This window comes from Leptodactylus fuscus, chromosome 3 (genome assembly GCF_031893055.1).
Source record: "Leptodactylus fuscus isolate aLepFus1 chromosome 3, aLepFus1.hap2, whole genome shotgun sequence".
Classification (NCBI taxonomy): domain Eukaryota; kingdom Metazoa; phylum Chordata; class Amphibia; order Anura; family Leptodactylidae; genus Leptodactylus; species Leptodactylus fuscus.
Genome location: NC_134267.1, coordinates 26,004,631 through 26,064,137, shown reverse-complemented (window position 1 = coordinate 26,064,137; position 59,507 = coordinate 26,004,631). Strand labels below are relative to the sequence as shown.

General features: G+C 47.5%; 4 protein-coding genes across 7 annotated transcripts; 2 read left to right on the top strand and 2 right to left on the bottom strand.

Moving 5' to 3' along the window:
* The first annotated feature begins 217 nt into the window (after positions 1-217).
* On the top strand, positions 218-10,130 carry ZNF318 (zinc finger protein 318). Of its 3 annotated transcripts, XM_075267290.1 has the most exons (10): positions 218-588; positions 1,174-1,238; positions 1,456-1,594; positions 1,750-3,216; positions 5,083-5,182; positions 5,288-5,535; positions 5,707-6,192; positions 6,338-6,428; positions 6,512-6,630; positions 6,818-10,130. In XM_075267290.1, the coding sequence occupies exons 1-10, from the start codon at positions 229-231 to the stop codon at positions 9,209-9,211; spliced, it is 5,469 nt and encodes a 1,822-aa protein (XP_075123391.1). In that variant the 5' UTR covers positions 218-228; the 3' UTR covers positions 9,212-10,130. The 3 variants fall into 3 exon arrangements, with proteins under 3 accessions (XP_075123391.1, XP_075123390.1, XP_075123392.1); XM_075267289.1 differs by having other exon boundaries at positions 5,083-5,535; XM_075267291.1 differs by lacking the exon at positions 1,174-1,238 and having other exon boundaries at positions 488-588; positions 5,083-5,535.
* A 6,849-nt stretch (positions 10,131-16,979) lies between these two features.
* Positions 16,980-27,290, top strand: CRIP3 (cysteine rich protein 3). Its single transcript, XM_075266517.1, has 9 exons — positions 16,980-17,059; positions 18,823-18,917; positions 22,211-22,268; positions 25,646-25,768; positions 25,894-25,965; positions 26,040-26,134; positions 26,208-26,265; positions 26,433-26,510; positions 26,880-27,290. Exons 1-8 carry the CDS (start codon positions 17,017-17,019, stop codon positions 26,504-26,506), a joined length of 618 nt encoding a protein of 205 aa, XP_075122618.1. The 5' UTR covers positions 16,980-17,016; the 3' UTR covers positions 26,507-26,510; positions 26,880-27,290.
* A 522-nt stretch (positions 27,291-27,812) lies between these two features.
* On the bottom strand, positions 27,813-37,705 carry LOC142196550 (solute carrier family 22 member 7-like). 2 transcript variants are annotated; one of them, XM_075266515.1, is made up of 9 exons: positions 37,208-37,705; positions 35,576-35,679; positions 34,508-34,662; positions 33,601-33,772; positions 30,406-30,529; positions 29,909-30,021; positions 29,355-29,569; positions 28,660-28,768; positions 27,813-28,086 (listed from the first exon to the last, which is right to left on the bottom strand). In XM_075266515.1, exons 1-9 carry the CDS (start codon positions 37,634-37,636, stop codon positions 27,858-27,860), a joined length of 1,650 nt encoding a protein of 549 aa, XP_075122616.1. In that variant the 5' UTR covers positions 37,637-37,705; the 3' UTR covers positions 27,813-27,857. The 2 variants fall into 2 exon arrangements, with proteins under 2 accessions (XP_075122616.1, XP_075122617.1); XM_075266516.1 differs by having other exon boundaries at positions 27,885-28,082.
* A 1,701-nt stretch (positions 37,706-39,406) lies between these two features.
* On the bottom strand, positions 39,407-52,461 carry LOC142197174 (solute carrier family 22 member 7-like). The gene is made up of 10 exons (XM_075267288.1): positions 52,070-52,461; positions 51,675-51,778; positions 50,632-50,786; positions 50,011-50,179; positions 49,724-49,847; positions 44,076-44,179; positions 42,838-43,052; positions 40,785-40,887; positions 39,869-40,075; positions 39,407-39,648 (listed from the first exon to the last, which is right to left on the bottom strand). The coding sequence occupies exons 1-10, from the start codon at positions 52,448-52,450 to the stop codon at positions 39,522-39,524; spliced, it is 1,689 nt and encodes a 562-aa protein (XP_075123389.1). The 5' UTR covers positions 52,451-52,461; the 3' UTR covers positions 39,407-39,521.
* Between the last annotated feature and the right edge of the window lie 7,046 nt (positions 52,462-59,507).

The window sequence follows — 59,507 nt, the reverse complement described above, 5'->3', positions numbered from 1 at the left end:
TATTGGGGTCCTGTATACAGGACTGGCTTATTATTGGGGTCCTGTATACTCTGAGGTGTAATAATGGGCTCAGGCCTCTTCCTTGGGTGTACTATGATGTCTGCTCGGGGCGCTCTATACAGGACTGTTAGAGTAGTAAGATGGCGCCGTCAGAAGACGTGATGACGTATAACGTAGAGCGTGTGACGTCGGCAGTAGCTCGGGCGCTCGCTGTTCTGTGGCTCCGTCATGTACCGGACTCCGATGCGCCGGGGCTTTTCTCCGGATTCGCCGCACCGGTACCGGGGCAGCCCGCACTCCCGGGAGGGCTCATGGTCCCGGAGTCGCCGTTCACCCAGCAGACGCGGTCGTTCTCCGGACAGACGCAGCCGCTCCAGATCCCGCGGCCGTTCCTCAGATAGACGAAGCCGATCCCGTTCTCGGCACCGATCCCGTTCCAGACACGGGAGTGATCGCCGCTCCAAGTCCCGAAGCCGTGTAGGCCGCTCCCGCTCCAGAACCCGGCACTCTTCTTCCTCTTCTGCCAGTGACCGCCGCTCCCCATCCCCCTATTCCCCGTACTCATACCGCTATGAGAGCGGAGATCAGGTGAGTGCTCCGCCCCCGTGCACTGTGATCCCGCCCTCTAATTTATTATACTGTGCAAACTCACATGGCCCAGGGGTTGCAGCGTGCAGGATATCTCCGCGGCCCAGGGGTTGCAGCGTGCAGGATATCTCCGCGGCCCAGGGGTTGCAGCGTGCAGGATATCTCCGCGGCCCAGGGGTTGCAGCGTGCAGGATATCTCCGCGGCCCAGGGGTTGCAGCGTGCAGGATATCTCCGCGGCCCAGGGGTTGCAGCGTGCAGGATATCTCCGCTGCCCAGGGGTTGCAGCGTGCAGGATATCTCCGCGGCCCAGGGGTTGCAGCGTGCAGGATATCTCCGCGGCCCAGGGGTTGCAGCGTGCAGGATATCTCCGCGGCCCAGGGGTTGCAGCGTGCAGGATATCTCCGCGGCCCAGGGGTTGCAGCGTGCAGGATATCTCCGCGGCCCAGGGGTTGCAGCGTGCAGGATATCTCCTCGGCCCAGGGGTTGCAGCGTGCAGGATATCTCCGCTGCCCAGGGGTTGTAGCGTGCAGTTTTACACAATGTCATGTATTTGGAATGTTGTTATGTCTGTCATTTGTTTGCAGCATCGGCTCTCCCCCAGTTCAGCCACTGACCACCAAGCCTTGGCCAGCCTACGCGATCAAGACAGGTATGGCTATTGTGGATGGAAACCTACTATGGGGTTGGGGTGCTGGTTTGCAGTGTAATCTGGAATATGCCCACCGGGGGCATCTTCTGGATTTGACATTGGTTACTGGAAACCATCAGTAGGCTGGTGTTGATAGATCTGTAGAGCTTTCTGATAGCAGAAACTGTTAGTGTATTTATCTCTAGTGATAGCAGAAGCGTTGTGTTTCTCATTTCAGTTCCAGTGGAGTAAAGTCCTCACAACATGTCTACCAGAGCTCCAGTGAAGCCCAAACCACACCGCTGCCCATGCCGATGAAGTCTATCCTGAAAAAGCGTCCGGAGGTGGAGCCCTCCAGTGGTGACCAGTCTCCTCAGGTGCGGGCATCCTTTCTTCTGTGTCCTCTGAGTGGCGGTGTAAGCAGAGGATCCAGCCAGTCATCTTACATCTTACACCTGACTGTACGTTACCTCCTGCCCACGTACCGTAGACTAAACTCTCCATGTTTCTTGTTTCCATTTCATTTCTCCAGGTCGATAAGTTCTCGAGTAATAAAGATGTGATAAATGTGAGCTCCGCAGGAGCAGGGACGAGTGTAGAGAAGAATAGTCTGACCACAGAGTGTCAGAGGCTGAGTTCCCAGTCTACGCTGGCCAATATGGGGCTCCTCAAAGCCAGCTCTTCCAACTCTTCTGCTCCAGCAACAGCACAGAACCCTGAGTCTACAAGCTGGATGCTGAGCAGCAGCTCAGAGATTGGTTTGAAGGGAATCCTCATGGGTAAAAATCCTCCATCTGGGGAGATCAACAGCCCCACGGTGACCCAGTATTCTGCTGCTTTAGACAACTATCTGTTTAACAAGAGTGCCCCCAAATCTCCGGCTACTCCATTCAGCAATGTCTTTCCGGAGCATAAAGATGCCGCCCGGAAGGGTCCAGGTGAGGCAGGCGGCTTCTTTCTCCTTCACGAGCAGGACTGCAAATCATCTCCTCTCTCAAGCAAACCTCTGAGTCCTAAGCAGAGAAGCTCCTCCGAGATTGAGGATGAAGAACGCTTTCTTTATGGGGATGAAGAGGAGAAGAAGCCGGAACCTCAGAAAACTCAGACTGGCCAAATCGCTTCTGCTCCACCAGCCAAGAGCTCCCCCAACAAACAAGAGTTTGAGAAGATCCACGACTTGCTGAAGACCATCGGCCTCGATATCGGTGTTGCAGAAATTGGTAAACTTGCAGTCAGAACACAGGAGCGACTACATGGAAAGAAAGCGGTGCCCAAGATGTCGAAGCCTGCAGCTGAGCGGCCACAGAGTGCGGCCACCATGAGTCCTACCGATTCTAAGGCCAAAATTCCAAAACCAGAAGTCAAAACAGAAAAGAAAGAAAAGGAGGAAGCAAAATCTGCAGCAAAGACTGAACCTCCTGTACAACTAACTACTAAAGAGCTGACCCCACCAGTGACTCAGCCGAGCCCATCCCCCTCCATTAAGGAGAAGCCCCAATTGATATTGCAGAAAACTTTATCTAAAGAAACACCTGCCGTTCCAAAAGTAGAGATCCCAGTTCAGCCACCCACTCCAAGTCCCATACCTGACCCCACACCACCTCCAGTAAGTCCCGCCCAAATTCCTATGTATCCCCAATACCCACATCCCCCAATGGTCCCAGCGTACAACATGCCACCTCCAGGTTACAATCCCTATTCTCCTTATGTATCATATCCCACATCCGGCTGGCCCATGTACCCACCGATGCCCCCTCCGCCCTCACCGATGCCCCCTCCGCCCTCACCTACTCCTATGCCGACTCCGCCTTTGCCTCACATAAATGTCCCTGTCAGTTCACCCGCTCCAGTGTACCATCCCCGCAGCAATTTGCGCATCATTGAAACCACCGAAGTTATTCCTGATGCCAAAGCTGATGCTAAACCCATGACTCCGTTAGCAGCGCTGCTGGCGAAGCAGGAGGCCGATCGCAAAAACAAAGAAGCTGAGAAACTGAAAGTAAGTTGGTCCTACGCTCGAGGTCTCCGCTGCGTTGTAATGCCTGTTTTTAGACTTCACTTTTTCTTTATCTCCACAGCTCTTACAGCCCTTTCATGTGAACGTGCGCAGCTGTATTTTTCAGCCCATCTGTGGCCCTCGGAACTGAACTTGCAGCATTAGACTGATTTATGCGCAGCTCTGCTTCTTTTGCATTGACTTGATGCTGTAAGCTCAGTTCATACGATTTGGACTGTACTGCTGACACTCCAAACCTACATTTCGGGGCTGAATCCGGTCATGTGAAAGGGTATTTAGGGTTCTGGGGTTATTGCTCTAGGTATGCAGCATGTTAGTGTGAATAGGCCGACCATATAATTTTGTATGGATGCAGAACCAAGAACCCCACATATCATCCAAAATCAAGACCCCTGTGGATCGCAGATGCAGCATTGTTTCTTATGAGAATTGCAGGATTTCGATTCGCTTTGGCACGCACAGTCATCATGGCCTGCCATAATTCCTAGTACTCGGTCATCTGCAAATATCTAGGGTTTGTTTATCCAGAATTCATAGAAAACTAGATGTCATTTTAGAATACAAAGACTTCTCAAAAGGGGGCAGATAGTTTGAGGTTTTTGTAGGATTATCAATAGTCTTGGTCATTGTACTGTGTGTGGATTGATAGTTGTGAAGTGCTTTATGTCTACCTTTCTGACCTTGTGTGTACTCGATAGTGAAGAGCCTTATACCCACCTATCTATCCTTGTGTGCCCTCGATTTGTGGAGGGGGGTTACTTTATCCCCATTTGGCTGACATTATCTTTGTAATGTCTATTATGGAATACACTGTAAGGGGGGTATCCTCACTCCTTGGGGGAGAGACCACCATATAGGTGTGTGGAGACTTATTAAGCCTTTATCACTCCACTTTGCAAGGGACTATGGGAAGAATATGCAAATCTGTCTTCCATGATGTAATTAGGAAGTCAGGTGCCTCAGTGTTGCAAACCAATAGAGGGCGCTCCCTGGAATGTGCAAGCCTGTCTTCCCTTATGTAATTAGGAAGACAGAATCTCAGTGAAAATAGCCCAATAAAGGCACATCATGGAAGACAGATTTGCATATTCCCATAGTCCCTTGTAAAGTGGAGTGCTAAAGGCTTAATAAGTCTCCACACACCTATATGGTGGTCTCTCCCCAAGGAGTGACGATACCCCCCCCCCCCCAACATCGAAACGGCCGTCCTCGGTTGAGAGACTATACCTGGTAATAATCCCAGCATCATTGCAAAACAAAGGCCTCTTGGAAGGTCGAGCATGATGTTAAAGGGTGCAGCCTTTATTGGGCTATTTTCACTGAGATTCTGTCTTCCTAATTACATCAGGGAAGACAGGCTTGTACATTCCAGTGAGCGCCCTCTATTGGTTTTCAACACTGAGGCACTTGACTTCCTAATTACATCATGGAAGACAGATTTGCATATTCTTCCCATAGGAATACACTGTAGTCTGCCTTAGCATGTTAGAAAGTGAAAGTAAAAGTCCTGTTTATGGGAGGAAGCTGAAGGACCTGCACACAGCAATAGCATGCAGTCTCGGACCTGTGACCCCCATTCTGTACATTAGCTGAGTGGATCAGGGAGAGCCGTCTGCAACAGACCTGTGAGCGTCATGTTCTTTAGTGGGAAATTGGAATTGAATGGCAGTGGTCAGTGCAGGAGCATGCTACACGAGATTTGCAGGTTGCATTGTATTGTGTTAAGCTTGAGCAAAGCAGGTAAATGGGAAAACTTGATCGTGGAGTAGCCATGTTATTGGGAGGTGTAACACAGTAAACAAAGATGCTGCTTATGACCCAAAGAAAAGAGCGTTTCATTTATTGAAGGTCTTGGATGAGCTGGATTCTGTCAGGAAGGACCACAAAGTGAAGAGCGAGAGCTTGAAGACCCTGAGCGCTAAGGTGGAGCAGCTGCGCATTCAACAGGGTAAGTGTAACAACGTGCACAGGGAGTCAGTAATGAGATCTATATACATTCTTCCCCTTGTTCATTTTATGACTGCAGATAACTCCTTGTCATGTCTGCCCATAGGTATCCTCCTGCGGAAGAAGCGACGGGAGAAGGATGGACACAAAGACCCTCTCTTGGAGGAGCTGAATAACGTATTGGAAAGTGCCCAAAAGCAGATTCACTCTCTGAGTGAGGAGATTAACACGACAAAACAAAAGCAGCAGCAGCTCACCAAGGTGGCGGAGATCCTGGGCGTCAGCCCCACTGAATTGGCTCAGAAGAGCGAACCTAAGAAAGAGACAAGCCCAGGTTCTCGTTCGCCAGCCAGGGTGAGCGCAAGGTCTACACCGCAGTGTTCTATGGCTGCATTTGTCTGTATCTGTTTACCTGATGTGAATTACGTTGTTGGCTCTTTTGCCGTTATGACTGTTGTTTGAACTTTGTTCCACACTTTTGTTGGCGTTGCTGCTTCTCTTAGACCTGTCTTGTTTCTTATTCAGGACTCTGATAATGAGTTGGGAACTGGTAACGACGAGTCAAAGTCTGCAAATGACTTAAAGGCCAGCAGCAATGCAGTGTCTAAGAGTGATGGTAAATACAAGAGCGGCCCTATATCTGGAGCTGACACAAAGTTATCGGGAGCTGCCCACCTATCCATCATCCCTGAGAAGTCAGAAGATGTGAAATGTAAAGGCTCTCCACCCGTGCCATGCCCTGACCCTAAATCCTCCCCAGAGCCCCACTCACCATACTTGTCAAAATCTGAGGACACTCTAAAATCAAGAGACAAGTCACGGTCTAAAAGCCCACGACCCTGTATACCTTCCTCTAAGATACCCCCCAAGTCGGAGGAACCTCCACCCTTTGATATAAGTCAAATTTTTGAATATTACGATTCTGGCTCACATTGGTGTGAGGACTGTAATGCTATCTGCATGACTCTACCTGAATTCCTGCTGCACTTGCATGATAAAAGTCACATCCAGGTAAGCAGCCGGACATTGGTCTTGTATGATGAATGGGCTCTGTCTGTGTCTGGTTACTCGGCCTGGAAGAGGAGGAGTTCTTCTTTAGTTAGTCTGTCAACCCCAGTTAACACAGATTTCTTGTTTGATCTTCATATCCATGCAGTGTGTGAAAGAAGTGAAGAGGCCATGGTTGAAAAGGAAAGTTCAGGACTCTGGTTCCACAAAGAAACAAAAAGTGAATGTACCTCTGAAAGGTGAGAACGTTCTTTGCATACTGACCGTGCCACATGTAGGGCTTGCACAGACTTTAACATTACTCCGTTGTCACATGTTGCAGGTCCCGAGTTCCTGCTGCCAGTGAATGGCTACTACTGTGAACTGTGCGAGGAGGTGTTCCCGGATCACATTGTGACTGAGGAGCATCTAAGAGCTTATGCCCACAATGACAAGTACAAGGTTTGTTTCATTTATCATATATTTGTCAGTGCCTGGTAAGTTGCCCTCTGCAGGATTGGGTTTGTAGTAGGTCTTACAAGTTAAACTGAAGAGAAATACTCTCAATAAAGAAAAAGCTTACATTAGGTTTTATACTTAAGGTCTCGGAATCTCTGGTTATTATTTATTGATTGTAATTCCTCCACAGAAATACATGGATGCCCACGTGAATTACGAAATAATTCGACGCGAGAAGAAGAAGGCAAAATTAATCGCTGCCCAGGAGGAAAGTCGTAGACAGGCAGACCAAAAACGCAAACAGGCTGAGCAGAAACACGAATCCTATGAGCACAGCAAATCTAAGAAGGCAAAGAAAGAAGAGCAAGAAGAAGAAAGGAAGGCCAAAACCTCGAAACCTCACACGTCTCCTCCCTCTTCCGATCAGAGGCGGAATAAGACACCTGAAAAGGAGACTGCAAAAAGCCCATCGTTTGGAAAATTTGCCTGGAAACCATCAGAAAACAAAACCCAGGCAGCTGTCAGCTCTTCAATAGTGGAACCTGCTTCAAACAAGCCGAAGGAAGAAGAGCCTATAACTTTTAGCTTTAAACCAAAGGGTTTTGCAATGAAATTCCTTGGTAAACCCAATACCCTACCAGGAAATGCCTTATCAGCTTTTCATTCAGCAGCCTCGCCAACTGTAACCTCAACTACGGCCTCTTCAACTACGGCCTCTTCAACTACGGCCTCTTCAACTACGGCCTCTTCAACTACGGCCTCTTCAACTACGGCCTCTTTAACAACGGCCTCTTCAACAACGGCTTCTTCGCCTATTACTACAACACAAACCAAAGTTCAATCCGGTCTGCCTAGTCTTATGAATATCCGACCCAACCTGCCTAGTCTTATGACTATCCGTCCAGTGACCCCTTTGGCAACAATGAACAAGCCTGCTCCACTAAACACATTCCTGTCTATAAAGTCTTCAAATGGAATGTCAAAAGCTGTACCTGCTGTGAACAACAAACCCACAGGTGTCTTTCCAGAGGACTTGGTCTCTAAAGCTTTTGAAGGAGAAGTGGTTTTACTTAAAGAAAGCACACAACCAGATTCCCCAAACAAAAATGAAAATAAGGTGCATGAAAAGACAGCCGCACAGAGCCCATTGCAGGCAGCTAAAGGACAAGACTTGTTGAACGTACTTGTCAGTAAAAAGGAGACTGGAGAAAACCAAGAGGTCAAGAGTGATAAAGAAAGCTCAGACTCTAAACAGCCCACGACTTCATTTCCACAGAAATTTGGTCTTGACCCTGGGACCACTTCACAAACAACCTACAGTGGTCCCAGCAAACCTGCACAGAGCCCAGGATCTGCAAACATCCAGCAGAAACAGACCACCAAGTCTTCTGGCCCAAATCCCAAGTCTTCTGGCCCAAATCCCACCAAGTCTTCTGGCCCAAATCCCACCTTATCTCAAGGTAGTGGCAAAGGATCTGCTAAACCTTCCGTAATCACCATACCTAAAATTAAATTCAGCAGTGCTAAATTAGATAGCACCTTCAAACCTATTAAGTCACAGACTAGTAAAGATGAACTCTCATCTAAAAAAGAAAGCGGAGTGCAAAAACCTGAAGAAGCAAAGGCTCCCAGTAACTCTGAGAAGGAGACGGCCCAAGAAGTTAAGTCTTTCACGTTGTTAATGAACCCTGCGACTGGTCGGCTAGCATATTTACCTGTACAAGAAACTAAAGACAAAGACACAAATGTCCAGAAGTTGCCAGAAACCAAACCTAAGCCAACGACAGTTACATATGTGAGCAGTGTTAAGCCAAATAATACACCATCTACTCCTCTGGCACCTGTGCCAAAGATAAAACCCACTTTCAATGCTACTACTAAGCTCAACCAGAAGTTTAAGAAAGCCCCAATATCTCTGCCCAGTTCGCTGTTTGGTCATGTACAAGATGCAGCTTGTAAAGACATTAAAATCACATCAGAATCCCACAATACCAATAATAGAACAGAAAAATCTGGGAGTGCCCTGCTTGCGCAGAAGCCAGTGTCCTTTAGTCTATCTGCTAAACCCAGTCCTGCAAAACCAAACACCATGGAGAAAGAACTTGACTCTTATTACAAGCTGATTGCATCTGAGGATGATCCTGAGGATTTAACCACATCTGAAGACCAAGACTCGGAAGCTGTCCCTGTGCCAACAAGTGTCACTACAGCTCCTCTCGAAACTAAAGTAGAAAGTCCACCAGAGAAGAAAGTAAAGGTAGAAAGTGCACCACCTCCTGTGAAAACAGTCAAAGCAGTAGTGCCGGAAGTTTCGAGTGAAGATATTGATGACTCGGACATGGCATGTGAAGTTCCTGATGTCCCCTTCAGTTCTGTTTCTCAGGTCTCTGGATGGAACGTCATGCCTACTAGCTATGCATCAAATCAATTCCACGATGGTAGCAACTGGAAGCCACTTGGTTTGGAATCTGGAAACATTTCAATAAACAAAGACTATTTAAAGGAAACACAAGTGACTCCGGTTACTGCAACGGAAACTTCTATGGAAGATCTATCTGTGTGTGTCACGTGTGATTCTGATTAAATCCGGACAGTGAGTTACAAGATCTTTGAGATCATACCTCGGATCTGCTCAAGGCAAACACTAACCATGTGAAAAGTGAAAGATCTAAGACTGAATTACACAGATTTGTATTTTTGTAACTTCTCTACAATGGTTGGTAGCGAGAAAGGTGTGTACATTGTATTTAGTGAGCGCTGGTACTCTCCATCCTGTATCCTGATACATTGTTGAACTAGAAATTCTTCTGTTAATATCTCACATCTACGGGGAACAGAGGTCTGAAGCACAAGGTACGTATAGCGGACATGTATGGCTCCACACATCCGTTCCCCATGGAGATCAATGACTTCCTTAATAGGATTGTTTCTGGCCCAATGCTCAGAAAATATGGTGGAGCAGAACAGACTATGCTTACTAAACACAGGTGCACCCTTGACCTGAGAACTTTATTTTTGCCTCAGATTGTCTCAACTTTTTGGTTTTACTGTTGTAAATATTTTATGTTTTTGCTTTAACATTCCATTTGTTTCATGTGCGTGAGCTGTGAACTCGGTGAGTCTGATGGCTGCGTGCGACCTCTCACCATTGTTGTAAGGATAGAAGGACTCCTCTTCCTGTGTTGTGTATTTGCACTGTTACCCGAGTTTGGTTCTGTAGTTCGATTTCAATTCATTTCGTAACAATCATCCTCGGAGGCCTCTATGGAGGGGTATGAAGGTTAATCCTGGTGATGCTGTCCAGGTAAGACGTTCTGTACATATTGACCCTTTTCTGGGATTTCCGCATGTTGTGTTTTATTTTTTTTTTTAGTGTCATATAATATACGAAGACGACGTGGACAAGATCACCACCGTAAAATGTCTTGCTGCCAAAAGTGTTGCTGTAATCCAGGATTCTGCTGAAGATCCTGAACAATTCAATAAAAGTTTTCTTCTCCATCCATCTTTGTTCCCTATAATTTGTCAGTAGGGTCGCTGCTGGAAATTATGAATAGGATTTTTGGTTGTTATCCATTATGACCACGGATGTTTCTTATGAAGGAAATGGAGTCAAGAGTTGGGCAATGGGAAGAGCGAGGAGCCGGAGCGGATGGTTTGGCCTGTCGACTCCACAGTCTTGCTCCTAACCTCTGACTCCTTTGGCCTTTGTAGTGTGCCGTTGTCCGCGTATTGAACTAATGGTTATTTTACCAAATGAGCCTGGACCTGAAAATTGGATCAGTACAGAATGGTGGATCCTGAGGATACATCTAATACCGATGTCACATAGTGGCAGCGGTCACCAATATAAGTATAATGGTGTTATAAACGTAAAAGGTTTTTTCTTTAACACCTCCCTAACCCTCACACATACCCCTAAGCTATGAGTTTAGATCAGTGATTCCCAAGGTGGTCCAGGTGGACCCCCAGGGGTCCACAGGAAACTCGACAGGGGTTATTCTTAGATCTAATCTTCACATTTTTTGATGAGTTTTGGGAATATGGTAGAAATGTAGCAGCAGGGGGTCCACCGAAACCAGTAAACTTTTGAAAGTGGTCTACGAGAAAAAGTTTGGAACCTCTGGTTTAGATGATTCTTGGCCCCATCATTTTTGTGATCTCAGCTGAGGAGCCTCAGAAAATCGGCAGCCCAGCAGAGCTTAACCACATAACCCGCGCTATTCTGGACATCCTCCTGTCTGCCACTTGTGGCAAGTGAACCAGTGCGGAGAGATTACATTGGTGGTCCGAATAGCACCTGCTCAGCGAGTGTGCACTGTTACCAAGCGGTAGACGTATTCAGGATAATTTAGCACAGATTGGCAGTGATAGACTGACTCTGTACATGCTCGTCCTGCCTGCCGGAGGATGTGGCTGATAGAAATGTTTCTAGAACAAAATGAACATAACATATCTCCTGGTAAGTACCAATGGCAGACAGATCACAACATTTTTTTTTTCCTATCAGTATGTCTTTGTAGAATGGAGGAAATCCACACAAACACGGGGAAAATATACAAACTCCTTGCAGATGATGTTCCTGATGGGATTCAAACCCAGGACTCCAGCGCTGCAAGGCTGCAGTGCTAACCACTAGAACTATCTAACCTCTTATGACGGACGCGCGCTGAGCTTTTCCACTCTCGCAGCCCCCACCCTCTAAAGTATAAGATAAGCGTCTGCTTTTGCCTTGTCTTATGGCCATTAGTTTGGAATGTGACCTTGTACTGTATCTACAAAGCTAGAACTAAAGTAGAAGAACCATCAAGACTACCAAAATAAATGCCTTCAAATCCACATGGAATATAAAGAACATATTATAACAGTGTGAAGACCTACAGTAGAGCAGTGTATATCTGGATTCCCGTGCCACTCACTCTTCTAAACTCATCTGGCCATACCAGATTGGGGGGGGGGGGGGGGCACTTCATCGACTTGACCTAAATGCTTATTTTTTTTTCCAATACATCTGTTTTCTCATTGTGTCCTAATAACAATACAATAAAATGCTTTTACGGAAATGGCCGCTGATACTGTTGACTCTGTGCAGATGCTGGTCTGAGCACCAAACCACCGAATTCCTGAAAACTATTGTGATCTGTGTGATACTTGGCTACAGGGTACCAAGAAGTCAGAGTTGCGCAACCTGTATATTTACATGTAGAGTCCATCTTCTTCTGTACAAGCAGAGAGTTGTGTAGAAGGTCCCACCACTCTGTTTTACACAAGTGCTGCAATATGATAATGGAGACAGAAGCCGAAATCCATCGATAAAGTACATCACAAAATGTATTACTGGCATAAATGCTGCCAGAAGATCGAAAGTTGTGGTACACTTTAAACGGGGAGCTAAATAACTGATCATTAGGAAAGGTCAACAATATGTGATCGGTGGGGATCTGACATTGGGATCCCCAGAACAAGCTGATTGAAGAAACCACAACATTCAGGCGAGCGTTGCGGCCTCTTATCTGAGTATGACGCACACTTTATACATAACCCCATGGACTGAGCTGTTTCTGTATCATGTGCACAATGAACGTGACATCGTTGGTGCAGGGAAGAGACGCAGTGCTTGTGAGGTCTCTTCAAACAGTCGACACCTGGGACCCCTACTAAACACATTTTGATGGCCTATCCTAAGGAAAAGTCTAGGAAAACCCCAATAACATGTTGTTTGCAGGGAACCAGCACAACATTTTTCCATTACCTTCCCGAAAGAGTTAATAAAAGATCGTCAATTTCCTAAAAATGGCACCTTTGCAAACTACAGCTCGTCCTACAGAAACAAGCACTCGTATAACTTTGTCAACAGAAACAAAAATGGCAAAGCTCTTACAATACGACAGTAAATGCTTCGCCCTGAAGGTCTGGTCATTAAAGGATTAATATAACGAATAAATGAATTCCATAATCTTCAGACTGATTATAAGAGTACTTGAGTAACCTGACTTCCTCTTCAGGCTTTGGTGAGAACCTTGGACACCTAGATCATCAGGTTCTGCCGACACAAAAACGGCCCTCGGAGGCTTTTGGGTGAAAACCTTTCACGAAGAAAGTCCTTGGCTCAACATAAATTAAGACTCCTTGTTTTATGACCGGAGGGGCGCTACTTCTGGGCTAGTGGACTCGAAGAATCTGGTCTGAAATGCTTGGAAACTCAAGTTGTCAAACTAGGTCTCCTTCATGTCCACAAACTTCTACAGTACTCAAATGTCATGAACACAATAAGACAATCTTGAAGGGTGAGGGTGGAGGAGACAAGATGCCCCCTGATGGAGCAGGAATTTGTCCTGATAATGCAGTGGGCTGAGGAGCATCTCAGGAATTCACATAAGAAAAATTCCTCCGCACATCTGAGCAAATAGTGGTTACCCTGGATTTGTGAACTACACTATATGGACAAAAATAAAGAACCCTGGCTCACACAGTCCCAATGCCCCTGTTGTATATAATCCAGCCCCTAGCCCTGCATTGCCCCCTAGTGTAAATAATCCAGCCACTAGCCCTGCATTGTCCCCTGCTGTATATAATTCAACCCCTAGCCCTGCATTGCCCCCTAGTGTATATAATCCAGCCACTAGCCCTGCATTGTCTTCTGGTATATATAATCCAGCCACTAGCCCTGCACTGCCACCTAGTGTATATAATCCAGCCACTAGCCCTGCATTGCCCCTGGTATATATAATCCAGCCTCTAGCCCTACCTTGCCCCTGGTGTATATAATCCAGCCCTTAGCCCTGCATTGCCCCTGGTGTATATAATCCAGCCCTTAGCCCTGCATTGCCCCTGGTGTATATAATCCAGTCACTAGCCCTGCATTGCCCCCTGGTGTATATAATCCAGCCCCTAGCCCTGCATTGACTCCTGGTATATATAATCCAGCCCCTAGCCCTGCATTGCCCCCTGGTGTATATAATCCAGCCCCTAGCCCTGCATTGCCCCCTGGTGTATATAATCCAGCCCCTAGCCCTGCATTGCCCCCTGGTGTATATAATTCAGCCCCTAGCCCTGCATTGCCCCTGGTGTATATAATCCAGCCCCTAGCCCTGCATTGCCCCCTGGTGAACAAAGTATTCAATGAGAATATTTCATTCATTCAGATCTAGGTGTTATTTGAGTGTTCCCTTTATTTTCTTGAGCAGTGTCCTGTATACTCTCCATCCTCACCACCCCTGATGAGACCTGTGTGTTGGGCCGGGTCATTCTCCTCTGGTCGGTTTTGTTTCTTATTCATTCACATTGTTGAACAGCAGCGCAGCGATAAAGAGAGATAGGAGTCACCATATACATATACTGTGATATATGAGGAGAGGTGGGAGGTACAGGACCCCTCACCATATACATGAGTCCCCCTGCGAACTTCCGGTTGGCACATGCGCAATGGAAGGGCGGCAAGAAGACTTCCTGTTCCTTAGTGAATTAACCAGGGCTGGGTATGTACTTCAGGGTATGGTCCTCGGGTTACGACGAGCCTGCTGCAGAACCTCATTTTCTGAATGCTATACAGTGTATAGCATTCGGCAAATGAAGGCTGATTGTGTAGCAGGCTCGTCCTTGCTACGAGCAGGTAAGTATGCTTTTACCAGTTGACTTTTTCTCATTGAAATGAATAGACCAGCGTTGATTGGCCAGTTGCCAGTGATTTGGCCAATCAACGCTGGTTCTGCCAGAGGCTCGTCTGAGGAGGCGGAGTCTAACATCGGACTATTCATTCCAATGAGAAAAACTCTTGCCTGCCCGTAGCAAGGACGTGCCTGCTGCAGAATCAGTGTTCATTTGCCGAATGCTATACATATATATAGCATTCGGCAAATGAATATATATACTGTATAGCATTTAGCAAATGAGGCTCGTCGTAACCACGAAACAGTATGCCTATACCCCTGCTAGACATGGCAAACTCTCAAAACCGGAAAGAGATCTTCGACCGGAAATAGGAAGGGCGGGACTTAATCCTTTGTTATTGTTGTCAAAGGGGGACTCATGTATACAGGACACCTCACTATATACAGGTCACCTCAATATATACAGGACACCTCACTATATACAGGACACTCCACTATATACAGGACAACTCACTATATACAGGTCACCTCAATATATACAGGACACCTCACTATATACAGGACACTCCACTATATACAGGACACCTCACTATATACAGGATACCTCATCATATACAGGACGCCTCACTATACAGGTCACCTCACTATATACAGGACACCTCACTATATACAGGACACCTCACTATATACAGGAAACCACCATATACAGGACACCTCACCATATACAGGACACCTCACTATATACAGGTCACCTCACTATATACAGGACACCTCACTATATACAGGACGCCTCACTATACAGGTCACGTCACTATATACAGGACACCTCACTATATACAGGACACCTCACTATGTAAAGGACACCTCACCATATACAGGACACCTCACCATATACAGGTCACCTCACTATATACAGGACACCTCACTATGTAAAGGACCCCTCACCATATACAGGTCCCCTCACCATATACAGGACACCTCACCATATACAGGACACCTCACCATATACAGGACACCTCACTATATACAGGAAACCTCACCAAATACAGGACACCTCACTATATACAGGACCCCTCACCATATACAGGACACCTCACTATATACAGGACACCTCACCATATACAGGACACCTCACCATATACAGGACGGATCCCTCACTATATACAGGAAACCTCACCATATACAGGACCCCTCACTATATACAGGACACCTCACCATATACAGGACACCTCACCATATACAGGACACCTCACCACATACAGGACCCCTCACTATATACAGGACACCTCACCATATACAGGACACCTCACCATATACAGGACACCTCACTATATACAGGAAACCTCACCATATACAGGACACCTCACCACATACAGGACACCTCACCACATACAGGACACCTCACTATATACAGGACCCCTCACTATATACAGGACACCTCACCATATACAGGACACCTCACCACATACAGGACACCTCACCACATACAGGACACCTCACTATATACAGGACACCTCACCATATACAGGACACCTCACCACATACAGGACACCTCACCACATACAGGACACCTCACCACATACAGGACACCTCACTATATACAGGACACCTCACCATATACAGGACACCTCACCATATACAGGACACCTCACTATATACAGGACACCTCACTATATACAGGAAACCTCACCATATACAGGACCCCTCACTATATACAGGACACCTCACCATATATAGGACACCTCACTATATACAGGGCACCTCACCATATACAGGACACCTCACTATATACAGGACACCTCACCATATACAGGACACCTCACCACATACAGGACACCTCACCACATACAGGACCCCTCACCATATACAGGACCCCTCACCATATACAGGACACCTCACTATATACAGGACACCTCACCATATACAGGACCCCTCACTATATACAGGGCACCTCACCATATACAGGACACCTCACTATATACAGGACACCTCACCATATACAGGACACCTCACCACATACAGGACACCTCACCACATACAGGACCCCTCACCATATACAGGACCCCTCACCATATACAGGACACCTCACTATATACAGGACACCTCACCATATACAGGACCCCTCCCTATATACAGGACACCTCACTATATACAGGACATCTCACCACATACAGGACCCCTCACCATATACAGGACACCTCACTATATACAGGACACCTCACCATATACAGGACACCTCACCATATACAGGACGCCTCACTATATACAGGACACCTCACTATATACAGGACACCTCACTATATACAGGACACCTCACCATATACAGGACGCCTCACTATATACAGGTCACCTCACTATATACAGGTCACCTCACTATATACAGGACACCTCACTATATACAGGACACCTCACTATATACAGGACACCTCACTATATACAGGACACTCCACTATATACAGGACACCTCACCATATACAGGACGCCTCACTATATACAGGACCCCTCACCATATACAGGACGCCTCACTATATACAGGACACCTCACATAGGAGACGAGTAAATATTGGGGCGTGTTTAGGGACTTGTTATGAATGAATAGGGGAGGGGTTATGTGGAGGAGGCGGAGTCGGATGATTACCTCCAGACGGCTGCCTTGTGAGCCTGAGGCGGAGTTAGTTTTACGGTGGGCGGGGTCCTGTGTGCAGGGCGGGTTTATAGTGGAGTTGGGCGGGCACCTGTGCGGAGCTGCAGTCAGTGAGTGACGCTCTGAGGTCCCGCTATGAGCTCCAAGTGTCCGCGGTGTTTGGCCCCCGTCTACTTCGGTGAGACCTGCCTGTGTCCGAATATGCTGGGGATAGGGGGCTGTATATATATGTCTGAGATCTAGGGTACTATTACAGAGGGAGCTGTAGATATAGGTGATATGGGGTACAATATAGAGTGCGCGGGCTGTATGTAGAGGATGTAGTTACAGGTATAATAGAGGATATGGTCAAGTCACTGCATATAGAAGGGTTAATATGAGACTATATAGATCTTATAAGGTGTTTCAAGTAGGTGATATAGGGGACTGTATATAGAGATGTGGGGTTCTGTGTTCATATAAGAGACTATAAAGCAATTATTAGAGGATATAGGTGACCATATATAGAAGATATGGGGGATGTTATACAGCATGGAAATAATTGTATATAAAGTGGTTTATATAGGGGACTCTATAGAAGTAATAGGAACTGTATATAGAGGATGTGTCACAGTATATAGAGGACATATATATATATATATATATATATATATATATATATATATTATATACAGAAGCCTCATACACACAAGAATAGATTTTCCATTTGGATTTTGCTGCGTTTTTTCCATGTATATACGGCACATATATGTGATGTGGATTTCGTTGCAGTTTTTCTGTAACTTTCACCCTATATGGTGCAGTATGGATCCAATGACACAAATGACTTTCTGTAGTTCTTCTCTACAGGTCGATTTATATGAGGGAAAAATGTACCTATCCGAAGGATTCTGAAAATCCCATATAGTTTACAACTGTATATAGTCTGGACTATATAGTGTGCAGTGTATATAGTGTATAATATATGTGTATAGTGTACATTGTGCAGTGTATTGTATGTATAATGTGTGTGTAGTGTATAGTACGCAATGTATGTGTGTATATATAGTGTGTTGCAGTGATGGCGAACCTTTTAGAGACCGAGTGCGCAAGCTGCAACTCAAAAACGACTAATTTATAACTAAGCGTCAACACGGCAATTTAACCTTAATAATGTGCGGATCCCCGATTGCAGACAGTTACAGAAATGCAAAATATGGTCATATTAATGAGGCTTTTTAGAACTTTCTGCTTCACAGTGACCCCCACACAGTATAATCTGCTGCACAGTGGTCCCCACACAGTACAATTAGCTCCACGGTGGTCCCCACACAGCAAATCCGTTCCACGGACGGGTGCCCAAAGAGAGGACTTGAGTGCCACCTCTGGCACCCGTGCCATAGGTTCGCCATTACGGGTGTATAGTATATAATGTGTGTGTATATAGTGTGTAGTATATAATGTGTGCGTCTAGTATGTTTTCCCTGCAGAATGACTATCATTGGTGGAATACATAACATATATGTGTACCCTATAGAGGATATAGTAAAGTGTATGATATAAGGACTGACTACGTGCTATAAGGTGCACTTATGTTCCATACACCCCGGGCTGCGGCTCCTGCACTGCAATACTAATAGGAAAGTCTATCCTGCGCCCCGACCATCAGCAGGTTACAGATATAGCTAGGACACACTAAGACCTTGTTCACACTGCAGAACTGTCCGCCTCCTTATGACTGCAGCAAAATCAGTGGTAGAAAATGTTTGTACAGGAAAGATCCGTTTTGTAGCAGATGAGACAGATATCTGTCAGATCGATTGGCAATAACTGGTGAGATATCTGCCTGTGTAATACTATAATATATTATAGTGATTGTACAGTCAGAGCCCATAGAGCGCCCCCACCTCTCTGCCATCTAGCACCATCTGATAACCCTCCTCTTTTGCTCTCTGGTTTCAGCTGAGAAGGTCAGCTCCCTGGGCAAGAACTGGCACCGATTCTGCCTGAAATGTGAGCTCTGCAATAAGGTCCTGTCGGCCGGGGGCCACGCTGAGGTAAGAGCTGCCGCCAAGGGCCCAGCAGAACTGTTTCACCTTAACTTTGGGTCACCTCCTGGAGGATATCAGTAACCCAGAGTGCGCACAGGGCCCCCTTCTGGAGGACATCTGCTGCCTGCCTTAGGCTGTCTACTGGCCCCTGCAACCCTTAAAGATGAGTTGAGGGGCCCCTCTGGGAGAATGTGTAATGCCCCCTGCACCCTTATTTAAGCTCAGTATAGGGGCCCCACCTGCTGGGTGTCAGCATTGGGTTCTATTCTCACGGTTGTAACTATTCCTTCCTCCCCCCATCAGACATGCAGAGACCTGTGAGCTCCGGGTACCGCACACAATAGAGAGTCATTATCCCAGGAGAAGACGAGGACGCTATGGAGAGATGGAGCAGAGCTGAGCGTGTCACTGTGTGCTGTCTGGGGTCACATAATATTCTATGTATATATATATATATATATATATATATATATATCAAGAGATGAGCGAGTACTGTTCGGATCAGCTGATCCGAACAGCACGCTCGCATAGAAATGAATGGACGTAGCCGGCACGCGGGGGGTTAAGCGGCCGGCCGCCGTCAAAGCGGAAGTACCAGGTGCATCCATTCATTTCTATGGAGCGTGCTGTTCAGATCAGCTGATCCGAACAGTACTCGCTCATCTCTATCACCAACATATTCCATAGCGCTTCACAGCTCAGGGGCTACATGAACAGACAAGATCACAACATACAGAGTAAAAAAACAATACAGACCATAGTAGTGAGGGGTTAGGCAGAAGGCTTACAATCTATGAGGAAATAGGGGGTAGTAGAGTAGAGGATGATACGATGGTCCAGCCATCCTGGATGAGCATTGGGTATTGATGTGATTGTCTGGAGTGGCGCAGTCCAGGGAAGAGGAGCAGCTCAAGAAGAGTCCTGCAGAAGGAAGTGAAGGGGTCCGTTTATGGTGGATGTAAATGTTAGGTCAGTGCTTGAACAGAAAGGACAGTGCAGAGCTATGGAGGGGGTTGTGAGAAGTTCAATGATGGGCAAAGGGTGAGGGTATCGGAGCAGTGGTAGGCCCAATGTAGGGGCATCAGTGCAGTGATGGGCACAGGGTGGGGCATCGGAACAGTGATGGGCACAAGGTGGGGCATCAGCGTAGTGACGGGCAGAGGGTGAGGCATTAGAGCTGTGACTAACACAGTGTAGGCCGTCAAAGCAGTGACGGGCACAGGGTAGGGACTTTGGTGCAGTGACTGGACAGAATGCTCAACCCGGCTACTGTTTTCAGGATAGATTATGGAGGGGGCGAAAAGATTAGTAATGGGTTAATTTGTATGTTCAATAATGGCAGAGCGGCCCCCTCCTTAGTATCAGCAGAGCGCCCCTCCTAGTAGATGAGTATACAGCTGACCCTTGTTATTTCATGATGTAAACAGCCGATGGCGCCGGTAATAGACAGAGAATGACTGCAGGTAACCCCTGCTACATTGTGTGTGCTCCAGGTAATGACCTGTTCAGCTCTGCTACATCTCTGTCTGAACACAGCACCTCCCTCTCCTAGGACAGCAGGTATGATTTAGGGGGCTTTCTCTGGGTGAGAACAGTGGGGGCTTGTTGGCCTCCTCGCTCCCGTGTGATGGAGGAAATGCCTGGGCTCTGGATCAGTCTGACAAGTCAGGAAGAAACTTAAAAATAACCGCTTGCCCCTTCCCCTCCCCCGGCAGTTGGAATGTGGGGGAATGTCTGAGTGTTTTGCAGCCAGGGAAGGGGGCAGGGTGCCAGGGCTGGGGGTTTGGGGTGGATGTGGCACAGACATATGGAGGTATAGATGTATATAGATTAGGAGTGTGTTTGTCTCTCAGTGCCTGCAGACCCCCTAAACACCCCCTGCACCCCCTAAATCTGCCCTGACTTTGGACACGGTGCTGTGCAGCGTGTGGTCTGTGGTGTTATAATTCAGTATGGTTCTGCTGCCAGTGACCTGATTCTCTGTGCTGTGCAGCTCTGGAGGGGGGGCGCATTGTCTGAGTGTAATGAAGCCTGAGAGTGAAGCCATGTCAGGAATGTGGAGGCTGCACCCAAATGTCACCCCAAAACAACCACTAACCAGAGGTAGCCTTGCCAACTGAGTGTCCTCTCCTGTGTGCCCCATGTGCTCTGCATTGTACTGTGGTCTCCTCTGATCTGTGAGCTCAGTACTTTCCTCTGTGTCCTATGTGTACTGTGCTCTCTTCAATGCCCTATGTACCATTCCCTGTTCTGTGCCCTCCTCCTCTGTGTGCTCTGCTCCATACCGTGCTCTCTCCCTCTGTGTGCTCTTCTCTGTATTGTGCCTTTCTCCTCTGTGTTCTGTATGTGCCCTCCTCTGAGTGCGCTGCTCTGTACTGTGCTCTCTTCCTCTGTGTGCTCTGCTCTACACTGTGCTCTCCTCCTCTGTGTGCTCTGCTCTACACTGTGCTCTCTCCCTCTGTGTGCTCTTCTCTGTATTGTGCCTTTCTCCTTTATGTGTTCTGTATGTGCCCTCCTCTGAGTGCGCTGCTCTGTACTGTGCTCTCTTCCTCTGTGTGCTCTGCTCTACACTGTGCCCTCCTCCTCTGTGTGCTCTGCTCTACACTGTGCTTTCCTCCTCTGTGTGCTCTGCTGTACACTGTGCTCTTCTCCTCTGTGTGCTCTGCTCTGTACTGTGCTCTCCTCCTCTGTGTGCTCTGCTCTACACTGTGCTTTCCTCCTCTGTGTGCTCTGCTCTGTACTGTGCTTTCCTCCTCTGTGTGCTCTGCTCTACACTGTGCTCTCCTCCTCTGTGTGCTCTGCTCTACACTGTGCTCTCCTCCTCTGTGTGCTCTGCTCTGTCCTGTGCTCTGCACTTCACTCTAATTAGGGCAGGTTCACACCAGCGCCTGGTCTCCACTTTAGGCAATCCGGAGGGTTTCAGTATTTTGCCCGAGAAACTGGACAGGAGACGGAAACCTGGCGGTCAGTTTTCAAATCCATTCACTTGAGTGGGTTTGCAAAGTGAGTGTCTTGTGCCTCTTCGCGGCGAAACCGTTTTTTTTTTTAACCGGACACAAAGTCGGATATGCAGGACTTTGTGTCCGGTTAAAAAAAATGTTTTTGCCGTAGAGAGCAGAAGACGCTCATGGACGGACACTTTGCAAACCCATTTAAGTAAATGGGTTTGAAAACTGGCTGCCGGGTTTCCGTCTCCTGTCCAGTTTCTCGGGCAAAATACTGAAACCCTCCGGATTGCTTAAAGTGGAGACCGGGCACTGGTGTGAACCTGCCCTTACAATGTTTTGTCTCTCCTGCAGCACGATGGGCGGCCATACTGCCATAAACCCTGCTATGCTGTGCTCTTTGGCCCTAAAGGTAAGTTCTTTGCACTCTGATGACATCATGGCTGATGACCTAGTGATTCACATGGTGCCGCTGTGTTCTGTAGTGCTCATGCCCTTATATGCAGTTGCTGGTACATAATGTTCTGCACAGTGTACATGGATGTGGAGTTGGGCAGTGACCTTGGGTTAACGTGTTTGATCACATGTTTGTGGGCTGGAGTCATCTCCAGGGGTCAGGTTGTTACTCCCGACTGTCCAGGATTTCTTGTGCTTTAGTTGTGGAGTTGCAGTGACCGCAGGACAGGTCATCTTATCGCCCTCTGACTCTTCTGTCACATGGAAGGAATGCGGCGTTATCTTCTCAAGTTGTCAGACAGACGGGCACTGCTTATAATAGACCCGGTCACCCTGATACACACCCGTGACATACACATCTCTGTTGCACTGGAATCCACTTCACACACAATGAATACACCATAACTAGGAGCCTTCCTGTCCTCATACCCTGGCCTCAAGATCTACCCCCATAACTGAGATCGTAGCTTCATGATCTACACCCATTACTATGAGCTGGGCCCTGTGACCCCCCATTATTATGACCCTGGCCCTGTCACTCCCCATTACTATGAGCCTGGCCCTGTCACTCCCCATTACTATGAGCTGGGCCCTGTGACCCCACATTACTATGAGCCTGGCCCTGTCACTCCCCATTACTATGAGCCTGGCCCTGTCACCCCCCATTACTATGAGCCTGGTGCTGTCACCCCCCATTACTATGAGCCTGGCCCTGTCACCCCCCATTACTATGAGCCTGGCCCTGTCACCCCCCCATTACTATGAGCCTGGCCCTGTCACCCCCCCATTACTATGAGCCTGGCCCTGTCACCCCCCATTACTATGAGCCTGGCCCTGTCACCCCCCATTACTATGAGCCTGGCCCTGTCACCCACCATTACTATGAGCCTGGCTCTGTCACCCACCATTACTATGAGCCTGGCCTTGTCACTCCCCATTACTATGAGCCTGGCGCTGTCACTTCCCATTACTATGAGCCTGGCCCTATCACTCCCCATTACTATGAGCCTGGCCCTGTCACTCCCCATTACTATGAGCCTGGCCCTGTCACCCCCCATTACTATGAGCCTGGCGCTGTCACTTCCCATTACTATGAGCCTGGCCCTGTCACCCCCCCATTACTATGAGCCTGGCCCTGTCACCCCCCCATTACTATGAGCCTGGCGCTGTCACTCCCCATTACTATGAGCCTGGCCCTGTCACTCCCCATTACTATGAGCCTGGCGCTGTCACTCCCCATTACTATGAGCCTGGCCCTGTCACTCCCCATTACTTTGAGCCTGGCCCTGTCACCCCCCATTACTATGACCCTGGCGCTGTTACCCTCCATTACTTTGACCCTGGCCCTGTCACCCCCCATTACTATGAGCCTGGCCCTGTCACCACTCATTACTATGATCCTGGCCCTGTTACCCCCCATTACTTAGAGCCGGGCCCTGTGAGCCTCCATTACTAACAGCCAGGCCACATAAGGAGGGGCCCCTATACCAGGCCTTGTTCCCCTGGTAATACTCTGGGTGTGATATTTGGGCGTTCACCCATCACCAAACGACTGTAAAGGATTTTACACACTTTTTATTTCGTCACACCCCAGGACGCACCTTGTGTGATTTCTTCTATTGTCTTTCTGGCAGACGGGTTAGGACATGTGGACACCGACTGCGGCACAGACCTCGCACATTGGGGAGGTCGGCATATACAGTACTGCACTATCCATATCCCTGCCCACCTGCAAACTCAGCACTCCTCTCAAATACTCTGTGCTGCTGTTCTTATGCTGAGGGTCATAGGTCCTTACTGTTGCCATCCTGGAGGTGACACGATGCAGCTGTGTGTTTTATAGGATGACCCCGCAGTCCAGTGTGAGAACAGTTGTGTATGCACGTCCTCCCCCTCCCCGGGTTGTGGCCACATTGTGGTGGTGACTCTGTCTGTCCTTCAGGTCTTTGCCCTTTGCTGATTCTTACAGAATAACACACAGCCTGGGGGCGGCAGAGGCGCCGGGTCCTGCCCGTGTGGACTGTCTCCTGCTTACAGTGCTGCAGATGGGATGGATGATAAACCGCCCGTCCTCCTGTGTGCACCAGGGTGTAGCCGTGACCTCAGAAGAGCGAAGTAAATACACGATTCAGGTGTCTATCGCTCATACAAACAAGTCTGTTGTGTGACCTGAACCGGTGACGCTCGTAAAACTAATCGTATAATAAAAGAAATAAAATCTGCTAAACAATGAGGAGTGGAAATAATGAGCGGTGGGAGAAAGGCGAGCGGTGGGACGCGCGGAAAGAGCGAGCAGTGGAACGTGAAAGAAGAGCGAGTGGTGGAATGTGAGAAGAACGAGTGGTGGAGTGTGTGAGAAGGAGTGGTGGTGGGACACGCGGGAAGAGCTACTTCTATCTAATGTGTATGGCCACCTTATCTCAGTAGGCTTCACACCCCTATACGTGGCACCAACTGGCTTTAGTTTTTCATTCACCTACATATCTCCATGGTTACAGACTACAAACTCGCTGTAGATCCAGGGAACACGCTATATAGTCTTAGTACGTCTTGAGTAAGCTTACTGTATACACGCTGTGCATCACAGTAACACTCACTATATACTAGCTGTGCATCCCAGTCACTATATACTCGCCGTGTATCACAGTCACTCTCACTATATACTCACTGTGCATTGCAGTCACGCTCTCTATGTACTCGCTGTGCATTGTAGTTACTATATACTTGCTGTGTATCACAGTCACTCTCACTATATATGCGCTGTACATCACAGTCACGCTCTCTATATACTCGCTGTGCAACCCAGTCACTATATACTCGCTGTACATGACAGTCACGCTCACTATATACTCGCTGTACATCAGTCACGCTCTCTATATACTCGCTGTGTAGCACAGTCACTATATACTCGCTGTATATCACAGTCACGCTCACTATTGACTCGCTGTACATCACAGTCACACTCACTATATACTTGCTGTACATCACATTCATGCTCTCTATATACTCGCTGTGTGGCACAGTCACACTCTCTATATACTCGTTGTACAAGCTCAGCCAAGTCTACAGCTGTGAAATGAATCCTCAGACATTTTACCCTCTTCCCAGAAGTCGGCAGCGAGGTCCATATTTTTCAGGGGTCTCCCTCTCCCAATTGAAAATGACAGTTGGGTGTGTTGTACGTGGGCAGTTTCTTTGGCCTCAATCTATATATTTTGTCATTCGGGGGTGTGAGAAACAGTAGGAGTGTACAGAGTTTAGGGCTGAGTGGTGACCCCGGGTCCACCTGCCCAGTCGTCTGTATCTTCACTAGCATTCTTCTATCTTCTCTAGGTGTGAACATTGGGGGTGTCGGCTCCTACATCTACGATACGACTCCGCGAGCCCCGGAGAGACCACCTCTGCCCGCCAGCCTCACCCACACCAACAATAACTCCTCAAGACCCCCCAACAGAGGTTGGTATATATGGAGGTGACTTCACATGACTCCATCCAGAGCTGAAGGATTCAGGCAAGGGAGATCCGCCTGTCGGACAGTGCAATGACTGACATGAGTATAACACTGTCCCCCTCTCTTACAGTCGTGCCGTCCACCCGAACGTTTGCGGGGGAGACAGCGCTGTGTCCGGGCTGTGGGAAGCCAGTTTACTTTGGTGAGTGCAGGTGGTGATGGGGGTTGTGATTCTCAGAGTCACCCCCAGTGTCTGACTGTTGCCTGTCTCTACAGCCGAGAAAGTGACGTCACTGGGCAGGAACTGGCATCGTCCGTGTCTCCGGTGTCAGCGCTGTAATAAGACCCTGACCTCTGGCGGCCATGCTGAGGTGAGAACAGTAGATTATAAAATGTTAGATATAAAGTGGTGATACTGTCTGACCCCCACTTGTCTTCTTGTAGCATGATGGTCTGCCATACTGCCATGTCCCCTGCTACGGTTACCTCTTTGGACCAAAAGGTGAGAGTCCTTATATTGTGTCCCATCAGATATGGGGCCCTGAGGGCTACTGGTTAGAAGTGGGGCCCCTGAGGGTTTCTGGTAAAATATGGAGCCTCTAAGAGTTATTGTTTAGTCAGTCAGCAGAAATTTGGCTCAAGAACCTAACTCCCACCTTCTGTTTACAGGTGTGAATATTGGTGATGTTGGCTGTTACCTGTATGACCCATTAACAGAAAATGAGACACAGTATGAGAAGTGAAACGGTGAGGACACCTGGCCATTATATAACTATGGAGCCGTGATGTCACCTCCTGTATGATATCTATGCTATCCGATGATGTCACCTCCTGTATGATATCACTGCTATCTGATGATGTCACCTCCTGTATGATATCTCTGCTATCTGATGATGTCACCTCCTGTATGATATCTCTGCTATCCCGTAATGTCACCTCCTGTATGATATCACTGCTATCCCATGATGTCACCTCCTGTATGATATCACTGCTATCCAGGGATGCCACCTCCTGTATGATGTCACTTATATCCGGTGATGTCACCTCCTGCGTTATATCATGTACGGTGTGATGTAGCTTACAGATGCTGATGTTACTTTTCTGAATATTTTACAGATATTCCTGGGTGTCGCCCTCTAGATGTTATTCTGCTTTGTTAACCCTTCACTGCTGGAATGCGATGCACTCTGGGAACCTGTTATAAGCTTGAATGTCCCGTGTCCCGGTTGTGGATTTCATGGAACATAGTGGGGGGCTGGGGTCTACTCCCCCACTTGTACTGTCACCCTGAGCTTATTTGCCTTATTATATTGTATACATACAGCAGAGCCTAGAGACGAGAGAGTTAACTTACAGTCTGAAAACTCATGAGGTATGCTCAGTGCCTCTTTTATCTTCTAGATATTGTCCTAGTCGTGCCGCCTGCTGGAGGTTAGCTGCATTGTCACACAAACACGACATATAAATCATATACTGTATATATACATATCTATATCATATCACATACCATACAGATTGTATGTATCACATGACACAGGGATGACCGGATGCCTCAGTAAATTTCCTGTCCTCCTTGCTGCCTCTTGTATGTTGTTTTGTGTCTCCGCTCTTTTGTTTTGTTCATCTTATGACACAGACGCCATTATTTAGACTCTATTATCACCTGTTGTCTATGGTGAATGATGCCGCAGATCCTGGAGGGTTGTCTCAGAGCAGCTCAGTCCTCGGGGGCGGGTCAATCAGTAAGGACATGGGCTGTCTCTGCTGCTGGCAAGTAACTGGTCTACTTTCCCCATACAGAATCATGTGTCCAGATCATTATACATGGATGGAAGGGCTGTTTGCAGCAGTCACACTTTACAGCACATCCTTCATGTGTTTATTTTTTTTTGACTCCCCTTTTTTCAGCAGGAGTCGCCAATAACACGGGCCTGGTGTGGACCCTACTTTTGCACCAGTTATACAGTTATACCTACGCTAGTGTACATACAAGTGCCTTTTTAGAGGAATATTATGTTGTCGGACACTAAAATTCTGGGGGTTCTTTGGTGATACTATAATAACCTGTATGGTCAGTGTCATGACAGTCCGCTATCATTTTGCATCATCCGTCGTTCCGTTTTGTTCTACATCACTGATGATTTCTGGCAGGGGGACGTTGAGGGTCTCAGGCAGGAACATGGCAGTCAGTCCACAGATCACCGACGTGCCGCAGAATATCACCTGTGACAGGGGTGGCCAGAAGTCATCCAGTAGTTTCATTAGTGGAGCAAGTGCGACCCCGAGCCTTCCCAGAAACGACGTATAGCCATTGCCATTCTGTCTGAGAGGGACAAAGAGAAGAGAGTAAGGGGCAGATGAGAACCCAAACTCTAGAGCGACTTAACCAAGGTGAAGGGGAAATAGGCAACATGGAACTTACCCATAATACGAAGCAGGGAGCCTACAGAGCCTATATTCCCCGCCACCCCCGTCCCCCCTCCCCATCAATCAGGGACATACTATGATAAATGTTACTGCCTGAGCTAAGATCCAGCCATTGTGACAAATCAAATGCCCCCAACCCCCCTCACCTTTGTCCTAAACCTGGATGACTCATGTAGATGAAGAATCCACCATGACCCAGACAACTCGTATAGATGAAGAGTGTACCATGACCCCAGACAACTCATATAGATGAAGAGTCCACCATAATCCTGGACATCTCTTATAGATGAAGAGTCCACCATGACCCTGGACATCTCTTATAGATGAAGAGTCCACCATGACCATAGACTTCACACCCACCAGCACTCACATTCGACTGCCAGGCTCCCCTCACCCTTCACCTTTCACATTCTCCTGCCTGTTTCTGACCCACATTTCAGGACATGAGATGCTTTCCTGTGTATTGTACCTGATCACTGTCGGGTATAGCTCTGCTGTGTACAGAATGATGACAGTAAATGCCGCCTCGGAGAAGCCCTTTCCAATAATGGCGATACTTGTACGAAGTGGCCAAAGTGCTGTAAAAGAAAACCAAGATTAAATTCAAGGTCCTGGAAGATATGTGTTCCAGATCTCACTAAGACCATCCGGGCACTCAGCTATATGAAGTCCATTATATGTTTCTAGAGACTTCATATCTCACTGGTCCATTATACGTTCTTACAGACTTCGCTTGTCCATTATATGTTCCTACAGATCTCGTCGATCCATTATACATTCCTACAGACCTCTTATTTCACTGGTCCATTATACGTTCTTACAACCCTCACTGTTCCATTATATGTTCCTACAGACCTCGCTTGTCCATTATATGTTCCTACAGATCTCGTTGATTCATTAAACGTTCCCACAGATCTCATGAAGCCATTAAACGTTCCTACAGACCTCATATCTCACTGGTCTGTTATATTTTCCTACAGAACTCACTAGTCCAATACGTGTTCCTACAGAGCTCACTAGTCCATTATGTGTTCCTACAGACCTCACTGGTCCATTATACATGGCTCCATGCCTCAGGCCTGATTGATGTTACTAAATTCCTTATGGGTCTGTCATACTTCTGCTTTCTTGGGGTGTATATACATCTGTATATGGGATTCTCACCAGTAGGGATGACCACATTGACTCCTATACAAACTCCAGTCATGAGCAGGGTGAGGGCTTGTGACCTGCGACGTCCCAGATAATTCAGCACAAAGTAGATACCAAACTTGGCAGGCACCTCAACCAAGGCGTACAGGAAGTGGGTGAGGAAGAGGTTAAGCCCAAAGCCAGAGATGTTCAGGCTGATCCCATAATAGGAGAAAGCAACTCCGAACCTGCGGGATGATAGAGTAGTTGAAAAACTACAGACTCTATTAGAGTGAATGGGGTCCATCAGGCTCCGTATGTGTCTGCTATGATAGCTGTCTGTCTGTTATTCTTCTGACAGAACAGGACAACGGACACCCTAGCGCAGATGTGAACGTAGCCTTAGATAGATTCTAAGATTCACACTTCCATCTACAAGTGTGAAAATTGTTCTGGCTACCGAAAGTTCAAATTGACCCAAAATTCTTCGCCACAAAAGGGTTCATTGCAGCAAAACTTTACCATTACACTACAAGATATGGGGAAGCCCATAAGGATATACAGTGTAGTGAGTGCGCTCTACTCACCACACCAGCCCTACACACAGTGAGATCCTGCGCAGGCGAGGAGTCCGGAACAGATGGATGTAGGAGTAGTTGGTGGACGATGTTCTTAAAGACTCCGCAAGTTTCTGAATATTCTGTCGGATATAGAACTTCATAGCAATAAACATGAACTAGGACATACAAGTGAGCACCCCCCAAAGTCAAAGCTGCGGTACTGCAGCCACGACAGCCACGACTTTGTGTCCACATACTGTCCAATGCAGGTCAATGTGTCTGTAGCCATGGAGACACATTGGCCTGCATGGGAACTGTATACACAAAATGAGATTGGATTTATTTTACAAATTTACTTAGTTTTTTCTATTTCAGATGAATTTGAGCAATACATAAGTAGTTATCAGGTCTGTCTCAATTCAATCCAAGTGATCAAGTTCAGAGGCTGCCATAATGTGAAATGAATAGGCATATTCCAGTTTTTCCTGACATAAGCTGACCCAGCGCTCTGCAGATTATCTCACCTCTTTGTTTTTATTGCAAGAATCCAGTTTACGTCCATTCATGGCAGCGCATCGCACCAGCTCCTTCTCCGCTCTCTCAATTAAGCCTTTAGTCAACAACCATCGGGGAGATTCAGAAAGCCACCTGATGGGGAGAGAGAAGAGAGAGGGGTAAAAAGAAGGAGGAGGTAAATGAGAAAGAACGAAGAGGTGAAGGAGAGAGATAGCAAAGTGGTGAAGCAGAGAGAGCGAAGAAGTGAAGGAGAGAGCGAAGATGTGAAGGAGAGAGCAAAGAGGTGAAGGAGAGAGATAGCAAAGTGATGAAGCAGAGAGAGCGAAGAGGTGAAGGAGAGCGAAGAGGTGAAGGAGAGCAAAGAAGTGAAGGAGAGAGCAAAGAGGTGAAGGAGAGAGCGAAGAGGTGAAGGAGAGAGACCAAAGAGGTGAAGGAGAGAGCAAAGAGGTGAAGAAGAGAGCAAAGTGGTGAAGGAGAGAGCGAAGAGGTGAAGGAGAGAGCGAAGAGGTGAAGGAGAGAGCAAAGAGGTGAAGGAGAGAGCAAAGAGATGAAAGAGAGAGCGAAGAGGTGATGAAGAGAGTGAAGAGGTGAAGGAGAGAGCAAAGAGGTGAAGGAGAGAGCAAAGAGGTGAAGGAGAGAGCAAAGAGGTGAAGGAGAGAGCAAAGAGGTGAAGGAGAGAGCGAAGAGGTGAAGGAGAGAGCAAAGAGGTGAAGGAGAGAGCAAAGAGGTGAAGGAGAGAGCAAAGAGGTGAAGGAGAGAGCGAAGAGGTGAAGAAGAGAGCGAAGAGGTGAAGAAGAGAGCGAAGAGGTGAAGGAGAGAGCAAAGAGGTGAAGGAGAGAGCAAAGAGGTGAAGGAGAGAGCAAAGAGATGAAAGAGAGAGCGAAGAGGTGAAGAAGAGAGCAAAGAGGTGAAGGAGAGAGCAAAGAGGTGAAAGAGAGCAAAGAGGTGTAGAAGAGGTGAAGGAGAGAGCAAAGAGGTGAAGGAGAGAGATAGCAAAGTGGTGAAGCACAGAGAGCGAAGAGGTGAAGGAGAGAGCGAAGAGGTGAAGAAGAGAGTGAAGAGGTGAAGAAGAGAGTGAAGAGGTGAAGGAGAGAGCAAAGAGGTGAAGGAGTGAGCAAAGAGATGAAAGAGAGAGTGAAGAGGTGAAGGAGAGAGCAAAGAGGTGAAAGAGAGAGCGAAGAGATGTAGAAGAGAGCGAAGAGATGTAGAAGAGAGCGAAGAGGTGAAGGAGAGAGCAAAGAGGTGAAGGAGAGAGATAGCAAAGTGGTGAAGCAGAGAGAGCGAAGACGTTAAGGAGAGAGCGAAGAGGTGAAGGAGAGAGCGAAGAGGTGAAGAAGAGAGCGAAGAGGTGAAGAAGAGAGCGAAGAGGTGAAGGAGAGAGCAAAGAGGTGAAGGAGAGAGCAAAGAGGTGAAGGAGAGAGCAAAGAGGTGAAGGAGAGAGATAGCAAAGTGGTGAAGCAGAGAGAGCGAAGAGGTTAAGGAGAGAGCGAAGAGGTGAAGGAGAGAGCGAAGAGGTGAAGAAGAGAGTGAAGAGGTGAAGAAGAGAGTGAAGAGGTGAAGGAGAGAGCAAAGAGGTGAAGGAGAGAGCAAAGAGATGAAAGAGAGAGAGCGAAGAGGTGAAGGAGAGAGAAAAGAGGTGAAAGAGAGCGAAGAGGTGTAGAAGAGAGTGAAGAGGTGAAGGAGAGAGCAAAGAGGTGAAGGAGAGAGATAGCAAAGTGGTGAAGCAGAGAGAGCGAAGAGGTTAAGGAGAGAGCGAAGAGGTGAAGGAGAGAGCGAAGAGGTGAAGGAGAGAGCGAAGAGGTGAAGGAGAGCGAAGAGGTGAAGGAGAGAGCAAAGAGGTGAAGAAGAGAGCAAAGTGGTGAAGGAGAGAGCGAAGAGGTGAAGAAGAGAGCGAAGAGGTGAAGAAGAGAGCAAAGAGGTGAAGGAGAGAGCAAAGAGATGAAAGAGAGAGCGAAGAGGTGAAGAAGAGAGTGAAGAGGTGAAGGAGAGAGCAAAGAGGTGTAGAAGAGAGCGAAGAGGTGAAGGAGAGAGCAAAGAGGTGAAGGAGAGAGATAGCAAAGGGGTGAAGAAGAGAGAGCGAAGAGGTTAAGGAGAGAGCGAAGAGGTGAAGGAGAGCGAAGAGGTGAATGAGAGAGAGCAAAGAGGTGAAGGAGAGAGCAAAGAGGTGAAGAAGAGAGCAAAGTGGTGAAGGAGAGAGCGAAGAGGTGAAGAAGAGAGCGAAGAGGTGAAGAAGAGAGCAAAGAGGTGAAGGAGAGAGCAAAGAGATGAAAGAGAGAGCGAAGAGGTGAAGAAGAGAGTGAAGAGGTGAAGGAGAGAGCAAAGAGGTGTAGAAGAGAGCGAAGAGGTGAAGGAGAGAGCAAAGAGGTGAAGGAGAGAGATAGCAAAGGGGTGAAGAAGAGAGAGCGAAGAGGTTAAGGAGAGAGCGAAGAGGTGAAGGAGAGAGCGAAGAGGTGAAGGAGAGAGCGAAGAGGTGAAGGAGAGAGTGAAGAGATGAAGAAGAGAGTGAAGAGGTGATGGAGAGAGCAAAGAGGTGAAGGAGAGAGCAAAGAGATGAAAGAGAGAGCGAAGAGGTGAAGAAGAGAGCGAAGAGGTGAAGAAGAGGTGAAGGAGAGAGCAAAGAGGTGAAAGAGAGAGCAAAGAGGTGTAGAAGAGAGCGAAGAGGTGAAGGAGAGAGCAAAGAGGTGAAAGAGAGAGATAGCAAAGTGGTGAAGCAGAGAGAGCGAAGAGGTGAAGGAGAGAGCGAAGAGGTGAAGGAGAGAGCGAAGAGGTGAAGGAGAGAGTGAAGAGGTGAAGAAGAGAGTGAAGAGGTGAAGAAGAGAGCAAAGAGGTGAAGGAGAGCGCAAAGAGGTGAAGGAGAGAGCGATGAGGTTGAAGGAGAGAGAGCAAAGAGGTGAAAGAGAGAGCAAAGAGGTGAAAGAGAGAGCAAAGAGGTGAAAGAAAGAGGGAAGAAGTGAAGGAGAAAAAGCGCGAAGAGGTGAAAGAGAGAGCAAAGAGGTGAAGAAAAAGTGAAGAGGTGAAAGAGATAGAGAGAAAAAAAAGGGGTGAAGAGGTAAGAGAAGGAAAAGAGGTGAAGGAAAGAGAAGATGTGAATGACAGAGACAATAGGTGAAAGAGGGAAAAGTGAAGAAGACAGAGAGGAGGTGCAAAGAGAGAAGAGGAGAATACAATACAGAGGGGGGATTGGGAGAAAGATAAATTCTTACCAGATGCTGACTATGCCCAGGATACATGGTGCCGCTGTGATGGAAACCACCAGCCAGTGCCAGTCTCTGACTAGATAAGCAATCAGAGCCAGGAGAGCGCTCCCTATACTCCAGCATATGCTGGTAATGACCCCGGCCACTGTGCGGTGCTGCCTGTCCACCCACTCCAAACCTGGGGGCAAGAGGGAGTCATTGTATACAAGTGGCTTTATTTCTTCTCCCCTGATGTCTTCCCTGATTGTTAGGTTTTTATGTTTCTAGAGTTTATATATTCTGATGAGCTGAATACTACACCTATGTACTATACCCGTATACTGCACCTGAATAATATACCTATGTACTATACCCGTATACTGCACCTGAATAATATACCTATGTACTATACCCGTATACTGCACCTGAATACTACACCTATGTACTATACCCGTATACTGCGCATGAGTAATATACCTATGTACTATACCCGTATACTGAACCTGAATACTACACCTATGTACTATACCCGTATACTACACCAGAGTAATATACCTATGTACTATACCCGTATACTGAACCTGAATACTACACCTATGTACTATATTTGTATATTGCACCCGAGGACTGCAGATATGGCTCCTTATTTTGTACCCCTGATGTCCATGAGTTCTCCACCAAGTCTAGCTTTATACTGATGATGACGTCATGTTCATGAGCAGCTGATCTTACACATTATTGGTGGCTCCATCCCCCCACCTTGATGCTATATATTCTATACTAGTGACCCCACCTCTTGGCCTGTGTGTCTAATCTGACCTGGTTATGGTTCCTTCCATCTTATTTTTACATGTCTAACCTCTCCGTATTGTTTTCCATCATTCATTCTGATCATTCATCAATAGTTCATGTGAAAATGTTTAGGAAATCTTACTCAGAGCCACAACAGTGATGGTCAGTCCAGAGATAGACAATCCAGATAGTGCCAGGCTGACAGCAAACATTGGGTATGATACTGACCCCGCAGTAAGTGCCCCGAACACCAGAGAGACCACCAGGGCTAGAAGCAGCATTGCTCTACGGCCAAACCTAAATCACAGGAAAAGAAGAATCATTGTCTGCATTACGTAGTCGTAGTCGGGCCAAGTGACGAGAACCATCCAGGAGCCCAAAGTCATGAGATAAATGGGGGCTCATCCAGCTATATTTGGTTTCCATCCTTATCCAAGAGACCACATATTAAGAGAGACTCAAATCTATCCATCGTCCGTGGGTACCTTGTATTGGCCGAGACGTGGCCCAGGGAAGGGACAGTAAAGCTTGCGCAGACATTAGTGTAACCAGAGCATTGGAGTGAATAATACAGATGAAGGGGCATTGGTGGGCTTCAGCACAGGAGTCCACAGGGGCCAGTATGCATATAGGTTATCAGCTATAGGCTGCTCATAGATTACACAGAAACGGGACTTTCTAATCTGCTCTGTGATTGGCTAATAATGCAGGATCAGAACAGTCCACAGACCAAGATGGAGAAGTAAGAGGGAGGACTTAGTTAGCCCCTTTACTGCTCCAGACCACCAGGGATGTTACTATGAACCCTTTTACTAACCTAAACCACCAGGGACATTATTGTTAACCTTTTTCACTACCTTGGACCACTAAAGATGCTATCATTAACTCCTTCACTGCCCTAACAGGGTTATCCAGATTTTTAAAATAGGTCATCACTTTTAGATGGGTGGAGGGAGTCTATTAGGCCCCTACTAATAAGCTGTTTTTAGGGGCCACAGTCCTTGTGAGCTGCTTTACTCTGAGCGCTGTATTTTTCATTGTGTCAGGTCTCGGTATTGTAGCGCTATCATATATGATTTTCTGTCCACACTACTATGAGAGTACAAGGTCGGCCCCTGCAGAGCCGGTGGTCACATTATTCCAGATAACCTGTAGGGTGAGCCGAGAGATATGTACGGGCGGCAGAGTCGCATCCTCTGCATCCACTCACCTGTCAGACAGGTATCCAAACATAACAGTCCCCAACATCACTCCAATGAAAAAGAAGGTGGCCAGGATCTGGCTTAACCCCTTCCTCTCACACACCAGATCCCACTGTGTAACAGAAAAGGGTTCACTTAATTTCTGGTGACGATGTCATAACAAGGCAATCTCCAGCTAATGACTAGTTAAAACAGCACCTTAGATCTGCCCCACTATGCTGATAATAAACCCCACCAAACTGATAATACACCCCTATATTAATACACACCAGTACTGATAATACACCCTACTATACTGATAATACACCCCTATACTAATACACCCCACTATACTGATAATACACCCCTATACAAATACACTCTACTATACCGATGATACACCCCTATACTGATAATACACACCAGTACTGATAATACACCCGACTATACTGATAATACACCCCTATACACATACACCCTACTATACTGATAATACACCCCTATAATTATACTACTCCCCACTATACCGATGATACACCCCTATACTGATAATACACACCAGTACTGATAATACACCCGACTATACTGATAATACACCCCTATACACATACACCCTACTATACTGATAATACACCCCTATAATTATACTACTCCCCACTATACCGATGATACACCCCTATACTGATAATACACACCAGTACTGATAATACACCCGACTATACTGATAATACACCCCTATACTTATACTACTCCACACTATACCGATAATACACCCCTATACAAATACACCCTACTATACCGATAATACACCCCTATACTAATACACCCCATTATACTGATAATACACCCGTATACTGATACTACTCCCCATTATACTGATAATAAACCCCTATACAAATACATCCCACTATACTGATAATACACCCCAATATATTGATAATACACCCCTATGCTAATACACCCCACTATATTGATAATACTCCCCACTATACTGATAATACACCCCCTATAATTATACTACTCCCCCTATACTTTTAGTACTCCCAACTATACTAATAATACTCCCCACTACACTGATAATACTCCCCTATACTGACAGTCCTCCCCTATACTCTTATAATTTACCTCTCTATACTTATTATACAAACCCCATCCTTAAAATGCACCTTCTATCCCAATAATAAATTCATCCATACTCATAATACAACAATCTGTGCTTATGATACACCCTTTATCCCAAAATTACACTCCACTATCCTAATAATACACCCCACTATCCTTATATTACACCCTGACCCCACCATCCTTATAACTGTCCCTCTATCCCTGATAGTCTTCAGTAGTTGATACCTTTTTAATGGCTGACTAATAATGATGACAGATTTACGATGTTTCAGAACGCTGTAATCTGTCATCATTATTAGTTAGCCATTAAAAAGGTATCAACTACTGAAGACTCTCAAGTTTTTTTTGTTTTTTTTTATATTTCCTACCCACTGGCTAACACGGTACGAGAACAAACATTTTCCCTCTATCCCTATAACACACCCACTATCCTTATAATACTCCCCTCTATTCCTATATTACACCTCTATGGTTGTGGCAAATTTACCTGGTTCCCCATAGGTACGTGCCCTGCCCCCATATTACTGACTCTCTACCTGTGTGACGGTGGTGGAGGAGAACGTGGTGTGGTCATAGTCCCAGCCCTGATCACAGCTCTGCAGCCAGGACCTGTTCACCATCACCCCCTGGGATCTGTTCAGGAGCAGCTGAGGCTGAGGCTCAGAGAACATCTTACAGGAGCTGAAGGATCCATCAGGTTCTTGAGGGATGTTGATGAGCAGAAGATCTTCTTGGCTGAGGTTGCCTGGGTTCCTGTGGTCAGGAATGGTGCAGTGATGGGGCGGCACAGCTGAGATGAAGATGTGCTGGAGAAAATGGAGGGGAAGGATGATCCGGGGAATGCACAAGATCAGTAATGTGAGAACCTGGAATTTTCCAAATCCACCGGCCTCATGGAGCAAGTCATCAAAGGTCAGCTTTGCAGGAGGAGATAAGGGACTGGGCGACATTGGCAGGAAATCCATGAAGAAGCTTTATTAAGGAGGGATCCTAAACAACGTCTTCATGGGCTCAGTGGTGGCCTCTGTTCTGTGGGGTCTTCTCTTCTTCACCTTCTTCAGGTCCTCTGCACCCAACACATTCCTTCACAGATCCACATTCCTGGTCCTATAAGCCTCTTACTCGTAAGAACCGTGTAACCGGGCTTTATGTGGAAACTGGCATAATACACAAAAGTCAAGAGGAATTCTATAAAACACCTTGAAGTTCTGGATCCCTGGCAGTGAAAGTCCAAGGTACCAAAAAGGCACAGACAGGACCTGGCACACCAGACTGCTGGAGCTACAACCAGACAGAGATAGACCTGGATCTGGGAGATGCCAATAAAAGGGGTTGGAACCAGGAGTGGGCAGAGTCAAATCTGGATGGAGATTTTGGCACAGGATCAAGCTGAGGTTCCAGGGTACTCCAGATGTAGACAGTATACAGGCTCAGGTACCAGGGATCATTACAGGTAGGTTACACAGAATACAGGCAGGATCCAAAGAGCTCAACAGGTCCAAGCCCAACACACAAACAGAACAAAATAACCCTCAAGCCAAGACTGATGGGGCGGTCAGATCAATGGCCAATGGGAACGCAGAGATTGCGGAGGCTGGGAGTCCAGGACATGAGGGGTTAATTGTTTACAGATGCCGGGTGTGACTACGAGAAACCTCAGGATGTAGCAGAGCCAAAGAGAGGGAGAAGTAGAGCAGCCCAGGGAGCCAAGTCATGTGGTGGTGTCAAGACAGTGGCAATCCCACCCCATGACGTTATGGTCGCTCACAAATTATTATTCTAGTCTTGAGTTCTCCGTACATAAAGTCATTGGACAGGATTCACGCTTGGGCTCATTTTTTAGGATCACACATATCAGGTTTATTGAAAGTTGAAATAATGTCCATAAACCGGGGGGGGGGGGGGGGGGGGAGGTGTAGAAATTGTGAAATTAGTTTAGTTACATGGAGGGGGGTCAACAGACAACAGCGGATCTTGAGAGACCCCACCAGGGTGCAGCTATAGGGGGCCCTGGAATCTGAGGGAACCTAAACATCCCTCCACTATATAACATATTCCACTATAGGGGCCCTATTGTATATTTTGGTGCCCAGGAGCTTCAAGTTATGACTCTTATGTGAACATAGACTTAGGTAACATTCACAGGAAGGAGTTACACAATGGGCATGACAGACATCCATTGTACACGGTTATCTTCTCAACAATCCTCTGTACATTCCAGTGTATGGATAGATCTATGAAGACAGCCAAAAACAGGACATGACCTATCATATGAATCGCCTCCTGCTGCCAAGTGACGTCTATAACTATGCGGACATCATACGGCCATTATTCACGCAGTCATGTGAACACAGCCTTACTATTTCTTGGCGCTGTCTATGTTGGAGTCATCCCATGTTCTCCTACATTACGGTGATGGCAGTGATGTCAAGTCAGCCGACTCTGTCCATGTTAGGAAGCATAAATTACACCGCACAAATGTAACCACAAGTCAGGCGTAGTGAGCGCTCCCTGCACCGCTCTGCAATGTCTTTGCAGATCCTATATTTCCTAATGGGGACCACGACCTGCCATAGCTCACCACCCGCAAACATGGGGCCCCATTATACTAGGGTCAGTGATTGCGGGGTGTCACTAGAGGCAGTAATTGTGGGATGTCAGTCAGGGCCCTGATTGTAGGGTGTCACTAGGGGAAGCGAATGTGGGGAGTCACTAGGGGCAGTGATTATGGGGTGTCAGTAGGGGCAGTGATTATGGGATGTCAATGGAGGTGTAAATACATTAGGCACTTCGTATTAGACTCTTTATTGGGTGACCACCATAAAATGTCCAGCATCCTGAGGAGAGCAGTCAGTCAGGGAGGTAGTTGTGTTCTTGAGTTGGTTCCTCTGACATATCTGGGTCTTGGTTCTGTTGGACTTGGCCATTCCCACAGGTAGAGATGTCTTCTCTTGTCACCCTTGGGACACTCAGGTCTCTGGAGAAGAACAAAAAAAGTACAAACACCGTGGACTTAACAACAGCTATAACGTGAGAACTATCTGGCCCCAGACCATAGTATCATGGCCTCACACCGGCCTACCCATGACTAATACAGCACACTATGGGGAAACGGAAGGGGTCCTCCATATCAATCCTTGTAATCTAGGCTGTCCCTCCAGCTTTGTTGGGAGTTGTAGTTTCATCAGATACGTTACCGGTTCCGCTCCACCTCCTGGATGGTCTCTCGTAACTGGATATTACATGTCTCGGTTAAGAAGAAAGCGGCTGCTCCAGACACCAGGGACATACAGCTGAAGACCACCGAGGGCAGAAGCGGCCAGAAGTCATCCAGAAGGATGACCAGAGGAGCTAAGGAACTGCCCAGTCTGGTCATGAAGGAGCAGAAGCCCATGCCGGTCTGTCTGAGGAAACCAGAGGACAACCTGTTATTGGCGGATGAACAAGGAGTAGTGTCTATAACAACCCCCAGTATCAACAATAGACACCCATGCATATGAATAGACAAGCAAACATGGCCGCCAGGGAGCTGAACCTCCGGGTCTCAGTCTATAGAGACAACTCCAGAGGTTGGGAGTGGTAACAAGGACTGTGAAGGATACACAGACTTAAAGGGGCGGTATGGCTGCTGGTTTTTTTTTAGAAACAATGCCCCCCCTTATCCATGGTAGTGTTTGGTATTGCAGTTCAGATCTATTTATGTGAACACAAGACAGTCATATTACTCCAGTAGTGATAGGCGAACCTTGCAAAATTTATTTCATGAATATTTGTGAGGTTCACCTGGAGGTTTCGGATCAGACCCCAGAGTATAATAACTGGTGGTAACTACATAAAAGCACAAATATTCACCTTTCCTCACCTATCTGGTGTGTCTAGCTTTCTTTTATGTCAGGTTTGATCCAGAGTCATGACATCATCACACCCCACATGAAAAATTTTGAGTTTGACTGAGGCCGAAATTTTTAGTAAATTTGCAATGAACCAGCTTGTTATGATCTGGTTCTCTCCCCTCTACGTTCTATACTCATATACCGTCCCATTAACATGGTGTAAGGGGGGAGGGGTAACATTACTATAGACAGTAATAGGAATAACATGGAGGTCACACACCTGAGAACAGTCGGATACAGCTCAGCTGTGAAGAGGAATGCCGTAGTAAACGAAGCCTCTGAAAAGCCTTTCCCCAGAATGGCAACCACAGAGCGCCAATGTCCTGAGATTGATAACAACAGAAGGTAATGGAGTAGTGAGGTTACCTGGAGGTGTGAGGGGGTATATACATGGTAGAGTGAGAGGGGGTATATACCTGGAGGTGTGAGGGTATACAGTGTTGGCCAAAAGTATTGGCACCTCTGCAATTCTGTCAGATAATACTCATTTTCTTCCAGAAAATGATTGCAATCACAAATTCTTTGGTATTATCTTCATTTAATTTGTCTTCAATGGAAAACCACAAAAAGAATTGTCAAAAAGCCAAATTGGATATAATTCCACAGCAAACATAAAAAAGGAGGTGGAAAAAAGTACTGGCACTGTTTGAAAAATCATGTGATGCTTCTCTAATTTGTGTAATTATCAGCACCTGTTACTTACCTGAGGCACCTAACAGGTGGTGGCAATAACTAAATCACACTTGCAGCCAGTTGAAATGGATTAAAGTTGACTCAACCTGTGTCCTTGTGTGTACCACATTGAGCATGGATAAAAGAAAGAAGACCAAAGAACTGTCTGAGGACTTGAGAAGCAAAATTGTGAGGAAGCATGAGCAATCTCAAGGCTACAAGTCCATCTACAAAGACCTGAATGTTCCTGTGTCTACCGTGCGCAGTGTCATCAAGAAGTGTAAAGCCCATGGCACTGTGGCTAACCTCCCTAGATGTGGATGGAAAAGTAAAATTGACGAGAGATTTCAACGCAAGATTGTGCAGATGGTGGATAAAGAACCTCGACTAACATCCAAACAAGTTCAAGCTGCCCTGCAGTCCGAGGGTACAACAGTGTCACCCCGTACTATCCGCCGGAGTCTGAATGAGAAGGGACTGTATGGTAGGAGACCCAGGAAGACCCCACTTCTTACCCAGAGACATAAAAAAGCCAGGCTAGAGTTTGCCAAAACTTACCTGAGAAAGCCAAAAACGTTTTGGAAGAATGTTCTCTGGTCAGAGGAGACAAAAGTAGGAAAAGGCCTCAACATAGAGTTTACAGGAAAAAAAAGAGGCCTTCAAAGAAAAGAAGACGGTCCCTACAGTCAGACATGGCGGAGGGTCCCTGGTGTTTTGGGGTTGCTTTGCTGCCTCTGGCACTGGACTGCTTGACCGTGTGCATGGCATTATGAAGTCTGAAGACGACCAACACATTGTGCAGCATAATGTAGGGCCCAGTGTGAGAAAGCTGGGTCTCCCTCAGAGGTCAGGGCTCTTCCAGCAGGACAATGACCCAAAACACACTTCAGGTCAGCACTAGAAAATGGTGGTGAGAGAAAGCCCTGGAGACTTGTAAAGTGGCAGCAATGAGTCCAGACCTGAATCCCATAGAACACCTGTGGGGGAGGGGGAGAGATCTCTTGATGGCAGTTTGGAGAAGGCCCCCTTCACATCTCAGGGGGGACCTGGAGCAGTTTGCCAGAGAAGAATGGTCTAAGATTCCAGCAGAGCCTTGTAAGAAACTCATTGCTGGTTAGCGGAAGCGGTTGTGCGCAGTTATTGTGTCTAAAGGTTGTGCTACCAAGTATTAGGCTGAGGGCGCCAATACTTCTGTCCGGCCCATTTTTGGAGTTTTGTGTAAAATGATCAATGATTTGACTTTTTTTTTCATTCTCTTTTGTGTTTTTTCAAAATAAATGAAGATATTACCAAAGAGTTTGTGCTTGCAATCATTTTCTGGAAGACAACGAGTATTATCTGACAGAATTGCAGGGGGGCCAATACTTTTGGCCAACACTGTATATACCTGGAGGTGTGAGGGCATAAATAACTGGCGGAGTGAGAGGGGGTATATAATTGGAGGTGTGAGGGCTTATATACCTGGAGGCGTGAGGGGTATAAACCTGGCGGAGTGAGGGGTATAAACCTGGCGGAGTGAGGGGGTATATACCTGGAGGTGTGAGGGGTATTTACCTGGTGGAGTGCGGGGGTATATACCTGGAGGTGTGAGGAGTATATACCTGGCGGAGTGAGGCACGTCAGCCCTATACAGGCCGCAGTGATGATCAGGGACCCTCCTTGACACTGTTTGCGCCCAATTCGATCCAGCAATAAGTAAACGCCAACCTTTGCCGGGATTTCGATGGCACCGAAGATGAAGTGTGTGAGGAACGGGCTGAGGCTGAATCCAGTGATGTGGAAGCTGATACCGTAATAACTGAAGGCCACGCCGAACCTGCAGGAGACATCAGTTACTCCAGAACAGGGGGGCGCCCCCTACTGGGGGATGGAGGTCGGAATCCTCCAAGGGCAGGACCAACCTCCAATCCCCAAGGAGACGCCTCTAATGTGGGGAAACAGGTTATCTTCTAGACCAAGAGGCATTACATATACCCAGGGGCTGCTGTGTGAATGCTGTCCTCTGGACGCAGATCTGAGTTGAAATCGAGACATACCTCCCTCCAACCGGGACCGCGGGACACGTCACCGAAATCGTGAATGCCCCGCGGAAATCGGGACGGTTGGGAGGTATGCAACTGTACTCAGAAGGACTGGTGTGACATCACATGGTCACGTGACTAGGTAGGCGTGTCTTAGCATCCTGTGCAGTCCAGCAAGAGATGGAGAGATAAGTGGTCTAAGGTGCTGGGGGGGAAGATGTGAGATGCAGGGTGGACTGTGTGTGAGGGGGAGATGTGGGGTGCAGCCAGGTGTATTGTAGGAGGATGTGGGGTGCAAGGTTGACTGTGTGTTGGGGAGAGATATGGGGTGTAAGGTTGACTGTGGGTGGGGGGAGAGATGTGGGTGCATGGGTGTACTGTGGGGGGACAGAGGTGGGTTGCAGTGTATACTTTGTGGGGGGGATGTGTGGTGCATTGGTGTACTGTGGGGTGCAGGGTTGACTGTGGGTGGGGGGAGAGATGTGGGGTGCATGGATGTACTGTGTGTGTGGGGGGTCAAATGTGGGGTGCAGTATGTAATTTGTGGGGGGATGACCTCATGAGCCCGGCATATCCCTCAGCCAGACAACCCCTATATACCATGATGTAGGGACCCCCGGTTGTGACACCTTGGATATCAGACATGGGACATTTGGGGGATATTACAGGGGTTTTATTGACAGTTTCTTCATATATAATGACTGCTGATGTCGTAGGAGGGCGCCTTGTGATGTCACAGCTATGACCAGAAGCTGCAGGCAGATAGCTCACACCCCCATGTAACCCTTACCCAGGTGTAAATTCAGGGGGTGTCTTACCACATAACCGCCAGACACAGGGTGTTCTTTCTGAGTTGAGGGGTTCGCACCAGATCCCAGAAATTATACTTCCTGCTCTCCACTGAGATCGTCTTCTGGAGCACCTGGACCATAGAGGGAGCACGAGAATTATCACCCCCTGCACATAATACACTGCACCCCAACTTCTCATGTACACCCCACAACCATATACATAATACACTGCACCCCAACTTCTCATGTACACCCCACAACCATATACATAATACACTGCACCCCAACTTCTCATGTACACCCCACAACCCTATACATAATACACTGCACCCCAACTTCTCATGTACACCCCACAACCATATACATAATACACTGCACCTGCACCCCAACTTCTCATGTACATCCCACAACGATATATATAATACACTGCACCCCAACTTCTCCTGTACACCCCACAACCATATATATAATACACTGCACCCCAACTTCTCATGTACACCCCACAACCATATACATAATACATTGCACCCCAACTTCTCATGTACACCCCACAACCATATATATAATACACTGCACCCCAACTTCTCATGTACACCCCACAACCCTATACATAATACACTGCACCCCAACTTCTCGTGTTCACCCCACAACCATATACATAATACACTGCACCCCAACTTCTCATGTACACCCCACAACCATATATATAATACACTGAACCCCAACTTCTCATGTACACCCCACAACCCTATACATAATACACTGCACCCCAACTTCTCATGTACACCCCACAACCATATATATAATACACTGCACCCCAACTTCTCATGTACACCCCACAACCATATACATAATACACTGCACCCCAACTTCTCGTATTCACCCCACAACCATATACATAATACACTGCACCCCAACTTCTCATGTACACCCCACAACCATATATATAATACACTGCACCCCAACTTCTCATGTACACCCCACAACCCTATACATAATACACTGCACCCCAACTTCTCATGTACACCCCACAACCATATACATAATACACTGCACCCCAACTTCTCGTGTTCACCCCACAACCATATACATAATACACTACACCCCATCTTCTCATGTACACCCCACAACCATATATATATATAATACACTGCACCCCAACTTCTCATGTACACCCCACAACCCTATACATAATACACTGCACCCCAACTTCTCATATACACCCCACAACCATGTATATAACACACTGCACCCCACTGCATGGTGTGTAATGAATGAAGTGGTTGTCATTGCCTTTTGGGGATGTGAGACTTGAAGCAGACTTTTTGAGGAGAGGATCACCCCAGCAAGGAAAACACAGACTGACCCCAAGGAGTGCCATCACCCGCCCTCAGCTCCAGCCTCGTAGTGTTCCTAAGAACTTTGCTTCGATCCAATAGAAGATTTATTGTTTGTTTTACCTGCTGATTTTCAAGTAAACCGGGAGTTGTTACCCCTCTACCCTGCATTGACCATCAAGGGCACTCCATCCACCATCTTCCATACTGGAGGGTTAGTCAAGGTGAGAACAGCCACAATGAGCCCATCCGTGGCCAACTACTACTCTCACCTTCCCTCTACTGCATACCTCCCAACTGTCCCGAATTCTGCTGGACATTCACGAATTTGGTGTCCGGTCCCGCGGTCCCGGTCGGCGAGAGGTATGTACTGGTTTCAACTCATCGGCTTCTGCATGTGTAGGTGCGATGTGATGACGTCACATCGCGCGTACAACTATGTGAGTGACCAGGGAGAGAGCGGCGGGGGAGCGTCAGAAGGTGAGTATCAGTGTTTTTTTGTGTTAAACATTGAGGGGAACATAATGAAGGGGGCCATGAAACTGTGAGCAGATAAAGGGGGGGGGGGAGACATGAAACTTGGGGCAGATGAAGGGAGGGGAGAACGGCATGAAACTGGGGGCAAAGATGGGGGGACATGAATCTGGGGGCAGAGATGGGGGGACATGAATCTGGGGACAGAGATGGAGGGGGGACATGAACCTGGGGGCAGATGAAGGGGGGAGGGAGACATGAATATGGGGGCAGATGAAGGGAGGGGAGAACGGCATGAAACTGGGGGCAAAGATGGGGGGACATGAATCTGGGGGCAGAGATGGGGGGATATGAAACTGGGGACAGAGATGGAGGGGGGACATTAAACTGGGGGCAGATGAAGGGGTTATATGAAACTGGGGGAGAGATGGAGGGGGGACATATAATTTACAGGTGATTGTAGGAGGATTATACTGTGTGGGAGCACATGAAAAATGAACGAGAATGGGCGGAGTCAACATAAAAGTGGGCGGAGTTAAATTTGCCGCTGCGTGCGCCGCACATTTTGTCCATCTTTCTGCTCTTCCTAAGTTGGGAGGTATGCTACTGGGTTGGTGTATATATACATATATAGTGAGGTGTGGAGCCTGAGACAAGACCCCCTACCCCCACAGCTTGTGAACCGGGATATATATTACTGAGTGTGCTTAGACCTCTTATTCCCCACACCGCCCCTTTAATACCTGCTGCCATACACATTATAAACCCCCACTAGAGGGAGCTCTTTATGGCCTCATTCACACATAAGTGTTTTGCAGCAGTGAGACTACACAGAGGTGACGTGCAATGTGCAGATATATACACTCACCGGCCACTTTATTAGGTACACCATGCTAGTAACGGGTTGGACCCCCTTTTGCCTTCAGAACTGCCTCAATTCTTCGTGGCATAGATTCAACAAGGTGCTGGAAGCATTCCTCAGAGATTTTGGTCCATATTGACATGATGGCATCACACAGTTGCCGCAGATTTGTCGGCTGCACATCCATGATGCGAATCTCCCGTTCCACCACATCCCAAAGATGCTCTATTGGATTGAGATCTGGTGACTGTGGAGGCCATTGGAGTACAGTGAACTCATTGTCATGTTCAAGAAACCAGTCTGAGATGATTCCAGCTTTATGACATGGCGCATTATCCTGCTGAAAGTAGCCATCAGATGTTGGGTACATTGTGGTCATAAAGGGATGGACATGGTCAGCAACAATACTCAGGTAGGCTTTGGCGTTGCAACGATGCTCAATTGGTACCAAGGGGCCCAAAGAGTGCCAAGAAAATATTCCCCACACCATGACACCACCACCACCAGCCTGAACCGTTGATACAAGGCAGGATGGATCCATGCTTTCATGTTGTTGACGCCAAATTCTGACCCTACCATCCGAATGTCGCAGCAGAAATCGAGACTCATCAGACCAGGCAACGTTTTTCCAATCTTCAATTGTCCAATTTCGATGAGCTTGTGCAAATTGTAGCCTCAGTTTCCTGTTCTTAGCTGAAAGGAGTGGCACCCGGTGTGGTCTTCTGCTGCTGTAGCCCATCTGCCTCAAAGTTCGACGTACTGTGCGTTCAGAGATGCTCTTCTGGCTACCTTGGTTGTAACGGGTGGCTATTTGAGTCACTGTTGCCTTTCTATCAGCTCGAACCAGTCTGGCCATTCTCCTCTGACCTCTGGCATCAACAACGCATTTCCGCCCACAGAACTGCCACTCACTGGATGTTTTTTCTTTTTCGGACCATTTTCTGTAAACCCTAGAGATGGTTGTGCGTGAAAATCCCAGTAGATCAGCAGTTTCTGAAATACTCAGACCAGCCCTTCTGGCACCAACAACCATGCCACGTTCAAAGGCACTCAAATCACCTTTCTTCCCCATACTGATGCTCGGTTTGAACTGCAGGAGATTGTCGTGACCATGTCTACATGCCGAAATGCACTGAGTTACCGCCATGTGATTGGCTGATTAGAAATTAAGTGTTAACGACCAGTTGGACAGGTGTACCTAATAAAGTGGCCGGTGAGTGTATAACATGAGCTGTGTGTTCCATTTCAGGATTCAAAACACTGACCCAATGTGTGAATAAGACCTTATACAGTCCTATGAAAAAGTTTGGGCACCCCTATTAATCTTAATCATTTTTAGTTCTAAATATTTTGGTGTTTGCAGCAGCCATTTCAGTTTGATATATCTAATAACTGATGGACACAGTAATATTTCAGGATTGAAATGAGGTTTATTGTACTAACAGAAAATGTGCAATATGCATTAAACCAAAATTTGACCGGTGCAAAAGTATGGGCACCTCAACAGAAAAGTGACATTAATATTTAGTAGATCCTCCTTTTGCAAAGATAACAGCCTCTAGTCGCTTCCTGTAGCTTTTAATCAGTTCCTGGATCCTGGATAAAGGTATTTTGGACAAACAATTCAAGTTCAGTTAAGTTAGATGGTCGCCGAGCATGGACAGCCCGCTTCAAATCATCCCACAGATGTTCAATGATATTCAGGTCTGGGGACTGGGATGGCCATTCCAGAACATTGTAATTGTTCCTCTGCATGAATGCCTGAGGATTTGGAGCGGTGTTTTGGATCATTGTCTTGCTGAAATATCCATCCCTGGCGTAACTTCAACTTCGTCACTGATTCTTGAACATTATTCTCAAGAATCTGCTGATACTGAGTGGAATCCATGCGACTCTCAACTTTAACAAGATTCCCGGTGCCGGCATTGGCCACACAGCCCCAAAGCATGATGGAACCTCCACCAAATTTTACAGTGGGTAGCATGTGTTTTTCTTGGAATGCTGTTTCTTTTTGGACGCCATGCATAACGCCTTTTTTTATAACCAAACAACTCAATCTTTGTTTCCAAAATGAAGTTGGCTTCTCCAAATGTGCTTTTTCATACCTCAGGCAACTCTATTTGTGGCGTACGTGCAGAAACGGCTTCTTTCTCATCACTCTCCCATACAGCTTCTATTTGTGCAAAGTGCGCTGTATAGTTGACCGATGCACAGTGACACCATCTGCAGCAAGATGATGCTGCAGCTCTTTGGAGGTGGTCTGTGGATTGTCCTTGACTGTTCTCACCATTCTTCTTCTCTGCCTTTCTGATATTTTTCTTGGCCTGCCACTTCTGGGCTTAACAAGAACTGTCCCTGTGGTCTTCCATTTCCTTACTATGTTCCTCACAGTGGAAACTGACAGGTTAAATCTCTGAGACAACTTTTTGTATCCTTCCCCTGAACAACTATGTTGAACAATCTTTGTTTTCAGATCATTTGAGAGTGGGCTGTCCATGTTCGGCGACCATCTATCTTAACTGAACTTGAATTGTTTTGTAGAAAGAAATGGTCCAAAATACCTTCATCCAGGATCCAGGAACTGATTAAAAGCTACAGGAAGCAACTAGAGGCTGTTATCTTTGCAAAAGGAGGATGTACTAAATATTAATGTCACTTTTCTGTTGAGGTGCCCATATTTTTGCATCGGTCAAATTTTGGTTTAATGCATATTGCGCATTTTCTGTTAGTACAATAAACCTCATTTCAATCCTGAAATATTACTGTGTCCATCAGTTATTAGATATAGCAAACTGAAATGGCTGTTGCAAACACCAAAATATTTAGAACTAAAAATGATTAAGATTAATAGGGGTGCCCAAACTTTTTCATAGGACTGTATGTAACTGAACAGAAGCAATAACATCTCTATGCCCTGAGCTCCCCCTGGTGGTGACTGCAGGTCACACACTAAGGCTCCAGGTCCACTATGGTGAATACAACTCTGTGGTTGGCAGATTTACCTCTGGTGAAATCTTCTGGATGAACCCCAACCTCCCGTTCATCTCTGCACATCTGGTCAGGTACTTGTGCGCCGCAGCGGAGTCTTGTCTGGTGAGGAGCCAGCGGGCCGACTCAGGGACCCACCTATAGACAATATAATGTACAGTGTGAACACGGCAGGAATAGCGGGACCCACATGTAATGACTATGGAGAGGAGGAGAAAAGGTTTGGACGTGGTCACCCATGTTTATTATATGTCCCTCTGCTGCTCTGCAGGAAAATGATCCTGTAGTCCCATGCACTCACCACCAGGTGGCAATAGCAAGTAGACACGGGGAAGTGGTGGCCAGAAGGAGCCAGCGCCAGTCCCTTATCAGGTAAGCCAACAAGGCTAGGATCATGTATCCGGCGGTCCACGACAGACTGCTGATGGTGCCACAAAATGTGCGATGAGAGACGTCCGTCCACTCCAGGGCTGTGGGAGACATTCATACAGGAGAGTGATCTAGATGATACAACAAGCTGCCCCCCCCCCATTTTCCTGCCACCTAATCCATTCTGATGGTGACCTGAGCAGAGAACATGGTTGCTATCTGCACAGGGATTAGAGGAGCGGTGGCAGCCTCCACCTTGGACCCTGGGAGACTTTGGGCCCCTCAATGTCTAACCATATGACAACAATTTGTGAGGTCGCTACCCCATGGATTCCTCACGCATTGTCACAAGCACCAATATATATACCGTACATACTGTATAATGTGACGCGTCTACAGCACCATTTATACAATTCTTGAGGCTATTTCCTTCTCCCACAAAATCAGATGAAGCGGTCATGACTTGAGGTGTGGAAAGGAAATGGCCCCACCTGATCCTTGACCTCACTGCCTGCACTTCCCAATGTGTCTCACACACAATGACTAAACGCACCCAAAGTTATGGAGATCAGTGTCATCCCCATGAGACCAACACCGCAGATCAAACGACAGATAGAGAACATGACGTAGGAGGTGGAGAACGCAGACATCACCCCAAAAGCCGTGCTCACCAGGAAGGAGACCAGCAGAATCTTCCTCCGTCCAAACCTGGAAAACAGACCGAGACACAAAGACTGGGATTTCTGAGCCTACTGGAGAGATGTTCACAACACTCATATACCATACCCTGTAGACATGTCTGGTGAGGACCCAGTCATGGACCACTGAATCCAATACAAAAGGACTGTATCTCCTGTAGGTAGACTTTAGGATCTATAGATCTAGAGACACTGGACAAGATCTAACCAGAGAGAAGAAGATGTCAAAAGGTAATGAGACCCCAAACACAACCTAGGGGAAGGAGGTCACCACATGACAGGACCAAACGACGAGTGACTCAGGGATGTACCCATAGAAGTGTCCAGTGGCATTGGATGTAACCCAGTCCATGAAGTAAAGGTTAATGGTGAACCTGGGTGGAGAGGAGTCAGAATTCCTGATAGGACCCCAATTATTCATCATGGCAGTGATCACATCAATCCTGGATGAAGGACCTACAGTGGTGCTTGAAAGTTCTATACTTATATGGGCTAAAATCCCTCCAAACCAATGTGAAGAACTAGCCAACACTTACCGGAGATGTTCAGATGCAGCACAAGGTCACACCGGATACTGACAACAAAGGGTCACATACTTTACCGCTCACCAATATATCATATTGGGTCATTTGGGGTGAAGATGTGATGTAGTTTTAGGTCAAATGTATGCAGAAATATAGAAAAATGTGAAGGGTTCATAAACTTTCAAGCAGCCCTGTAGGTGTAGAGGTTGCATGATACAGTATCTCAGCACAGGTGAAGATACCGCATGACATCACAGTAAAGGTGTAGAGATCTGATGACATCATAGTACAGGTGCAAAAATTCCATGACACCATTGTACAGATGTTGACATCACATGACTTCATGAACAGGTATGGGGGGCGGTTTAGCTCACCTGTCTGAGAGGAACCCACAGATGAGAGACCCGGTTGTGAGGCCCATGAAGAAGAAGGTGGCTGCTAACTGGTTCATCCACTTCCTGTCACACACCAGATCCCACTGTAAGAGTCAAGGGGTCTTTATAGATAAATGGTCCCATCCACCAATCCAGACATATGTAGAGGCCTGGAGTCCAAAAATATAAAATCTGCCCTTGAGCTGTCCTGACCTGACCATGTAACATTGTCCAAAACATGACAACCACTGATGTCACTTCAGTGTCCTAAACATGACAACTTTAGACTTATCTGAAGATCCAAGTATGCGAATGGGACTTTTCTCGAAATAGAAAGCTTGTGTCAAACATTTGACCATGTTCTAGTAGATGTTGGACTTTTTATGATGTCCTACCTGTGTGACGGTGGTGGAGGAGAACGTGGTATTGTCATAGTCCCAGCCCTGATCACAGCTCTGCAGCCAGGACCTGTTCACCATCATCCCCTGGGATCTGTTCAGGTACAGCTGAGGCTGAGGTTCGGAGAACATCTTACAGGAGCTGAAGGAGCCATCAGGTTCTTGAGGGATGTGGATGAGCAGAAGGTCTTCTTGGCTGAGGTTGCCTGGGTTCCTGTGGTCGGGAATGGTGCAGTGATGGGGTGGCACGGCTGAGATAAAAATATGCAGTAAGAAGTGGAGGGGAAGGATAACCCTTGGAAGGCAGAGGATGATAAGGGACAAAATCTGAAATTTTCCAAAAACCCCAACTTCCGAAAGGACATCCTCAAAGTGCATTTTTGAGGTGGTGAAGTTGACTTCAAGATGGATATGAAAAGGACTAGAAGGAAGTGAAGGCTCGCTATAAGTGTTACCAGATAATAGCTGGGTGTGTATTCTAAAGCATCCACCCAAATTAAAGCTCCTAATTCCTACCGACTTGCTGTCTGCTGCTGGCGATTTCCAGTGTTGAGAATCATGGATCATAAGACATTCATCTAATTAGGACAGACATTGCTCCTTGAGGAGTTAATGGCACACGACAGACCATAACCGATGTCATCAACCAGAGGATCAATGGTCATCAGTGTCTCAGGAAGCTCCATGCCAAAACACAATCTAGACTTCGATAAACATCTTAGCAGGGTCAAAAGGTTCTGAGAATAAGGAGAACGAGGAAATAGAATCTCTGCTGATACCAAGAATCTGGTGATGAGGTCCCAATCCTGGCAAATAGCCGATGCAGAACATGAGTTCCCTGTCGTCCCCACCAGCGGCACAATGTGGGGTATTTCGTGCCCCTGTGTGCTGGTAGGACAGGCGGAATTTTAATTAGCCATGTATTAATTTCACATGGCTTGTTCCCTTTAAGAGGGCACAGATACCTCCCCCCTGTGCGTTTTTTTCTGTCCTGTGTAAAGGATCGGACAGGTGGGGAGGACTCTGTGTCCTCCTAAAGAGAAAGAGTAAGAAGAAGTTTCAGGTACTTACCTGCTCAGACCTGTTCAGGTGTCTTCAATGATGCACTCTGCCCCTTTGGACTTCTGTCGGTCCTGCAAAGAGAATAGGTAAGATTAAAGTTACCTATTTTGCCCACCTCCCTCACGCAATCCTACCTCCTGTTCCCCGGCATCCAGTCCTGCTGGGCTTCGGAGCCGCGCGCAGCCAGCCGGCGTGTTCGCGCGGCTCCATGAGGGGAACTTCCGGTTTTCGCGGAACCTTTCCTCTGTGTAGGAGGGTTCCGGCCGGTCGTTTAGAAGTGTAACACCGGCAACTTCCGGTTTTCGGCATTCGCCGCTCCGGGACCACGCGAACAGCAGCGTTGGACACTGGAGGTCCTCAGGAGATTAAGGTACGTGCCAATGTAGTTGGCTCAAAGGGGGAGCGTGACTTGAAGGGCTAGGAGTGTTATGAAGGGCAAAGGAACGGAGCTTTTGACTAAGGCCACGCCCCTTCCGGATATGGGGCTGTAAAAAAGGGGGCAGGTTGCATCCCTCATTGCCTGCTAGTCTAATCCCTAGCTGGTTTCTCCGCTGTGGCTTGTGGTTACCGCTTCAATCTGCATTTATTCTACTGCAAACTCTGCTGAAGGTTGGTAAGTGGCCTGCAGAAGCTGGGTGAGTCTCCTCATATGGTTCCTTGAATGTACTCCTCTGATGTTTCATATTCCATGCTTAGGTATCGCTGAAAGCTAGCTTCTATTTGTCATGTCTTCCTCTTCTACCCCTCCCGGGGATCAAGTAAGACGGAAGAAGTCTTCTAAAAGGAGACACCTGGCTTGCATTGATTGTGACGTTCCACTACCTGATGGTAGGTGCGGTTTTTTCGTCTGCTAATTCTCCCAATGGTGGGAGTATCCTGAATGTCATTGTTTTGCCTTTAGGCTATGACTGGTCACGCTGCCAGCAATGCAGGGGACCTCTGCGGGAGGAACCCGTTACCAGTGATATGGTAGCATGGGTCAAGGAGTACATGGTGAGTACGGTTGCCGCAAAGAGGGGAAGGGTCCCCTCCGGCTTCTAAGTATCCTTGTGTTTTTTGCAGGATGATTCTTTAAAGGATATCCGTACTTCACTGGCTCAGCTCACCAAGAAGCAGCGCGTGGAAAGGCGTTCTGCTTCACTGCCCTCCCTGGAGCGCCTCCAGGTGGAGGAGGTGTCCATATCATCGGACGATCAGTCCTCCTGTACCAGCAGACCAATTTTCCATCGGGAAAAGACTAATAAACTGCTGAAGGCCATCCGGTCGTGGGACCAGGTTGGCGAGGGGGAAGCCTCTGCGTCCACCTCTGGGAAGCGGAGGGTTTTCCAAGTGGACGCCTCCATGGCCAGCCTAATGGAACAAGAATGGAAGCAGCCGGAGAAGGCTTACGTCACCACCAGAGCTTTCAAAGCAGTGTATCCGATTGATCCCTCCCAGCTGGATCGCTGGGGTCCGCCACCCAAGGTGGATTTAGCCATCTCTAAGCTTTCCCGTCGCACTGTCGTGCCCATCGATGACGGGTCAAATCTTCAGGATTTGCTTGATAGAAGAGTGGATTCAACGCTCAAGAAGGCGTATTCGTCTGCTTCAGCCCAGGTGACGGTGGGCATCGCCTCAACGGAAGTAGCTGATAAGCTTCAAGCCCGGCTGGACCGCCTGGAACGGGATATCGACTCCGGGGTTAACAGGGACGACATCCTGGCATCCATGGGGGAGATCCGTCTCGCTACGGATTTCCTGAGAGAATCGGCAAGACAGCAGGTGAAGCTGGCTTCCAAGGCCATGGCCCTCAATACCGCCGCCAGGAGGCCCTTGTGGCTCAAACCTTGGCGGGCTGATGTCGCCTCCAAGTTTTCTTTGTGTTCCCTCCCCTTTCAACCTGGGAAGGTTTTCGGCCAAGGGCTGGACGATCTGATGGAGGGATTGGCTGATGGTAGAGGGAGATCACTACCACAAGCAACCAGAGAAAGAAGGCCTCCCCCTTCTAGGGGTCGAGGCTCCACGTCTCAATACAGGCCTCAACAAGGAAGCCAGAGACGCCCCAGATACCGTCCGAAAGGGGCGGGTCGCGGGATCCCCAAGGAGGACCCTAAGAAGAAGGGGTTTTGAGGAGACGCCGCTCTCTGTGACCAGCTCTCCCGTAGGAGGGCGCCTTTCGAATTTCCTTGTGGCATGGCATCTTCACATTCTGGACCCATGGGTCTTTCAAGTTGTTCAGCGAGGATACGCAATAGAGTTCTCCCATCCTCCGGTGGATCGTTTCATCACTACGCGGGTCTTACCAGCCCTACAACAAGACTGCCTGGAGGCTTCCGTCGCAGAATATCTCTTAAAGGGGGCCCTGGAAAGGGTCCCTCCTCCCGAAGTGGGTCAAGGAGTTTATTCACCCGTGTTCTTGGTTCCAAAGTCCACAGGAGGGTGGCGGATGATTATAGATCTTCGGTTCCTCAACCTCTTCATAAAGAAAAAACCTTTCAGGATGGAGTCCATAGACTCAGTAACCAATTTCCTATTGCGCAACGAGGTCATGGTCACCCTGGACCTGAAGGATGCCTACTTACATATCCCCATCTTCCCGCCACACAGGAAATATCTACGTATAGCCGTTCTTATGGCTGGTCACAGAGAGCACCTACAGTTCACTGCTCTGCCATTCGGCATATCGTCAGCTCCGTATGTATTCACCAAGATGGTCGCACCAGTTGCCGCCGCTCTCAGACTTCAAGGCCTCTTCGTGGTTCCCTACCTCGACGACTGGCTTATAAAAGCTCAGTCTACTTCAATTCTCCATCACCACCTCCAGATAGCCATCGCCTTCCTCCAGGAGTTAGGTTGGCTGATCAATTGGGAGACGTCAGAAATAGTGCCATCCACCCGGAAGAAATTCCTAGGGTTTGTTCTGGATTCCCAGAGCATGCAGATTTTCCTATCTCGTCCAAGGCGAGCAAAAATAGAAGCTTCGGTTCGGGGCCTCCTCAGGTCCCGATGGATCACCATTCGCACCGCCATGCGGGTCCTAGGCCTGATGTCTTCTTCAGCCAAGGCGGTCCCTTGGGCTTTATGGCACTTGCGTCCCCTTCAGATGGAAGTGTTGAGAGCCTGGAACGGATCTCCACGGGGACTGCACAGGAAGATCTGCCTTTCTCCCGGTACCCGTCTTTCCCTCAGATGGTGGAGACACCTGAAAGACGGAAGGTCCTCGGTTCAACCTCGTTGGACCCTGTTGACAACAGATGCGTCCCATTCGGGATGGGGAGCCCACCTGGACGGCAGGACTGTCCAGGGTCTGTGGAGGAATCCAGAGGTAGGAACCTCCAACCTGAAGGAGCTAAAAGCAGTGTATCTGGCGCTGAAGTACTTCGCCCCCTTTCTCGAAGGGAAGGCAGTCAAGGTCCGGTCAGACAATATGACGACGGTAATATACTTGAGCAAACAGGGCGGCACCAGGGTTCCAGCCCTACTGAGAGAGGCGAACTTGATCTTCACGTGGGCAGAGAAGAATCTGACCCACCTATCCGCTGTTCACATCAAGGGCTCCCTGAACATAGTAGCGGATCAGTTGAGTCGGGGTATCCCTGTATCAGGAGAATGGTCTCTCAATCAAGACATATTCCATCAGATTGTCCAAACATGGGGCCTTCCGGATGTCGACCTCATGGCAACCCGACTCAACGCCAAGGTGGAAACCTTCTGCTCTCTGTACCAGGAGGACAATGCCTTGGCAGTGGATGCCCTGTCCATCCCATGGAGGTTCAGGCTGATATACATTTTCCCTCCAGTTTCCATCATACCCAAGGTATTGATGAAAATCAGACAGGACCAAGTCTCGGGAATTGCCATAATCCCGTTCTGGCCGAAAAGGACTTGGTTTGCCCAGCTCATGTGGATGAGTCAAGGCAGGTATTGGAGGCTTCCCCCCCTCCCAGATCTGGTGACACAAGGAGAGCTGAGACACCACGATCTGAGGAGATTCAATCTGACAGCCTGGAGGTTGACCAGTCCCTATTAAGGAATAGAGGACTGTCTCAAGGCGTCCTAAGGACTTTAGCCAGCGCCAGAGCCACCTCGACCAATAAGAATTACCGTAGGATCGGTAATATTTTCCAGGCCTGGTGCACGGAACACGAAGTGGACTCCTCCGATCCCCCTGTGAGGGCGATCCTGGATTTCCTGCAGGACGGCCTAGACAGAGGGCTTGCAGCTTCTACCCTGAAGGTACATGTAGCCGCTTTGTCCGCCTATCTGGGGAGGCGGTTGTCTCAGGATCCTTTAGTGAGCACCTTTATCAAAGGGGCAACTAGGCTGAGACCAGCAGTTTCTGCTCCTGTCCACCAATGGGACCTCAGCAAGGTCCTAACGGCACTTTGTGTTGCTCCATTCGAACCTCTGGAGGAGGTGGATCTAAAGTGGCTGACCTATAAGGTATCTTTTCTCCTCGCTATCACCTCGGCAAAAAGAGTAGGGGAGCTTCAAGCACTCTCATCGGAAGCTCCTTACATTGCCTTCTTTGAAGACCGTGTTCAGTTGAGATTTCTGCCAGGATTCAGGCCGAAAGTTTCTTCTAGGGCGAATGTGAGTCAGCTCATTTGCTTGCCAACCTTTTTTCCCGTGCCCACTTCCCCTGAGGAGGAGAAGTGGCATACCCTAGATTTAGTCCGGAACCTGCAGATTTACCTTCAGCGCACACGCGCTTTCAGGAGATCTGAGAACTTGTTAATAAATTATGTAGGGGGCCATAAAGGCCGCAAGGCTTCTAAGGTCACCATCTCTCGCTGGGTGAAGGAAGCAATCAAGTTGGCGTTTGTGAGTCAGAACTTACCTCCGCCGACCGTCCTAAGGGCCCATTCGACGCGGGCAGTATCGACCTCTTGGGCAGAGGTCAAGGCTCTCACCTTGGACCAGATTTGTGCAGCAGCATCCTGGTCTTCAGAATTGACCTTTGTGAAGCACTACCGACTTGATCGGTATGGCTCAGAAGCTACTGCCTTCGGGCGTACTGTATTACATTCTGCTTGTGTTTAATCTCCCACCCTTATGGGGATTACTTGCTATTTCCCCACATTGTGCCGCTGGTGGGGACGACAGGGAACAAAGGATTATGTAGATAATCTTGTTTCCCTTAGTCCTAACAGCGGCACAAGGATTCCCCCCCTATTGTTGTTTATTTTGGAATGTATGTATTATTACTTGTTATTTACGCACAGGGGGGAGGTATCTGTGCCCTCTTAAAGGGAACAAGCCATGTGAAATTAATACATGGCTAATTAAAATTCCGCCTGTCCTACCAGCACACAGGGGCACGAAATACCCCACATTGTGCCGCTGTTAGGACTAAGGGAAACTAGATTATCTACATAATCCTTTGATATCCTCAGTGATGGAGGTGTCTAATATTATGGGTTCGTGATGTGCCCCTTCAACTTCAGCTCGTCTCTCATTCTCACCTTTTATCTTTTTCCTTAGCTTTTCCCTCTTCCTCATCGTCTACTCCCTCCTTTGGCTTTTACCCCTCCTCATCTTCACAGCTCCTACTTTATCCCTCCTTGGATTCTACATCCTCCACAGCTTCTACTCTTCCTTGGTTTCTACCCCTCCTAAGATTCTACTTCTACTCAGCTTCTACCACTCATATGTTGGTGAATATTGGGTTGACCATGGTGGCTGACAATGATACAATGATGGCCTCTACTGCACATCTGAAGGGATAAGGATTCCCAGGAGGTGGAACATGGTAGTGATGGAAGATATGGACCATAGGCATATCCTCCACATAAGTAACAACTCCACCATCCTCCACCGTTTCCAGGTCTAGCTGGGCACATACCATGAGTAAATTGTGTGGTTATGATAATGCAAGAGAATGATATTGGGGCCAAATAATTTGTTGATCTCCAACCTCCATTTCCTAGTATTGGAGTGACGTGTCAGATGAAGGTGGAACATGGAGCCTGAAAGGGAGGTAACCCTAATATTCCAGCCTTATGTGAAAAGTAGGTGGTGAGAATACTGGTTAGGTGAAGTCATAAAGAAGCAGAGTTTGTCCTGCAGTGGAGGGTGGTCAGACCCTTGGAGATATCTGAAGAACCTGCTCAGAGAGTATAGACACAATACATCTGATGCACAGTACTCTGGTGGGCTATAGGCAGAGGCAGGTTGTTTGAGAGCCTTCCTGGAAGGGTGCCGTATGGCCCAATGGAATCACCATGGGTTGAGCCCCACTTATATATGGGAGCTCTAGATAAATAGGTGTCTCCATATTTCGTCTCCCGCCAATGGTGATGAGGGATGTCCAAGAGAAGAACGTCAATCAGTGAAGTGGACATCAAACAGAAGACTAGCATTATAATGAATCCTATTATACGATAATTTGCTA

Excerpts from the sequence above, each read along its gene's own strand:
- LOC142197174 (XM_075267288.1), bottom strand. The coding sequence starts at position 52,450 with ATGCACTTTGAGGATGTCCTTTCGGAAGTTGGGGTTTTTGGAAAATTT. Across the intron at positions 51,779-52,069 it reads CCTCCACCACCGTCACACAG|TGGGATCTGGTGTGTGACAG; the intron begins GTAGGACATCAT and ends TGACTCTTACAG. Across the intron at positions 40,076-40,784 it reads CTGTATCCGACTGTTCTCAG|ACAGACCGGCATGGGCTTCT; the intron begins GTGTGTGACCTC and ends TGGTTTCCTCAG.
- LOC142196550 (XM_075266515.1), bottom strand. The coding sequence starts at position 37,636 with ATGGATTTCCTGCCAATGTCGCCCAGTCCCTTATCTCCTCCTGCAAAG. Across the intron at positions 34,663-35,575 it reads TTTGGATACCTGTCTGACAG|GTTTGGCCGTAGAGCAATGC; the intron begins GTGAGTGGATGC and ends CCTGTGATTTAG. Across the intron at positions 33,773-34,507 it reads CATCACTGTTGTGGCTCTGA|GTTTGGAGTGGGTGGACAGG; the intron begins GTAAGATTTCCT and ends TCTTGCCCCCAG.
- ZNF318 (XM_075267289.1), top strand. The coding sequence starts at position 229 with ATGTACCGGACTCCGATGCGCCGGGGCTTTTCTCCGGATTCGCCGCAC. Across the intron at positions 1,595-1,749 it reads GTGGTGACCAGTCTCCTCAG|GTCGATAAGTTCTCGAGTAA; the intron begins GTGCGGGCATCC and ends TCATTTCTCCAG. Across the intron at positions 6,193-6,337 it reads ATGATAAAAGTCACATCCAG|TGTGTGAAAGAAGTGAAGAG; the intron begins GTAAGCAGCCGG and ends ATATCCATGCAG.
- CRIP3 (XM_075266517.1), top strand. The coding sequence starts at position 17,017 with ATGAGCTCCAAGTGTCCGCGGTGTTTGGCCCCCGTCTACTTCG. Across the intron at positions 25,769-25,893 it reads CTCAAGACCCCCCAACAGAG|TCGTGCCGTCCACCCGAACG; the intron begins GTTGGTATATAT and ends CCTCTCTTACAG. Across the intron at positions 26,135-26,207 it reads CCTCTGGCGGCCATGCTGAG|CATGATGGTCTGCCATACTG; the intron begins GTGAGAACAGTA and ends GTCTTCTTGTAG.